Source organism: Zea mays, chromosome 4 (genome assembly GCF_902167145.1).
Source record: "Zea mays cultivar B73 chromosome 4, Zm-B73-REFERENCE-NAM-5.0, whole genome shotgun sequence".
Classification (NCBI taxonomy): domain Eukaryota; kingdom Viridiplantae; phylum Streptophyta; class Magnoliopsida; order Poales; family Poaceae; genus Zea; species Zea mays.
Window position 1 is genome coordinate 187,588,333 of NC_050099.1, and position 70,855 is coordinate 187,659,187.

Here is a 70,855-nt window from a genome sequence, read left to right on the forward strand (position 1 = left end):
CGGCCGCCGAGGCCCAAACACACCCTCGCCGTGTTGTAAAGCTGCGTTTCTTTTCCTCTTGTTTCGAGTATCTGGACTTTTTCGTCGGTAACAGAATTGTCTGTGCGAGCGAGAGTTGCTTCTCACGGAAGGTGGTGAGTGAGGTATCCGTATCCCGGAGGCATAGGAATCCCTCGGCTCGGTCGGCCTTGCCGCTTACGCGCACTCATACCCGTCCATAGGGTCCTGTCACCAACGCAGTCGAGAAGGCTCGAAGAATCGCTTCGGCAGAGGAGCTTTCGAACGTGAAGACTTGTTCGGTCCGCAGAATCACTTATCCGAACGTGAGTTACTTATCGCAGAAGGTGATGAGTGAGGTATCCGTATCCCGGAGGCGTAGGAGTCCCTCGGCTCGGTCAGCCTTGGCTGCTTACGTGTACTCCGTCGTTTTCAGGATCCACTTTCGAAGTAGTCGAAAAGCACGAAAGACATTCTGGCAGAAAGGATCTTTTTTCGAGGAAAATTTCGACGCAGAGGGGGTACCCCCCTTTTAGCCCCCGAGGGAGGGTTGGGCTTTGCCGAGGCAAGGCTGACCCTTCCTTGATGACTAAACTTTGCGTGGAAGCGAGGTATATGAACAACTTGAAAACATCTTAAGGGTAGAAGCGATGTAGCTGTTGGATGTTCCAAGCGTTGCTGTAGACCTCGCCTTGACTGTTGGCCAGCTTGTATGTTCCGGGCTTCAGAACTTTGGCGATGACGAACGGCCCTTCCCAGGGAGGCGTGAGCTTGTGCCGCCCTCGGGCTTCCTGCCGCAGCCGAAGCACCAGGTCGCCCGCCTGGAGGTCTCGGGACCGGACCCCTCGGGCGTGGTAGCGTCGCAGGGACTGCTGGTACCGCGCCGAGTGTAGTAAGGCCTTGTCCCGAGCCTCTTCCAGCTGGTCCAGCGAGTCTTCTCGATTAGCTTGGTTGCTTTGGTCAGCATAGGCCCTCGTCCTCGGGGAACCGTATTCTAAGTCTGTGGGCAAGATGGCCTCGGCCCCATAGACTAGAAAGAACGGCGTGAAGCCCGTGGCTCGGCTCGGCGTCGTCCTCAGACTCCAGACCACCGAGGGGAGTTCCTTCATCCATCGCTTGCCGAACTTGTTGAGGTCGTTGTAGATCCGAGGCTTGAGTCCTTGTAGAATCATGCCGTTGGCACGCTCTACTTGCCCATTCGTCATGGGGTGAGCCACGACGGCCCAGTCCACCCGGATGTGGTGATCCTTGCAGAAGTCCAGGAACTTTCTGTCGGTTGAACTTGGTGCCGTTGTCGGTGATGATGGAGTTCGGGACCCCGAAGCGATGGATGATGTTGGTGAAGAACGCCACCGCCTGCTCGGACCTGATGCTGTTTAGGGGTCGGACCTTGATCCACTTGGAGAATTTGTCGATGGCAACCAATGGGTGCGTGTAGCCCCTGGGTGCCTTCTGCAAGGGGCCGACGAGGTCCAGACCCCACACAGCAAAACGCCAGGTGATGGGTATGGTCTGCAGGGCCTGAGCAGGCAGGTGGGTCTGCCTTGCGTAGAACTGACACCCTTCGCAGGTGCGGACGATTCTAGTGGCGTCGGCCACCGCCGTCGGCCAGTAAAAACCTTGCCGGAAAGCATTTCCGACAAGGGCTCGAGGTGCTGCGTGGTGGCCGCAAGCCCCCGAGTGTATCTCTCGTAGGAGTTCCTGACCTTCAGCGATGGAAATGCATCGCTGGAGGATGCCCGAGGGGCTGTGGTGGTAAAGCTCCTTCCCATCTCCCAGCAAGACGAACGACTTGGCGCGTCGCGCCAACCGCCGAGCCTCGGCTCGGTCGAGGGGTAGCTCTCCTCGGTGGAGATATTTCAGGTACGGGGTCTGCCAGTTTTGATTAGGCGTGACCCCGCTTCGCTCCTCCTCGACGCGCAGTGTCTCGCCCTCGGGGGCCGAGGGTACCTCGGGCTGAACCGAGGATGCCTCGGGCCGAGCCGAGGGTACCTCGGGCTGGGCCGAGGGTGCCTCGGGCTGGGGCGTGTCGTCGATCTTGACGGAGGGTTGATGCAGGTCTCGAGAGAAGACGTCCGGGGGAACCGTTGTTCGCCCCGAGGCTATTTTAGCCAGCTCGTCCGCAGTCTCGTTGTAGCGCCGGGCGATGTGGTTGAGCTCGAGCCCGTAGAACTTGTCTTCCAGGCGCCGAACCTCATCGCAGTAGGCCTCCATCTTCAGGCCGCGGCAGTGGGAGTTCTTCATGACTTGGTCGATGACGAGCTGCGAGTCACCACGAGCGTCGAGGCGTCGGACCCCTAACTCGATGGCGATGCGCAACCCGTTGACCAGGGCCTCGTACTCAGCCACATTGTTGGACGCCGGGAAGTGGAGGCATAGCAAGTAGCGTAGATGCTTTCCGAGGGGCGAGATGAAGAGCAGGCCTGCGCCCGCTCCTGTCTTCATCAGTGACCCGTCGAAGAACATGGTCCAGAGTTCCGGCTGGATCGGATCTGTTGGGAGCTGGGTGTCGACCCATTCAGCCACGAAGTCCGCCAAGACCGGGGACTTGATGGCCTTCCGAGGGGCGAACGAGATTGTTTCGCCCATAATTTCCATCGCCCAATTTGCAATCCTACCCGAGGCCTCTCGGCACTGGATGATCTCCCCCAGGGGGAAGGATGACACCACAGTTAACAGATGAGACTCGAAGTAGTGTCGCAACTTCCGCGCGTCAGGATCACCGCGCGTCAGGATCACCGCGTACGGCAGCGGGGGGCACCAAGATGGGCGCGTTCGTGAGGAGCGCCTTCAGGTTCCCGAGGGCTTCCTCGGCCTCAGGGGTCCAAGTGAAGCACTCGGCCTTCCTTAAGAGGCGGTACAGAGGCAGGCCTCTTTCGCCGAGGCGCGAGATGAAGCGGCTCAGAGCCGCAAGACATCCCATGACTCTCTGTATGCCTTTCAAGTCCTTGATGGGCCCCATGCTGGTGATGGCTATGATCTTCTCTGGGTTGGCTTCCATGCCCCGCTCGGAGACGATGAACCCTAAGAGCATGCCTCGGGGCACCCCGAAGACACACTTTTCGGGATTGAGCTTCACGCCTTTCGCCTTGAGACATCGGAATGTCACTTCAAGGTCGGAAAGGAGGTCGGAGGCTTTCCTCATCTTGAATACGATGTCATCGACGTAGGCCTCGACCGTCCGGCCAATGTGTTCGCCGAACACATGGTTCATGCACCGCTGGTACGTCGCGCCCACGTTCCTCAAGCCGAACGGCATGGTGACATAGCAGTACATGCCGAAGGGTGTGATGAAAGAAGTTGCGAGCTGGTCGGACTCTTTCATCCTGATTTGGTGATACCCTGAATAGGCATCGAGGAAAGACAGGGTTTCGCACCCAGCAGTGGAATCCACGATTTGATCGATGCGAGGCAGAGGGTAGGGAACCCTCGGACATGCTTTGTTTAGACCAGTGTAGTCTACACACATCCGCCATTTCCCTCCTTTCTTTCTCACAAGCACAGGGTTGGCAAGCCATTCGGGATGGATGAACCCTGCCGCCATTAGCTTGTGGATCTCCTCGCCTATGGCTCTGCGCTTTTCTTCGTCGAATCGGCGCAGAGCCTGCTTGACGGGTCGGGCTCCGGCTCGGATATCCAGCGAGTGCTCGGCGACATCCCTCGGTATGCCGGGCATGTCCGAGGGACTCCACGCGAAAACGTCGGCGTTTGCGCAGAGAAAGTCAACGAGCACTGCTTCCTATTTGGGATCGAGCTCGGAGCCAATCCGGATCTGCTTGGAGGCGTCGCTGCTGGGGTCGAGGGGGATGGACTTAACCGTCTCCGCTGGCTCGAAGTTGCCGGTGTGACGCTTCACGTCTGGCACCTCCTTAGAGAGGCTTTCCAGGTCGGCGATGAGGGCCTCGGACTCGGCGAGGGCCTCGGCGTACTCCACGCACTCCACGTCGCATTCGAACGCGTGTTTGTACGTGGGGTCGACGGTGATGACCCCGTTGGGGCCCGACATCTTGAGCTTGAGGTAGGTGTAGTTGGGGGCGGCCATGAACTTCGCGTAGCATGGCCTCCCCAGTACCGCATGGTAGGTTCCTCGGAACCCGACCACCTCGAACGTGAGGGTCTCCCTTCGGAAGTTGGAGGGCGTCCCGAAGCAGACGGGAAGGTCGAGTTGTCCGAGGGGCTAGACGCGCTTCCCGGGGATGATCCCGTGGAAAGGCGCAGCGCCTGCCCGGACCGAGGACAGATCGACACGCAGGAGCCCGAGGGTCTCGGCGTAGATGATGTTGAGGCTGCTGCCTCCGTCCATGATGACCTTGGTGAGCCTGACGTCGCCGATGACGGGGTCGACAATGAGCGGGTATTTCCCCGGGCTCGGCACGTGATCGGGGTGGTCGGCTTGGTCGAAGGTGATGGGCTTGTCGGACCAGTCTAGGTAGACTGACGCCGCCACCTTTACCGAACAGACCTCCCGACGCTCTTGCTTGCGGTGCCGAGCCGAGGCGTTTGCCGCTTGCCCACCGTATATCATGAAGCAGTCGCGGACCTCGGGGAACTCTCCTGCCTGGTGATCTTCCTTCTTGTCATCGTCGCGAGCCCTGCCACCCTCCGCGGGTGGCCCGGCCCTGTGGAAGTGGCGCCGAAGCATAGCGCACTCCTCAAGGGTGTGCTTGACGGGCCCCTGATGATAGGGGCACGGCTCCTTGAGCATCTTGTCGAAGAGGTTGGCACCTCCGGGGGGTTTCCGAGGGTTCTTGTACTCGGCGGCAGCGACAAGGTCCGCGTCGGTGGCGTCGTGTTTCGCTTGCGACTTCTTCTTGCCCTTCTTCTTGGCGCCGCGCTGAGTTGACGCCTCAGGGGCATCTTCCGGTGGGCGGCCCTGGGGCTGCTTGTCCTTCCGGAAGATGGCCTCAACCGCGTCCTGGCCAGAGGCGAACTTGGTGGTGATGTCCATCAGCTCGCCCGCCCTGGTGGGGGTCTTGCTACCCAGCTTGCTCACCAGGTTGCGGCAGGTGGTGCCGACGAGGAACGCGCCGATGACATCTGAATCGGTGATGTTGGGCAGCTCGGTGCGCTGCTTCGAGAATCGCCGGATGTAGTCCCGGAGGGACTCTCCCGGCTGCTGTCGGCAGCTTCGAAGGTCCCAGGAATTTCCGGGGCGCACGTACGTGCCCTAGAAATTGCCGGCGAAGGCTTGGACCAGGTCGTCCCAGTTGGAGATTTGCCCCGGAGGCAGGTGCTCCAACCAGGCGCGAGCGGTGTCGGAGAGGAACAGGGGGAGGTTGCGGATGATGAGGTTGTCATCGTCCGTTCCACCCAGTTGGCAGGCCAGCCGGTAGTCCGCGAGCCACAGTTCCAGTCTCGTCTCCCCCGAGTACTTTGTGATAGTAGTCGGGGGTCGGAACCGCGTCGGGAACGGCGCCCGTCGTATGGCACGGCTGAAGGCCTGCGGACCGGGTGGTTCGGGCGAGGGACTCCGATCCTCCCCGCTGTCGTAGCGTCCTCCACGCCTGGGGTGGTAGCCTCGGCGCACCCTCTCGTCGAGGTGGGCCCGACGGTCGCGGTGATGGTGCTCGTTGCCGAGGCGACCCGGGGCCGCAGGCGCTGTGTTGTGCGTGCGCCCGGTGTGGACCGAGGCTTCCCGCATGAATCGGGAAGTCGCGGCACGATGTTTCGAGGGGTACCCCTGCCTCCGGGAGGCGGAGCTCTTGGCCCGTCGGACCGCGGCGCCCTCCAGGAGATTCTTGAGCTCTCCCTGGATTCGCCGCCCCTCGGTGGTTGATGGCTCCGGCATCGCGCGGAGAAGCATTGCTGCTGCAGCCAGGTTCTGGCCGACCCCACTGGAACAGGGTGGCGGCCTCATCCTGACATCGTCGGCGATGCGGTGCTGGATACCCTGGGGTAGATGGCGCACTTCTCCGGACGGAGGTTGGCCCGCCCATTCCTGCCCGACGTCCCGGTGGATCGGCTGAAGTGCTCCTGCTCCCTCGTCGAGCCTGGCCTGCACCCCGCGGGTTTGCTCGAGCTGTGGGTCATGACCCCCCGCCGGAACGGGGACCACAGCTAGCTCCCGTAGGATGTCAACGCGTGGCACAGGCCTAGGGAGATCACCATTCTCCGGCATACCGAGATGGTTGCCCTCGGAGGGACCCCCTAGATCGAAGTGGAAACATTCACGACTTGGGCCGCAGTCCTCGTCGCCGAGGCTGCGGCTATGAAAGGGAATTAGGCTTACACCTAGTTCCTATATAATTTTGGTGGTTGAATTGCCCAACACAAATCTTTGGACTAACTAGTTTGCCCAAGTGTATAGATTATACAGGTGTACAAGGTTCACACTCAGCCAATAAAAAGACCAAGTTTTGGATTCAATAAAGGAGCAAAGGGGCAACCGAGGGCACCCCTGGTCTGGCGCACCGGACTGTCCGGTGTGCCACCGGACAGTGAACAGTACCTGTCCGGTGCACCAGGGGACTCAGACTCAAACTCTTCGCCCTCGGGAATTCTCGGAAGCCGACGCGCTATAATTCACCGGACTGTCCGGTGTGCACCGGACATGTCCGGTGCTCCAAGGAAGCTCGGCCTCCTGAACTCGCCAGCCTCGGGTTCGCGCGGCAGCCGCTCCGCTATAATTCACCGGACTGTCCGGTGTGCACCGGACTGTCCGGTGTACCAGCGAAGCAACGGCTCCCTGCGGCGCCAACGGCTCCCTGTGGTGCATTAAATGCGCGCGCAGCGCGCGCAGAAGTCAGAATCGCCCATACCGGTGCACCGGACATCAAACAGTACATGTCCGGTGTGCACCGGACACCCAGGCGGGCCCACAAGTCAGAAGCTCCAACGGTCAGAATCCAACGGCAATGATGACGTGGCAGGGGCACCGGACTGTCCGGTGTGCACCGGACTGTCCGGTGCGCCATCGAGCAGACGCCTCCAGCCAACGGTCAAGTTTGGTGGTTGGGGCTATAAATACCCCAACCACCCCACCATTCATTGCATCCAAGTTTTCCACTTCTCAACTACTACAAGAGCTCTAGCATTCAATTCTAGACACACTAAAGAGATCAAATCCTCTCCAATTCCACACAAAACCCTAGTGACTAGTGAGAGTGATTTGCCGTGTTCATTTGAGCTCTTGCGCTTGGATTGCTTCTTTTCCTTCTCACTTGTTCTTGAGATCACAACTCCATTGTAATCAAGGCAAGAGGCACCAATTGTGTGGTGGCCCTTGCGGGGAAGTTTTGTTCCCGGCTTTGATTTGAGAAGAGAAGCTCACTCGGTCCGAGGGACCGTTTGAGAGAGGGAAGGGTTGAAAGAGACCCGGCCTTTGTGGCCTCCTCAACGGGGAGTAGGTTTGCAAGAACCGAACCTCGGTAAAACAAATCTCCGTGTCTCACTTGCTTATTCGCTTGGGATTTGTTTTGCGCCCTCTCTCGCGGACTCGTTTATATTTCTAACGCTAACCCGACTTGTAGTTGTGTTTATATTTGTAAATTTCAGTTTCGCCCTATTCACCCCCCCTCTAGGCGACTATCAATTGGTATCAGAGCCCGGTGCTTCATTAGAGCCTAACCGCTCGAAGTGATGTCGGGAGATCACGCCAAGAAGGAGATGGAGACCGGCGAAAAGCCCACTACAAGCCACGGGAGCACTTCATCGGAAGAGTCCCGCACCAAAAGGAGGGAGAAGAAGAAGAGCTCCTCCAACAAAGGGAAGGAGAAGAAATCTTCTTCTCATCACAAAGAGAAGAAGGAAAAATCTTCTTCCCACAAGCCGCATCGGAAAGGCGACAAGCACAAGAGGATGAGGAAGGTGGTCTACTACGAGACCGACACTTCATCAACTTCTACCTCCGACTCCGATGCGCCCTCCGTCACTTCTAAGCGCCAAGAGCGCAAGAAGTATAGTAAGATCCCCCTACGCTACCCTCGCATTTCCAAACATACACCTTTACTTTCCGTCCCACTAGGCAAACCACCAACTTTTGATGGTGAAGATTACGCTAGGTGGAGCGATTTAATGCGATTTCATCTAATCTCGCTCCACAAAAGCATATGGGATGTTGTTGAGTTTGGTGCGCAGGTACCATCCGTAGGGGATGAGAACTATGATGAGGATGAGGTGGCCCAAATCGAGCACTTCAACTCTCAAGCAACGACAATACTCCTCGCCTCTCTAAGTAGAGAGGAGTATAACAAAGTACAAGGGTTGAAGAGCGCTAAGGAGATTTGGGATGTGCTCAAAACCGCGCACGAAGGAGATGAGCTCACCAAGATCACCAAGCGGGAAACGATCGAGGGGGAGCTCGGTCGATTCCGGCTTCGCAAAGGGGAGGAGCCACAACATATGTACAACCGGCTCAAGACTTTGGTGAACCAAGTACGCAACCTCGGGAGCAAGAAGTGGGATGACCACGAAGTGGTAAATGTTATTTTAAGATCTCTCATTTTTCTTAATCCCACTCAAGTTCAATTGATTCGTGGTAATCCTAGATATACTAAAATGACCCCCGAGGAAGTTATCGGGCATTTTGTAAGTTTTGAGTGCATGATAGAAGGCTCGAGGAAAATCAACGAGCTTGGCGACCCATCCGAAGCCCAACCCGTTGCATTCAAGGCAACGGAGGAGAAGAAGGAGGAGTCTACACCAAGTAGACAACCAATAGACGCCTCCAAGCTCGACAATGAGGAAATGGCGCTCGTCATCAAGAGCTTCCGCCAAATCCTCAAGCAAAGGAGGGGGAAAGACTACAAGTCCCGCTCCAAGAAGGTTTGCTACAAGTGTGGTAAGCCCGGTCATTTTATTGCTAAATGTCCTATATCTAGTGACAGTGACCGAGGCGACGACAAGAAGGGGAGAAGAAAGGAGAAGAAAAGGTACTACAAGAAGAAGGGCGGCGATGCCCATGTTTGTCGGGAATGGGATTCCGACGAAAGCTCAAGCGACTCCTCCGACGACGAGGACGCCGCCAACATCGCCGTCACCAAGGGACTCCTCTTCCCCAACGTCGGCCACAAGTGCCTCATGGCAAAGGACGGCAAAAAGAAGAAGGTTAAATCCAACTCCTCCACTAAATATGAATCTTCTAGTGATGATAATGCTAGTGATGAGGAGGATAATTTGCGTTCCCTTTTTGCCAACCTTAACATAGCTCAAAAAGAAAAGTTAAATGAATTAGTTAGTGCTATTCATGAAAAGGATGACCTTTTGGATGCCCAAGAGGATTGTCTAATTAAAGAAAACAAGAAACATGTTAAGGTTAAAAAGGCTTATGCTCTTGAAATAGAGAAATGTGAAAAATTATCTAGTGAGCTAAGCACTTGTCGTGAAATGATTGACAACCTTAGAAATGAAAATGCTATCTTAAATGCTAAGGTTGATTCACATATTTGTAATGTTTCAATTCCCAATCTTAGAGATGGTAATGTTGACTTGCTTGCTAAGATTGATGAATTAAATGTATCTCTTGCTAGCCTTAGATTAGAGAATGAAGATTTAATTGCTAAGGCTAAAGATTTTGATGTTTGCAAAGTTACAATTTCCAATCTTAAAGATAAAAATGATATTCTTCATGCTAAGATTGTGGAACTTGATTCTTGCAAACCCTCTACATCTAATGTTGAGCATGTTTCTATTTGCACTAGATGTAGAGATATTGATGTTAATGCTATTCATGATCACATGTCGTTAATTAAACAACAAAATGATCACATAGCAAAATTAGATGCTAAAATTGTCGAGCATAACTTGGAAAATGAAAAATTTAAATTTGCTAGAAGTATGCTCTATAATGGGAGACGCCCTGGCATCAAGGATGGCATTGGTTTCCAAAGGGGAGACAATGTCAAACTTAATGCCCCTCCTAAGAACTTGTCTAACTTTGTTAAGGGCAAGGCTCCCATGCCTCAGGATAACGAGGGCTACATTTTGTACCCTGCCGGTTATCCCGAGAGCAAAATTAGGAAAATTCATTCTAGGAAGTCTCACTCTGGGCCTAATCATGCTTTTATGTATAAGGGTGAGACATCTAGCTCTAGGCAACCAACCCGTGCCAAGTTGCCTAGAAAGAAAACTCCTATTGCATCAAATGATCATGTTATTTCATTTAAAACTTTTGATGCTTCTTATGTGCTTACAAGCAAATCCGGCAAGGTAGTTGCCAAATTTGTTGGGGGCAAACACAAGGGGTCAAAGACTTGTGTTTGGGTACCCAAAGTTCTTGTTTCTAATGCCAAAGGACCCAAAACAGTTTGGGTACCTAAAGTCAAGAACTAAAATTGTTTTGTAGGTTTATGCATCCGGGGGCTCAAGTTGGATACTCGATAGCGGGTGCACAAACCACATGACTGGGGAGAAAAGAATGTTCTCCTCATATGAGAAAAACAAAGATCTCCAACGAGCTATCACATTCGGGGATGGAAATCAAGGTTTGGTCAAAGGACTTGGTAAAATTGCTATTTCACCTGACCATTCCATTTCTAATGTTTTTCTTGTTGATTCATTAGATTACAACTTGCTTTCTGTTTCCCAATTATGTCAAATGGGCTACAACTGTCTATTCACTGATGTAGGTGTCACTGTCTTTAGAAGAAGTGATCATTCAATAGCATTTAAGGGTGTGTTAGAGGGTCAGCTATACTTAGTAGACTTTGATAGAGCTGAACTCGACACATGCTTAATTGCTAAGACTAACATGGGTTGGCTCTGGCACCGCCGACTAGCCCATGTTGGGATGAAGAATCTTCATAAGCTTCTAAAGGGAGAGCACATTTTAGGATTAACAAATGTTCATTTTGAGAAAGACAGGATTTGTAGCGCTTGCCAGGCAGGGAAGCAAGTTGGAGTCCATCATCCACACAAGAACATCATGACGACCGACAGGCCGCTTGAGCTACTCCACATGGATCTATTCGGCCCGATTGCTTACATAAGCATCGGCGGGAGTAAGTATTGTCTTGTAATAGTGGATGATTATTCTCGCTTCACTTGGGTATTCTTTTTACAGGAAAAATCTCAAACCCAAGAGACCTTAAAGGGGTTCTTGAGACGGGCTCAAAATGAGTTCGGCTTAAGGATCAAGAAAATAAGAAGCGACAACGGGACGGAGTTCAAGAACTCTCAAATTGAAAGCTTCCTTGAGGAGGAGGGCATCAAGCATGAGTTCTCTTCTCCCTACACACCTCAACAAAATGGTGTAGTGGAGAGGAAGAATCGAACTCTATTGGACATGGCAAGAACCATGCTTGATGAGTACAAGACATCGGACCGGTTTTGGGCCGAAGCGGTAAACACCGCCTGCTACGCCATCAACCGGTTATATCTTCACCGAATCCTCAAGAAGACATCATATGAACTCCTAACCGGTAAAAAGCCCAACATTTCATACTTTAGAGTTTTTGGTAGCAAATGCTTTATTCTTGTTAAAAGAGGTAGAAAATCTAAATTTGCTCCTAAAACTGTAGAAGGCTTTTTACTTGGTTATGACTCAAACACAAGGGCATATAGGGTCTTTAACAAGTCCACTGGACTAGTTGAAGTCTCATGTGACGTTGTGTTTGATGAAACTAACGGCTCTCAAGTAGAGCAAGTTGATCTTGATGAGATAGGTAATGAAGGGGCTCCATGCATCGCGCTAAGGAACATGTCCATTGGTGATGTGTGTCCTAAGGAATCCGAAGAGCCTCCCAATGCACAAGATCAACCATCCTCCTCCATGCAAGCATCTCCACCAACTCAAAATGAGGATGAGGCTCAAAATGATGAAGAGCAAAATCAAGAAGACGAGCCACCTCAAGATGATAGCAATGATCAAGGGGGAGATGCAAATGATCAAGAAAAGGAGGATGAGGAAGAACCAAGACCGCCACACCCAAGAGTCCACCAAGCAATACAACGAGATCACCCCGTCGACACCATCCTCGGCGATATTCATAAGGGGGTAACCACTAGATCTCGTGTTGCTCATTTTTGTGAACATTACTCTTTTGTTTCCTCTATTGAGCCACACAGGGTAGAGGAAGCACTTCAAGATTCGGATTGGGTGGTGGCGATGCAAGAGGAGCTCAACAACTTCACCAGAAATGAGGTATGGCATTTAGTTCCACGTCCTAACCAAAATGTTGTAGGAACCAAATGGGTCTTCCGCAACAAGCAAGATGAGCATGGTGTGGTGACAAGGAACAAAGCTCGACTCGTGGCCAAAGGGTATTCACAAGTCGAAGGTTTGGATTTCGGTGAAACCTATGCACCCGTAGCTAGGCTTGAGTCAATTCGAATATTATTAGCCTATGCTACTTACCATGGCTTTAAGCTCTATCAAATGGACGTGAAAAGTGCTTTCCTCAACGGACCGATCAAGGAAGAGGTCTATGTTGAGCAACCTCCCGGCTTTGAAGACAGTGAGTACCCTAACCATGTCTACAGGCTCTCTAAGGCGCTTTACGGGCTCAAGCAAGCCCCAAGAGCATGGTATGAATGCCTAAGAGATTTCCTTATTGCTAATGGCTTCAAAGTCGGCAAGGCCGATCCTACACTCTTTACTAAAACTCTTGAAAATGACTTGTTTGTATGCCAAATTTATGTTGATGATATTATATTTGGGTCTACTAACGAGTCTACATGTGAAGAGTTTAGTAGGATCATGACACAGAAATTCGAGATGTCGATGATGGGGGAGTTGAAGTATTTCTTAGGATTTCAAGTGAAGCAACTTCAAGAAGGTACCTTCATTAGCCAAACGAAGTACACTCAAGACATTCTTGCTAAGTTTGGGATGAAGGATGCCAAACCCATCAAGACACCCATGGGAACTAATGGGCATCTCGACCTTGACACGGGAGGTAAGTCCGTGGATCAAAAGGTATACCGGTCGATGATTGGTTCATTGCTTTATTTATGTGCATCTCGACCAGACATTATGCTTTCCGTTTGCATGTGTGCAAGATTCCAATCCGACCCTAAGGAATCCCACCTTACGGCCGTAAAACGAATCTTGAGATATTTGGCTTACACACCTAAGTTTGGGCTTTGGTACCCTCGGGGATCCACGTTTGATTTGATTGGTTATTCGGATGTCGATTGGGCGGGGTGCAAAATTAATAGGAAGAGCACATCGGGGACTTGTCAGTTCTTGGGAAGATCCTTGGTGTCTTGGGCTTCAAAGAAGCAAAATTCGGTCGCTCTTTCCACCGCCGAAGCCGAGTACATTGCCGCAGGTCATTGTTGCGCGCAATTGCTTTGGATGAGGCAAACCCTGCGGGACTACGGTTACAAATTAACCAAAGTCCCCTTGCTATGTGACAATGAGAGTGCAATCAAAATGGCCGACAATCCCGTCGAGCATAGCCGCACTAAGCACATAGCCATTCGGTATCATTTTCTTAGGGATCACCAACAAAAGGGGGATATCGAGATTTCTTACATTAATACCAAAGATCAATTAGCCGATATCTTTACCAAGCCTCTTGATGAACAATCTTTTACCAGACTTAGGCATGAGCTCAATATTCTTGATTCTAGAAATTTCTTTTGCTAGCTTGCACACATAGCTCACTTGAATACCTTTGATCATATCTCTTTTATATGCTATGACTAATGTGTTTTCAAGTCTATTTCAAACCAAGTCATAGGTATATTGAAAGGGAATTGGAGTCTTCGGCGAAGAAAAAGGCTTCCACTCCGTAACTCATACTTCGCCATCACTCCGAGCAACTCTCTCTTCTTTGGGGGAGAAATGAGTATCAAGGAAAAGGACTTCATCCTTGGGGGAGAGAGTAAAAGCTCAAAAGCAAAAGGACCGGATTTCGTCTTTGGTATAATCTTAACTCATTTACTTATGACCAAAGGGGAAGAAATTACTTCGAGGGCTCTAATGATTCCGTTTTTGGCGATTCATGCCAAAAAGGGGGAGAAAGGAGCCCAAAGCAAAAGGACCGCACCACCACCACCAATTTCAAAAACTTAGCGTTTTCCAAAAGTATTTATCAATTGTTATCCTATTATGTTCAAAAGGGGGATTTCAAAAATGGTATATCAAAACCCTCTTGAACACTAAGAGGTAGATCTCTTTTAGGGGGAGTTTTGTTTAGTCAAAGGAAAAGCATTTGAAACAGGGGGAGAAAATTTCAAATCTTGAAAATGCTTTACAAACTCTTATTCATTTACCTTTGACTACTTGCAAGAGATCTTTGAAATGAATTTACAAAAATTTTGCAAAAACAAAACATGTGGTGCAAACATGGTCCAAAATGTTACATAAGAAAGAAACATTCCATGCATATCTTGTAAGTAGTTATATTGGCTCAATTCCAAGCAACCTTTACACTTACATTATGCAAACTAGTTCAATTATGCACTTCTATATTTGCTTTGGTTTGTGTTGGCATCAATCACCAAAAAGGGGGAGATTGAAAGGGAATTAGGCTTACACCTAGTTCCTATATAATTTTGGTGGTTGAATTGCCCAACACAAATCTTTGGACTAACTAGTTTGCCCAAGTGTATAGATTATACAGGTGTACAAGGTTCACACTCAGCCAATAAAAAGACCAAGTTTTGGATTCAATAAAGGAGCAAAGGGGCAACCGAGGGCACCCCTGGTCTGGCGCACCGGACTGTCCGGTGTGCCACCGGACAGTGAACAGTACCTGTCCGGTGCACCAGGGGACTCAGACTCAAACTCTTCGCCCTCGGGAATTCTCGGAAGCCGGCGCGCTATAATTCACCGGACTGTCCGGTGTGCACCGGACATGTCCGGTGCTCCAAGGAAGCTCGGCCTCCTGAACTCGCCAGCCTCGGGTTCGCGCGGCAGCCGCTCCGCTATAATTCACCGGACTGTCCGGTGTGCACCGGACTGTCCGGTGTACCAGCGAAGCAACGGCTCCCTGCGGCGCCAACGGCTCCCTGCGGTGCATTAAATGCGCGCGCAGCGCGCGCAGAAGTCAGAATCGCCCATACCGGTGCACCGGACATCAAACAGTACATGTCCGGTGTGTACCGGACACCCAGGCGGGCCCACAAGTCAGAAGCTCCAACGGTCAGAATCCAACGGCAGTGATGACGTGGCAGGGGCACCGGACTGTCCGGTGTGCACCGGACTGTCCGGTGCGCCATTGAGCAGACGCCTCCAGCCAACGGTCAAGTTTGGTGGTTGGGGCTATAAATACCCCAACCACCCCACCATTCATTGCATCCAAGTTTTCCACTTCTCAACTACTACAAGAGCTCTAGCATTCAATTCTAGACACACTAAAGAGATCAAATCCTCTCCAATTCCACACAAAACCCTAGTGACTAGTGAGAGTGATTTGCCGTGTTCATTTGAGCTCTTGCGCTTGGATTGCTTCTTTTCCTTCTCACTTGTTCTTGAGATCACAACTCCATTGTAATCAAGGCAAGAGGCACCAATTGTGTGGTGGCCCTTGCGGGGAAGTTTTGTTCCCGGCTTTGATTTGAGAAGAGAAGCTCACTCGGTCCGAGGGACCGTTTGAGAGAGGGAAGGGTTGAAAGAGACCCGGCCTTTGTGGCCTCCTCAACGGGGAGTAGGTTTGCAAGAACCGAACCTCGGTAAAACAAATCTCCGTGTCTCACTTGCTTATTCGCTTGGGATTTGTTTTGCGCCCTCTCTCGCGGACTCGTTTATATTTCTAACGCTAACCCGACTTGTAGTTGTGTTTATATTTGTAAATTTCAGTTTCGCCCTATTCACCCCCCCTCTAGGCGACTATCAGGCTACCGTCGGAACAGTCGGAAAGGCAGTAGTCGCATGCGGTCATGAAGTCCCGCATGGCACTAGGGTCGCCAAGTCCAGAGAAATCCCAACAGAAGTCGGGCTCGTCATCTTCCTCGGACCCCGAGGGCCCGTAGGTCGAGACGTCCGTCAGCCGGTCCCAGGGTGACCGCATACGAAACCCCAGAGGGTTTGGACTCGCCTCTATGAGAGCGTCCGCCAAAGCGAAGTCGCTTGGCGGGTCGAGGCTGAATCCAATGGGCGTGAGATGGGAACCGGTGGGTACCTCTTGGTCGACGAGCGGTGACGAAGTCACGCCAGGGACTGACTGCACCGTCGTCCCAGGTACGAGGGTGACGCCCAGCAAGCGTTTCGCGAGCGTGCTGGCGTCGTCCGTTTGCTCGGAATTGGCGTGTCGCGGGGAGACGGCGCTCGTCTTCGTCTCAAACGCGAGGTCGATGCCCGACGCGCCCCCTGTTGGGGCGCCGGCGCCGTCGACTTGCTCGACAGCCGACGAGGGGCCGCCTCCTGCTTGGCCTTGGTTGCCCCGCCTCCTCCTCCGTCGGCGGGGGAGAGGGCGGGGTGAGCTTGAATGTTGTTCTTCCACCACACGGGGAAGACGTCGTCGATTCCGCCGCCGGCGGGCGGGCTGTCGGCCGCCATTGTCGCTGTCGCACGGCGGGGGAAGGAGTATCATGTCGTAGCTGCCGTCGAGGGACATGAACTCAAGACTCCCGAAATGGAGCACCGTCCCGGGCTAGAAAGGTTGCTGGAGACTGCCCATCTAGAGCTTGACGGGAAGCTGTTCGTCAACACGCAGCAGGCCCCTACCTGGCGCGCCAACTGTCGGTGTTTCGAGACCGGGGGGTCCCTGGGCCGACGAGTGAAATGTCGCCGCGTGCCCCAGCCCAGATGGGTCGGCGCGAGGCCGAGCGCGAAGGGGGGAAGAAAGGCAGCCGGATACGAGCGTGAGAGAGGTGGAAATCCCGCGGCCTTCGTGTTCGTCCCGCGCCCAGGTCGGGTGCGCTTGCAGTAGGGGGTTACAAGCGTCCACGTGGGAGGGGGAGCGAGCGGCCTCACGCGAGCGCCTGTCCCGTCCTCTTCCCCGCGCGGCCAACCCTCTGTAAGAGGGCCCTGGTCCTTCCTTTTATAGGCGTAAGGAGAGGATCCAGGTGTACAATGGGGGGTGTAGCAGAGTGCTACGTGTCTAGCGGAGGAGAGCTAGCGCCCTAAGTACATGCCGTCGTGGCAGCCGGAGAGGTTTTGGCACCCGGTTCGTGTGGTGTCGTGGCCATCAGAGGAGCGCTGGAGCCTGGCGGAAGGACAGCTGTCGGGGCTGTCGAGTCCTTGTTGACGTCCTCTTGCTTCCGTAAGGGGGCTGAGAGCCGCCGTTGTCATAGAGCGTGCGGGGCGCCATCATTGCCTATCTGGCGGAGCGAGCCAGATGGGACGCCGGTCTTGTTCCCCGTAGCCTGAGTCAGCTTGGGGTAGGGTAATGATGGCGCCTCCTGTCGACGTGGCCGGTCCGCGCCCTAGGTTGGGTGATGTGGAGGCTCCTCCGAGGTCGAGGTCGAGTCTGTCTTCCGTGGCCGTGGTCGAGTCCGAGCCCCTGGGTCGGGCGAGGCGGAGACCATCGGCTGAGGCCAGGGCTGAGTCCGAGCCCTGGGGTCGGGCGAAGCGGAGTTCGTCGTCTTCTGGGGCTGAGCCCAAGTCCGAGCCCTGGGTCGGGCGGAGCGGAGTTCGCCATCTTCCGGGTCTGAGCCCGAGTCCGAGCCCTAGGTCGGGGGAAGCGGAGTTCGCCGTCTTCCGGGGCTGAGCCCGAGTCCGAGCCCTGGGTCGGGCGGAGCGGAGCTTCCTATGGTGCCTGAGGTCGGGCCTGACTGCCTGTCAACCTCACTCTGTCGAGCGGCACAGCAGTCGGAGCGGCGCAGGCGGCGCTGTCCTTCTGTCAGGCCGGTCAGTGGAGTGGCGAAGTGACTGCGGTCACTTCGGCTCTATCGACTGGAGGACGTGTGTCAGGATAAAGGAGTCAGGCCACCTTTGCATTAAATGCTCCTGCGATCTGGTCGGTTGGCGCGACGATTTGGTCAGGGTTGCTTCTTGGCGAAGACAGGGCCTCGGGCGAGCTGGAAGTATGTTCGTCGCTGGAGGGGGGCCTCGGGCGAGACGGAGATCCTCCGGGGTCGGCTGCCCTTGTCCGAGGCGTGATCGAGTCCCTCGAATGGACCGATCCCTGACTTAATCGCACCCATCAGGCCTTTGCAACTTTATGCTGATGGGGGTTACCAGCTGAGAATTAGGAGACTTGAGGGTACCCCTAATTATGGTCCCCGACACACACCAAGGAACTATCGCAGCCACATATCTATCCAATCCAACAACAAAATAACCTCGGCTCACCCACACACCTACAGGTCCCCAAAATACGCACAAGGCATCAACCGCACAAGTGACTCCAACCGGATTGCTCATACTCCTCATTCGCATCGACTATCACAATCACCGATCCCATGCATAAAACCAATACCCTCTTCACATAAACATCTACCGATGCATTCCCTAAAACATGATCCACATTTATTTATTTAAACTTAGTCTTCGCATCAGACAAGACATCATATATTTTCCTATCAAAATATAAAAACACCGGAGTTCTTTTCTACTTCATTTTCCTCTCTACACGCTTCCATTCATACCAATGTATTTTCGCACACATAATCACACATGCACATCATCGACCAAAACCTAATTAGACTAACTACAGATCGCACACATCAAATATCCTCTTGTTCTCTAATCGCAAACACGATCCTACCAATGCGCATAATCGAATGCTTTACACACATCCACACATATACATGCACTACCTGACATCAACCAAATCATACATAATGTAAACTATAAATCAATCAACCTGAACGGGATCGGATTTGAGTTGTGCAAGCACGTGGTGCACCCGACCGGTCTTGTATCAAACACGTGTGCGCGACGAATGGCATTGATGGCTAGCTGCGATTAGACACACACACAACCGTTCAACAGTTTTACCGAGCACAAAAAAATAAAAATATAATAGCAGCAATGGCAACGAGGGTTTTCTCACCACGGGTTTCGACGACGGCGCGCAGGCGCTGCGCAAATCGGGTCAATGCAAGCGATACAGACGGGATCTCATGGCTGCTGCTCGCTGCGCCATTTCGTCGAGCACGACAAGGGCGCGACGCGGAGGGAACCCATGTGGCTGCGTGAACTGACGTCGCGGCTGCTGCGCGAGGTCGACGGCGTGCTGTTCACTGCGCTTATAAAACAGCAAGCCCGCAGAGCGCGGAGACGCCGGGGCTGCTGCTGCAGGAAATCGACGACGCGTGGCTTGCTGCACATTTCGTCGAGCACATAGCAAGCACCGACGGGGCACTGCGCAGCAGCACGCAAGCAGGGAGGAAGCCAGGTCGTGAGCCATGGCGGAGATGCTCTAGGGTGTCTGCTGCAGCATGCCATGGGAGAGGTTTGCGCCAGCAAGGAGAGGAGGGTCGAGCTGCTGCTGCTGCGGAGTCCTTGCTGCTAGAATTTCTGGGCACCATGGGAGGAAGAGGTGGACGAGCTGCTGCTCGCCATGGAGCAGGGAGAACAGCGAGCTCGGCCAGGCAGCAAGAGGAGAGAGCTCGCGGGGAGGGGCTGGAGCTTGGGTGCCGACCATGGAAGTTGAAGGGGGCGCCATGGGAGGCTAGGGGAGCTGCTGCTCTGCCATAGGAGAAAAATAGCAGGGGAGGGAGGAAGGTGCCATGGCAATTTGCTGCTGTCGCGCTTGAAGGGGAGAGGCGTCGAGCGCCATGGTGGCCGCGGGGAGGAGCTGCGCTCCCTGCTGCAGCCATGGGAGAGGAGGGGAGGACGCCATGGAGGGGAGCTCGCAGAGCTGCTGCTCGGCTGGGAAGAAGACAGGGAGAGGGGTTGTGGCGGTTGGAAAAAAATGGAGGGGTGGGAATGGAAATTTTCCAAATTTGCAAGGGAGAGAGGTCCTATTTATAGAAAAAGCCCTAGGGTTAGGGTTTCTTTAGTGGGCCTAATGGACTGGGCTGGATTAGGCCCAAACACTAACTCGGGCCGCACTAATTTATTTCTATTTTATTTTATGGTGTTTTGATTAACGCGGATTATCGGATCGCTAATTATTTCCCGGAATACAAACGCTCCTGCAGAAATCGTCTCTACGGAGAACAGAGCGAAATAGAGTTCGGACGAATGGACGATTGAGCGATTAATTCGGCCGAGAGTTGGATTTGATTTCGCTCGGAAATAATTCCTCGCGCACTATTTTAGAAATAAATGTTTCTCTCAGATTTCTGATCGGCTTTGAATTTTAGTCGGAGAAGGCGAATCTTGGCATTTTAAAATCGCTGTCGGAGTGAGTTTTGAATTCGGTTTAGATACAAAGATACTAGGCTGAGCCGAGTAAGAATTAATTAGAGGGCGACATACTGAGTATTCCGTTTAAGAGTACGGACTCGGATAAAATAGTCGGACATAGATCGATGCTCGAGGAATCGGACTCGGGCTCAGATCAAATAACAGCCGTCGAGAGTTTGATTAAATGGCTTCATATGAGATTTATAATTCAAGGATGATTTTCGAGTTTGCATTCGTTCCGAGAAATAAAAGTTTTAACAGGCTCCAAATTTGGCCTTCTGTGAGACGGAATAACTCCGAATTCGATAAAATGTGTACGAATAGTCTGGATAATCAGAGACATATGCGAGCGAGAAATAGAGATTTTCACTGAGCATCCGAGATTAGGATAAATCTCCCGACATAACCCGAAATTGACACCTGGGGTGTCACGCTGACCCCCGCAGGGACTGGGACTACAGCTAGCTCCCGAAGGATGTCAACGCGAGGCGCAGGCCTAGAGGATCACCGTTTTCTGGTATACCAAGATGGTTGCCTTTGTCGGGACCCCTAGATCGACGTGGAAACATTCACGACTTGGGCCGCAGTCTCCGTCGCCGAAGCTGCGGCTACCGTCGGAACAGTCGGAAAGGCAGTAGTCGCATGCGGTCATGAAGTCCCGCATGACACTGGGGTTACCGAGTCCGGAGAAATCCCAACAAAAGTCGAGCTCGTCATCTTCCTTGGAACCCGAGGGTCCGTAGGTCGAGACGGCCGTCAGCCGGTCCCAGGGCGACTGCATACCATACCCCGGAGGGTTTGGACATGCCTCAATGAAGGCTTCCACGGAAGCGAAGTCGCTTGGTGGGTCGAGGCTGAATCCAAAAGGCACGAGATGGGAATCGGTCGGTACCTCTTGGTCGACGGGCGGTGACGAAGTCGCGTCAGGGGCAGACTGCACCGTCGTCTCAGGTACGAGGGTGACGCCCAGCAAGTCCCTTGCGAGCGTGCTGGCGTCGTTCGTCCGCTTGGAGTTGGCGTGTTGCGGGGAAACGGCGCTCGTCTTCGTCTCAGACGCGAGGTCGACGCCCGACGTGTCCCCCGTTGGGGCGCCGGCGCCGTCGACTCGCTCGACAGTCGACGAGGTGCCGCCTCCTGCTTGGCCTTGGTTGCCCCGCCTCCTCCTCCGTCGGCGGGGGAGGCGACGGGACAAACCCGAGTGTTGTTCTTCCGCCACGTGGGGAAGACGTCGTTGATTCCGCCGCTGGCGGGCGGGTTGTCGGTCGCCATTGTCGCTGTTGCGCGGTGGAGTAAGGAGTATCATGTCGTAGCTGCCGTCGAGGGACATGAACTCAAGACTCCCGAAACGAAGCATCGTCCCGGGCTGGAAAGGTTGCTGGAGACTACCCATCTGGAGCTTGACGGGAAGCTGTTCGTCAACACGCAGCAGGCCCCTACCTGGCGCGCCAACTATCGGCGTTTCGACCCCGGGGGGTCCCTGGACCGACGAGTAAATTGTCGCCGCGTGTCCCAGCCTGGATGGGTCGGCGCGAGACGGAGCACGAAGGGGGGAAAAGGAGGGAGACAGGCAAAAGGGGAAACCCGCGGCCTTCGTGTTGTCCTGCGCCCAAGTCGGGTGCGCTTGCAGTAGGGGGTTACAAGCGTCCGCGTGAGAGGGAGCGAGGGACTTTGCGCGTCGTCCCGTCCTCCCGCGCGGCCAACCTCCTCGTAAGAGAGCCCTGGACCTTCCTTTTATAGGCGTAAGGAGAGGGTCCAGGTGTACAATGGGGGGTGTAGCGGTGTGCTAACGTGTCTAGCAGAGAGGAGCTAGCGCCCTAAGTACATGTCGTCGTGGCAGCCAGAGAGGTCTTGGCACCCTGTTCATGTGATGTCGTGGCCGTCGGAGGAGCGCTGGAGCCTTGCGGAAGGACAACTGTCGGGGCTGTCGAGTCCTTGCTGATGTCTCCTTGCTTCCGTAAGGGGCTAAGAGCTGCCGTCGTCATGGAGCACGCGGGGCGCCATCATTATTTGTTTACCGGGGCGAGCCAGATGGGACGCCGGTCTTGTTCCCCGTAGCCTGAGCTAGCTAGGGGTAGGGTAATGATGGCTCCCCCTGTGACGTGGTCGGTCCGAGCCCTAGGTCGGGCGAGGTGGAGGCTCCTCCGAGGTCGAGGTCGAGTCTGTCTTCCGAGGTCGAGGTCGAGGTCGAGTCTGAGCCCCGGGTCGGGCGAGGCGGAGACCGTTGTCCGAGGCCAAGGCTGGGTCCGAGCCCTGGGGTCGGGCGAGGTGGAGTTCGTCGTCTTTCGGGGCCGAGGCCGAGTCCAAACCCTGGGGTCGGGCGAGGCGGAGTTCGTCGTCTTCCGGGGCCGAGCCCTGGGGTCGGGCGAGGCGAAGTTCATCGTCTTTCGGAGCCGAGGCCGAGTCCGAGCCCTGGGGTCGGGCGAGGCGGAGTTCGTCGTCTTCCGGGACCGAGGCCGAGTCCGAGCCCTGGGGTCGGGCAAGGCGGAGTTCGTCGTCTTCCGGGGCCGAGGCCGAGTCCGAGCCCTGGGGTCGAGCGAGGCGGAGTTCGTCGTCTTCCGGAGCCGAGCCCGAGTCCGAGCCCTGGGGTCGGGCGAGGCGGAGTTTCCTATGGCGCCTGAGGCCAGACTTGGCTGCTGTCAGCCTCACTCTGTCGAGTGGCACAACAGTCGGAGCGACGCAGGCGGCGCTGTCTTCTTGTCAGGCCGGTCAGTGGAGCGGCGAAGTGACTGCGGTCACTTCGACTCTGTCGACTGAAGAGCGCGCGTCAGGATAAGGTGTCAGGCCATCCTTGCATTAAATGCTCCTGCGATACGGTCAATCGGCGTGGCGATCTGGCCAAGGTTGCTTCTTGGCGAAGACTGGGCCTCGGGCGAGCCAAAGGTGTGTCCGTTGCTTGAGGGGGCCCTTGGGCGAGACGTGAATCCTCCGGGGTCGGCCGCCCTTGCCCGAGGCTGGGCTTGGGCGAGGCGAGATCGTGTCCCTTGAGTGGATCGAGCCTTGACCTTAATCGCACCCATCAGGCCTTTGCAGCTTTGTGCTGATGGGGGTTACCAGCTGAGATTAGGAGTCTTGGGGGTACCCCTAATTATGGTCCCCGACAATCATCAAGGTCAATTTGCTCTCTTGGAGAGCCATTAGTCTCATCAAATACAACGTCGCTAGAGACTTCAACCAAACCCGATGATTTGTTGAAGACTCTATACGCCTTTGTATTTGAGTCATAACCTAGTAAAAACCCTTCTACAGCTTTGGGAGCAAATTTAGAGTTTCTACCTTTCTTCACTAGAATGTAACATTTGCTCCCAAATACACGAAAGTATGATATGTTGGGTTTGTTACCGGTAAGAAGTTCATACGATGTCTTCTTGAGGAGGCGATGGAGGTAGAGCTGGTTTATGGCGTGGCAAGCTGTGTTCACAGCTTCCGACCAAAACCGCTCAGGTGTCTTGAACTCTCCAAGCATCGTCCTTGCCATATCGATAAGCGTCATGTTCTTCCTCTCTACCACACCATTTTGTTGTGGTGTGTAGGGAGTGGAGAACTCGTGCTTGATGCCTTCCTCCTCAAGGTACTCCTCCACCTGCAGATTCTTGAACTCGGACCCGTTGTCGCTTCTAATCTTTTTCACCTTGAGCTCAAATTCGTTTTGAGCCTGCCTTAGAAAGCGCTTAAGGGTGCCTTGGGTTTCTGATTTATCCTGCAAAAAGAACACCCGAGTGAAGCGGGAAAAATCATCAACAATAACAAGACCATATTACTTCCTCCAATGCTAAGGTAAGCGACGGGTCCGAAGAGGTCCATATGGAGAAGCTCCAATGGTCTTGATGTAGTCATCACATTCTTGTTGTGATGAGTGCTTCCCACCTGTTTCCCTGCTTGACAAGCTGCACAAGGTCTATCTTTTTCGAAGCAGACATTGGTTAGTCCTAACACATGCTCTCCCTTTAGAAGTTTGTGAAGGTTCTTCATCCCAACATGTGCTAGACGGCGATGCCACAGCCAGCCATACTAGTCTTAGCGATTAAGCATGCATCTAGATCGGCCTCCTCTTTCAAAAAATCAACTAAGTAGAGTTTACCATCTAGTACACCCTTAAACACTAATGAGCCATCACTCCTTCTAAAGACAGATACATCAACATTTGTAAACAAACAATTGTAGCCCATGTGGCACAATTGACTTACAGACAGGAGATTATAGCCTAGTGACTCTACTAAAAATACATTGGAAATAGAGTGCTCACTAGTGATGGCTATCTTTCCCAAACCTTTGACCTTGCCCTGATTCCCATCTCCAAATATGATTGTATCCTAGGAATCCTTGTTCTTGACGTAGGAGGTGAACATCTTCTTCTCCCCCGTCATGTGGTTTGTGCATCCACTGTCGATAATCCAGCTTGAGCCCCGGATGCATAAACCTGCAAGGCAAATTAGGCTTGGGTTTTAGGTACCCAACTCTTGTTGGGTCCTACAAGGTTAGTTACAATAGCTTTTGGTACCCAAATGCAAGCTTTGTCTCCTTTGCATTTGGATCCCAATTTTCTAGCAACCACTTTTTCATTTTTACATGAAAGCACAAACTTAGTGTTGCAAGCATAAAAGACAGTAGTAGGTTTATTACACATTTTCCTAGGAGCATGAGACACAAAATTTCTCCTAGGCCTACTATTAGAACTTGAAGCGAACATAGCATGTGAATCATAAGCATCATAATCATATCTCCTATTATGACTAACAATTTTCCTATTATACATGAAAGCATGATTCTTTTGAACGCTACTAGCCATAGGGGCCTTCCCTTTCTCCTTGTTTGAAATGGGAGCCCTTTGGCTTGTTAAGTTCTTGGCTTCCTTTTGAAAGCCAAGTCCATCCTTAATTGAGGGGTGTCTACCAATAGTGTAGGCATCCCTAGCAAATTTTAGTTTATCAAAATCAACCTTGCAAGTCTTAAGTTGAGCATTAAGACTTGCCACCTCATCATTTAATTTAGCAATAGAAGCAAGATGTTCATCACAAGCATTGATATCAAGATCCTTGCATCTATTGCAAATAACAACATGTTCAACACATGAACTTGATCTATTTGCTACTTCTAGCTTAGCACTTAAATCATCATTCAAAGTCTTTAAACTAGAGATAGATTCATTGCAAGTAGATAACTCAGAAGATAGTAATTCATTCCTCTTAATTTCTAAGGCAAGAGACTTTTGAACACTGACAAATTTGTCATGTTCCTCATACAAAATGTCCTCTTGCCTCTCTAGTAGTCTATCTTTTTCATTTAAAGCATCAATCAATTCATTGATCTTTTCTACCTTTGCTCTATCTAAGCCTTTGAATAAGCTAGATAATCTACTTCATCATCACTAGAATCATCATCGCTTGAAGTAGTATACTCAGGGGTTTCTCGAACGCTTACCTTTTTCTCCTTTGCCATGAGGCAAGTGTGGTGTTCGTTGGGGAAGACAGAAGATTTGTTGAAGGCCAAGGCTGCCAGTCCTTCATCATCGGAGTCGGATGACGAGCAGTCTGAGTCCCATTCCTTGCCAAGATGTGCCTCGCCTTTAGCCTTCCTATAGCTTTTCTTCTTCTCCTTCTTCCCATTTCTTTCTTCCCCTGGTCATTTTCATTATCGGGACATTGAGCAATAAAATGACCTATCTTACCACATTTGAAGCAGGAGCACTTTCCCTTTGCTTTGCTCTTGTTGGGATACTCCTTGTGTCCTTTTAGCGTGGTCTTGAAGCGCTTGATGATGAGAGTCATCTCATCTTCGTTTAGCCCGTCCGCCTCAACTTGTTCCACCTTGCTTGGTAGCGCCTCCCTGCTACTTGTTGCTTTGAGAGCAACGGGTTGAGGCTCGTAGACGGGTAATGGGCCATTAAGCGCGTCGTATACATATCGGGCTTCTTTTACCATCATGCGCCCGCTCACAAACTTTCTGAGTATCTCCTCGGGCGTCATCTTTGTGTACCTAGGATTTTCACGGATGAGGTTCACAAGATGAGGGTCGATAACGGTAAAAGACCTGAGCATAAGTCGGACGACGTCGTGGTTCGTCCATCTCGTGCTCCCATAGCTCCTAATCTTGTTGACCAGGGTCTTGAGCCTGTTGTACGTCTGTGTTGGCTCCTCTCCCCTGATCATAGCGAACCTTCCTAGATCACCTTCCACCAACTCCATTTTGGTGATCATGGTGGCGTCGTTTCCCTCATGTGATATTTTGAGGGTGTCCCAGATCTGCTTGGCGTTGTCCAAGCCGCTCACCTTGTTGTACTCATCCCTACACAAAGATGCTAGCAAAACAGTGGTAGCTTGTGCATTTTTATGGATTTGCTTGTTAATAAACACAGGGTTATCCGTACTATCAAATTGCATTCCATTTTCGACTATCTTCCAAATACTAGGATGGAGAGAGAATAGATGACTATGCATTTTGTGACTCCAAAAAGAGTAGTCCTCTCCATCAAAGTGTGGAGGTTTACCAAGAGGAATTGAAAGCAAATGAGCATTGGAGTTAAAAGGAATACGAGAATAATCAAATGAATAATTTGAATTAACCGGTTTCTTTTTCTCGTCGTCATCTCTTGGTGAAGAAGAAGATTCGTCGCTGTCGTAGTAGACGATCTTCTTGATGCGCATCTTCTTCTTCCCGTCCTTCTTCTTGTGACTCGAGCCAGAGTCAGTGGGCTTGTCATCTCTAGGCTCATTGAGGAATGACTCCTTCTCCTTGTCGTTGACCACCATCCCCTTTCCCTTAGGATCCATCTCTTCGAGCGATTAGTCCCTTACGTGAAGAGAACGGCTCTGATACCAATTGAGAGCACCTAGAGGGGGGGTGAATAGGTGATCCTGTAAAATTCAACAACTAATAGCCACAAAACTTGGTTATAAAGATGTTAGTGCTCAAAAGAACCAAGTGGCTGTAGAGTGAGCTCTTCGAATCACAATAGTCACAAAGAAAGACAACACAAGAGACACAATGATTTATCCCGTGGTTCGGCCAAGTATAACACTTGCCTACATCCACGTTGTGGCGTCCCAATGGACAAGGGTTGCACTCAACCCCTTTCAAGTGATCCAAAGATCAACTTGAATACCATGGCTTTTCTTGCTTATATCTTTTCCCGTTTGCGAGGAATCTCCACAAGTTGGAGCCTCTCGCCCTTACAACAAAAGATCGCAATGAAAACACAAGAGTAAGGTTGGGAGCAACACACACAAATCCGCAGCACACACACGCACACAAGCCAAGACTTGAGCTCAAATGAAGCACAGAGAGTTCACAGCTAGAATGGAGCTCAAATCACTAACACGATCGATCAAGTGCGTGGAGACGGAGTGTGGAGACTTAGAATTGCTTAGTGACTGCTTGGGTTACTCCTCCATGCGCCTAGGGGTCCCTTTTATAGCCCTAAGGCAGCTAGGAGTCGTTGGAGACCAACAAGGAAGGCAATTCTTGCCTTCTATCGGGTGGCGCACCGGACAGTCCGGTGCACCACCAGACAGTCACTGTAGCATGTCCGATGCGGATCTCCTTCCTAATTTGGCGCAGCCGACCGTTGCAACTCCAGGCTGGTTGGCGCACCGGACACTGTCTGGTGCACACCAGAAAGTCCGGTGCCCCCAGCCGACCGTTGGCGCGGGCCACGCATCGCCCGCGGATTGCGCGGCCGACCGTTGGCTCACCGGACAGTCCGGTGCACCACCGGACAGTCCGGTAAATTATAGCCGTACGCCGCTGTCGAGTCCCGAGAGCGGCCGGTTCACCTTGGACTCGTCTAGCGCACCGGACACAGTCTGGTACACCCAGACCGAGCAGCAGTTGGCAGTACACAGCCAACTCTCTCTCAATCTATTTTCTCCTGTTTCTAGTACTTAGACACAATACATTAGTACCCAAATCAATGTACTAAGTCTAGAAACGTACCTTGTTACATGATTTGCACTTCTTCAATCTTTGGCACACTTTAACACTTAGAGAATATGTGTTGGGCACTTAATCACCAAAACAATATAGAAATGGCCGAAGGGCATATTTCCCTTTCACTTTATTTATAACGCTAACCCCGGCTTGTAGTTGTGTTTAAACTTCATAAATTTTAGATTTGCCTATTCACCCCCCCTCTAGGCGACATTCACCGACAAACTTCTGCATTTCGACCTTACAGGTCGGAGGTCCCACATTCCGAATAGATTTGATTCGGTCAGGGTCTATCTCTATACCATGTTCATGGATGATGAATCCTAAAAACTTACCAGCCGACACTCCAAAAGCATATTTACGTGGGTTCATTTTCAAACCATGCCGACGCATTTTATCAAAGGATTTGCGCAAATCAGCTACATGAGAACTAAACTTAGCCGATTTGACTACAATATCATCAATGTAAACTTCCACAATGTTTCCCAATAGCTCGTGAAAGATCTAATTCATAGCCCTCTAATAAGTAGCACCAGCATTTTTCAGACCAAATGTCACGACAACCCACTCAAATAAACCAATGAAGCCTAGACATATAAAGGCCATTTTAGACGCATCTTCTTCAACCATGAAAATCTGATTATATCCGGCATTACCATCAAGAAAGCTAATAATTATATTCCCTGATGCATTATTGATTAACATGTTGGGTATGGGCATGGGATATTCATCTTTGGGAGTTGCTCTATTTAAATTACGAAAGTCAATGCATACTCTAAGCTTACCTGACTCCTTCTCCACCGACACAATATTGGAGACCCACTCTGCGTATCTGCAAGGTCTAATAAAATTAGCTTCTAGCAGCAGGTGAATTTCGTCCTTGATTCTTGGGAGAAGGTCCGGACGAAATGTTCTAGCTTTCTGTTTGAAAGGTATGAAACCAGACTTAATGGGCAGCCGATGCTCTACGATCTCACGGCTTAATCCCGGCATCCCAGTGTAATTCCAAGCAAAGCAATCTAAATATTCTTTCAATAGACCGATCATTTCATTTCTAGGATCGGTCTCCAGGGTCTTGTTTACAAAAGTCGGCCTTGGAGTTTTACCATCTCCTATGTCGATCTCCTCCAAAGGATCGGCCGATGTAAACCCCTATCCTAATTTATCGAGATCTCTGAATTCCTCTATCATGTGCCCCACAGAGGAACCAGATGATCTTTGTGTGATGGCGGACTCTCCGATCTCAGGGTCCGGATCATCCGTGATACTGTCCTTACGCTGTGGTAGATGTTCGGTCTTAAAGACCGAACTGTTTTGTGAAAGACCGGACCATCCAGCCTCAGAAGCCGAACTGTCCATGACCCGGGACTCATGAATTCTGTGTGCACTCATCATTTAAACTTTATTTAGGATTTAGCTGATTCTCTATTGGCTCTAGCATTACAGGAATGAAACCCTTCTTATCTATACTTATGAACTGATAATCAGAAAAATCTACTCATGTGAGACACATAGCAGTCTCATAAGTCCAAAGTACAGGGGCATCGGCCACAGCGATACAGGCCGATACATCAGCATGTACTTGTTCTACATCGTCGCCTACCCATTATAGTAACATTTGATGTAATGTAGAAGGTACACATTGGTTAGCATGAATCCAATCCCTACCTAGGATTAGACTGTAATTTCCTTCTACGTCAGAGACGAAGAATGCAGTAGCAAGGGTCTTAGTCCCGATGGTTAATTCAACGGACGTGACTCCCCTGGCTTTGATCGAACTATCAGTTCCAACACCGCTAAGGGTCATGTTAGTCTTTACAAGTTCATCATCTTGTTTACCTAATTTTCTGTACAATGAATAAAGCATTAGATTTACAGCCGCCCTCCATCTACCAACATTTTAGCAATCGGTATCCCATCAATGTGACCGCGCACGAAGAGCGGCTTCAAATGATTTACCGATTCCTTTGGTTTAGTGAAGGCAGCTTCTTTAGGACCAAAATCAAACTGGGCGACAACAGGTTCATCATCGCCGACAATAGTACAATCGGCGGAAAATGTAATAACATTTACATCCATACCTGGGCGTTCTGGAGAAGCTTCGTAGTCGACCAGGTCTTCTTCTAGTAGGTCGTCCTCCTCCATTGATGTCGACACGTCGTCGGAGGCGTCCTGGTGTGGTGCGGACGGTCCGGACTCAGGGGTCGGACAGTCCGCGCCTTGTGCAGATGGTCCGGTCCTTTTAGCCGGGCTATCTACCATACTCGTAGGGTGCTGCACAAGTGTTGTTTTATTTTCTATTTTTGTGGCTGTTTGCTTTTCCTCAACGGCCTTTGGTCTTCATTTCTTTTGCGGTGGCGGGTACTGTGGATGTGTGTCATTGAATATCTTTTCCGCCTCCTTCTCCTGGCTCTCCTTCGCTCTTAGGCGCTGTAATTTTCGATTTTAGGATCGTGTCAATCCTGACGGGCACCATCGAGGTATGGAGTATTTTGGATCGGCTGTTTTGATGGCAGCAGTATCCTCTTTTTTGGTTGTGTTGGCCGATTCACCAAAAATCACCGGCCCTTCGTTATTTTCCTGTATGATGACATCTGCACTACCTATTTTGATGATGTCCTTTTTTGTTGTTCTTTCGGTCGCTATAGGTATATGCCCCCCTGCCGGATTGGTCGGCCTTTGAGGCCGAGTAGTCCGGCAATCTTGTTGGGCCTGTGCCTGGTGACCGGATTGAGCGACGCTCAATCGGTCTTGTATTGGAGGTGCTAACCTGTTGAATACATATGTTTGGGGTGCCCCCAAGCGGGGTACTGTGGCATCCCAAATGGATATGGTGGCATGCCCCACATTTGATTTGGGACATATGGTGGAGGTATATATGTGTATGGATATAGCATAGGTGGATATGGGGGTGGAGGTGTCCATGTAGGTATGTTAGGTCTCAATTGGACAGTATGACCTTCCATTTCTTCCGATTGGTGAGGTGGTCCAATCGGTCTTACCTGATGTTGCTTACGAATGGGCGAGCGAGGTCGCTTTGCTGGCCGGTCACTGGGGCCGGCCTTCTTTTTCACATATTTGGACAATAACTGATCGAAAGTCGGGCCGGATTTGATCAGCCAACCAGTTGCTTTAATTGTATTAGTTTTCCACGTACCTATCTCTAGTCGTCGTGGTTTGAAGGTATGCGGTCGTTGCGGGTCTTGAGTATAACCGGACCGTCCGCTGGAATTCTCTGGACCGTCTGGCGTGGTCCCGGACCGTCTGCGCCTGTGCGTTGGACCGTCCAAGATGCGCAGCACGGGCTCCTGCTCCTGCCCCTTGGTCAACGCTTGCCCCCAGTGCTGGAGGTCATGATGGTCACCTTAAGAGTCTCCCCTCCATCAGGAGTCTTCTCGGCCACCACTTTCCTGCAAGAAATCTTATGATTCCCATCGACCTCTCTTGCGTTGCCGGTGATTATCTCTTCGTCTTTGCCTTTATCGGTTGCGCTTGGCCGAATCAGGACCCTCTTGCCCTCGAAGTCGATCATGTTCATTGGAAAGGGCTCTGTATCCACCTGCATTTCCTGAAATTTCAATCGTCCCTCGTTAATGGTCGATTGAATCTGTCGACGGAATATATTACAATCATTAGTGGCATGAGAAAATGAGTTATGCCACTTGCAGTATGCACGACGTTTTAGTTCGTCGACGGATGGAACAATATGATTTTTTTTGATGTTGCCATTTTTGAGTAATTCATCGAATATCTTGTCACACTTACCAACAATAAATGTAAATTTAACCTCCTCTTGTCGTTTCTTTTGAACCGGCTGCAAGGAAAAGCAAGCCGATGATTTGGCCAAACCATTTCAGCAGTGTATACTTCTGTTGATTCGTCGTCCGAGCTACTTTGGTCGCATTCTACTATATGGACATTATGACGAATATTTTTGGCAGTTTCTTTGCTTCGGCTTTCACAAGCCAAAGCTCTTTGGTGTAATTGTGCTAGCGTGAAAAAATGGATGCCTTCTAATCTTTCTTTTAAATAATATCGTAGACCATTAAAGGCTAATCCTGCTAATTGTTTTTCTGCTAAAATGAATTTGGAAGCATCAGTTTCTTGTATCCCGGAATCTCCGGATGTAATCATTAATCGATTCGTCTTTTGCTTATCGCAAGGCCACTAAGTTTACTAAATCTAACTCATAGTCACTGGAGAAAAAGTGATCATGGAATTTTTGTTCTAAATCCCCCATGACAAAATAGAATTAGGAGGTAATGTAGTGTACCATGCGAATGTGGTTCCTGTTAAAGACAATGAAAATAAACGCACACGAAATGCTTCTGTGTCGGCCAATTCTCCTAATTGGGCTAAAAACTGACCTATGTGTTCGCGCGTATTTTTTCCTTGGTCACCCGAAAAATTTGCAAATTCGGGTATCCTGGTTCCCCGTGGGTTGGGTGGTGATCAAATTGGCTATCATAAGGTTTCCGATATGATTGCCCCCTAGGGACCATACTTACTCCGAGCTTATCTCGGAACGCCCCGACTATTTCTTCCCTCACTATATCAATGGTTCGAGACCACCGGCTCTCTGGTCAAACATAGGTGGGGTTGGCTAGATATTAGCATTTTGTATTTCCCCCCACTGGTTTGAGTTACGTGGTACATTACTATTCGCCCTATATGGTTCATAGAATTGTCCGTTCCTTTCCGGCCTTCTAGGTGGGGCCGGAAAGTACTCGCTCCCATGGGCCTGAGACTCCGTATTAATGTGCTGGTGCATTGTATAGTGTAATGGGAGGTGTTGCTGGGACGGTTGAGGATTCAGGTAACAATCCTCCTCAAAAAACTCTATGCCGGACTGTCCGCTTGGATATGCGGACCGTCCGGTGATATGCGCAGACTGTCTGGGTATGTGCCCGGACTGTCCGTGATTATACGCAGACCGTCCGTTGCTGTATGCGGACGGTCCGACTAGGTAATTTTGATTTTGTGCAGTACGTTGTGGCTCGGGCGCATGTCTCGGTAATTCATTAAAAACGGGCCCGCACGGTCCGTGCTCACGTGCGGACGGTCCGGTCATGTGCAGATCGGCTAATTTATTGCCGATGTGCGTAGGAGGTTGTGGTTGCCCAAGCATGTATCTATCGGCATCCGATAAATGGGTTGTAACTGGTCGTGACAACTTGTAACCGATGAATTACGCATGTTTTCCCCCAATTCAAACTCGTGTGAAGGAAAATTTGCGATAGTAGATTTATCAAATGCACGTACTAGCCTCCTATAGTCGTTTTGCATATCCCCTATGATATTTTGTATTTGTTCTCGCTGTTCATCTACATAATTCTTAAGAGATTGTAGCTTGTTTGTGTTACTTACATTGGGGATGTTTAGTGTGGGTCGGAGCGAAGCCAGATCCATCGCCCGTTGCCGAACGACTTTGTTGTTCCTGTCCACCTTGAAGTTGGCCAGGAACTTCGCCTTTGCCTCTTGAATCATCTGCTCCTTGTGCTCCTCGAACTGGAGCTATTCGTTAGCCGACAAGGTTTCCCAAGTCGGCAATATAATGTTGCTGGGGGAGACTTCAGAGCTATCTCTTGAACCGCCCATTGATGGCCGATTTGATAAGCCTATATGTGTTGTCCCCAGCGGAGTCGCCAAAAGTATGTTGACACCTTTTTTGGGCGCCAATCACTCAACACGAACCGTGGCGGTGCTCTCTGCACAGGCGGACGGTCCGCGACCTGGCGCAGGGCTAAGGTTTCCTGCCTGACGGCCGGACGGTCCGCGCCCTGGAGCCGGACGGTCCGCACGTGCGCAGGAGGCGGCGAAGGTCGCAGGAGGCACCTGGATCTCGCTCCCGGGAGGGACCCCGTCGGGGAGGAGAGATCCTAGGTGATGTTTAGGCTCGGTAGACCGACCTAGACTCTTCTAATCGACGTAGAGTCGAAGAGAAGCGAAAAATTTGGGGATTGAGAGGCTAAACTAGAACTAGACTAGAACTACTCCTAATTGTACAGAAAATAAATGCGAGATAGAAGTGATTGATTCGATTGATGATTCCAAATCGGTCGTATACCTCTGTATTTATAGAGGAGTGGGGCTGGACCCTTTACAAACTAATCTTCCGAGCTAATTCCGCGAATTTAGCTAACAACCGTAGCACAAAACTCGAAACCCTAATCTGCTCTGCGCATGCGCGGACCGTCCGGCCCTAGGGCCGGACCGTCCGGTGGTCTTAATTTGGTGCCCAACAGCAGTTTACTTTTATTACTTAAACTGTCAAACAATATAATTAAAGGATGTCTCCTAAATATAAACCCTAGGAAAGTTTAGTCCTAAACTAGTTTAGGAGGTTGATTAATCACTCTTATTTCCACTCGCTGCCCTGCCCTGTCCCTATTCGATTTTTCGCCACTTTATTGTAGAACTCATTTAATTTATGTCATTGACACCACACTCACTGACATGGTAAAAAAGTGTCACCCACTTATGTCATTGACACCACACTCACTGACATGGTAAAAAAGTGTCACCCACTTTTAAATAGTAGCAAATAGTTAATTTTCCCCTGTAGACCCGTCCCTGTCTCCAACTTCAGAGCATCCAATCGCTCAACAGCGCCACTGATGAGCCTCTGTCGTCGTCGTCATCAGTGAACCAGGCGAGGCGACGATCGGACCCGGGTCGTAAGCGGTAAGCCCACCGGCTCAACAGCAGGCTGCAGATCCCCCCACCCCCCACGCAACTCCATCTCCTCTCCGCCTCCACCTGCACCCATCGAGCACCGAACGGCGGCGGCATGGAGGCTGGCGGCGAGGAGTTCGCGATCGGCGTGGTGATCTCCGCGAAGACCACCCTGGGGGAGGAGTTCGAGGGCCAGATCGTCGCCTTCGACCGCCCCTCCAACCTCCTCGTTATCCATATCCTTCGCAAATCGCTCATGCTCGTCACCCGCATCTCCTTGTCATTTACCTATCGGTCTGGCTGTTTGTATGCCTGCGCTGTTGTTTTGTTTCCTTGACGGGTAGATCACAGGAGGGCGTGGGTAGGGCGGAGAGGGGGGAGCGGAGGAACGTGAGGGTCCTCAAAGCGAACTACATCCGGGAGTTCTCGGTGGTCAGTAAGGGTGACGACCCTCTCGATCCTGCCAGCTGCATGCTGGACCTCAACTCCATTTATGCCCGGGAGGATGCTGCACTCAGGTGCGTCAATCACTGTGATTTACACGTAATATATGCCAATTTGGGCTGCTCGTGAGTCGTGCCTAGGGTGATGTAACGTGTGGATCACACATCTTGGGGAAACAAGTACTAATTGACATTTATTTTGTTTCAATACTAGCTTGCTTGTGCAAATGTGAACTCATGCCCGAGCAAAAGGAAAAGGAATCTAGAATTACCTTTCGATCTGTGGCCTAAACTGATTATTGCTGAACTTGTGCGACTCAGTTAGGCCTAACTCTTTTATAGCTGGTTAAAGCGACATTATTTGATGTGACCATGTCGAAACAATAACAGTGTTACTGCAGATTTGTAGCAATTGAAGGGGGAGCAAATCCATGCCTGCAGATAAGAAAGCTAGACGGAACTCTATAAGCTATAGTGATATAGTTCAGATTGTTTGTGTGGGTCTGCAGCGCAGACCCTGGCCTTTTACCATTAGAACAAATGGCAACACCAAAGATATGCCAACATATTGGAAATAAGGAAACATCCTCTTAGTCTTAATGGGATAGATATATAGTAGTAACGGTTTGAATTTAGTAACCAAGGAAAATAGTTTATATTTTGTGGAAGATGTATACTCGTGGGCTTTGGAGCTCTCCTATCATGATTTGGTCAGTTCTTTTCGGTCCATGGAAAATAATTGGAAGTCTTGGACTCCAGATAAATGTTGTTTCTTCATGTGGTTGGTTGCACCTGCACACAACACGTCAGAACAATTTGTGGCATGGTCTTCCACACCCAGAACATTGCCGACTATGTGACCAACATGAAGAAACAATAAACCACTTGCCCACCTCTTCTGTTTTTGCAAGAACTTTCTGGTTCAACCTGCTGCGAATTGTTGGCCTACAAGCTCTATCAGTCTATCCCTGCAACCAGATGGGTGTTTTTTTTTGAAGATTGGTGGGCATGATCATTTTTTATGGTCATTCCAGATTTGTGTAAAGAAGCAGAGGGCATGAAAGGTGCCTGTTTCTAGATAGTAGCCATCTTGTGTAAGGTCTAGTATGTGTGGGTGTGGCTGATGTTGCTCTTTTCTTTGGAAGCTGGGATTCTCAGCAGTCTTGATTTTTGATAGTTTCTCTGGAAGTCCTTTGGGGATGGTAATAACTAAAGCAGCACTCATAACTTTGCATGAAATTGAGCGATACATCGTTATGTAAAAAAAAAACCTAGTAAACTGTGTGACTAGCATAGCATATTGCATATAAATTTTGGAATTCAGTAGAGCATTGAAGATGGCTTTTCTTTCTTTTTTTTCATGTTTGTATCAACTGGGTCTGCATAGTTTGTTTCTCATGTAATGTAACTGGCGTGAGTAAAAGATACTAAGCTGGCATTTTTTTTTGAGGAATTGAGGCCTCTAAATCTTCTCTTTTTCCATGCTGGTATCAGTGGTGTCCACCTTGATGTTTATAGTTATCATCTGTTGTCCTAATTTTTTACTGTCATGCATATGCCATACCAGTGGCAGTGGACTATAAGTCTTTAAACATTAGCATGCTCTTAAAGGACAACTGAGATGAGATAAGTTATGAAGTTAATCAAAATGTACTTAAAGTGATTTTTAGTTTTGAGTTTCCTCCGTCACTTTTTTTTCTTTTGCTATCATCATGAAGGATGTTGTTTGTCTTGAACCCAAAATGAGGCTACTAGCTTTTCGAAGTCTTTTGTGAGCCAACTGAAGATACCAATCATAGGGCTCCTGTAATTTGTCTGTATTGGAAACCCTAACCCTAACTCAGGATTGGGAGTTGTATTAATAGACTCAGGTTGTTGGGCCTGGCCCATTACACAGGGGTAAAACTGTAATTACAAGGGGCTAACCCCAAAACCCTAAACAGGTATTCTAACACCCCCGTAGTCTCAACTCTATCATGTACAAATGTTGAGACTGGATCAAAAATCAGTGAATATAACCACTTGGTAAAGATGTCAGCGAACTACAACGTGGTGGGGACGCTGAGAACCCGAACGTCACCGGCGGCGTCACGCTTGCGGACGAAGTGCAGGTCGATCTCCACGTGCTTTGTGTGCTGATGTTTCACGGGATTGGCGGAGAGGTAGACTGAGCTGACGTTGTCGCAGTAGATGAGGTGGCGCGCTGAAAGGGGTTGTGGAGCTCCTGGAGAAGCTGGCGCAGACGGGAGGCCTCTGCCACGCCGTTGGTCACGACATGGTACTCGACCTCTATGCTAGAGCGGGAGACTACAGGCTTCTGCTTGGCGGCCCAGGAGACGAGGTTGGCACCCAAGAACACGACATATCCAGAAGTGGACCGACGCGTGTCGGTACAGCCAGCCCAGTCATGTTGGTGTAGACCACGAGCTCCGACAACGGTGAGGGTCGGAGTAGAAGGCCGTAGTCGAGGGAGCCGTGGAGGTAGCGCAGGATTCACTTGAGAGCGGTGAGATAGGGCTCTTACCAGGTGTGCATATGCAGGCACACGTGCTGGACGGCGTATGCGATGTCGGGACTGGAGAAGGTCAGATACTGGAGGGCACTGGTCAGGCTTCGATAGGACGTCGCGTCGGCGATCGGGGGCCCATCATCCTCAGAGAGCTTCGCCTGAGTGTCGACAGGCGTGGAGCAGGGCTTGCAGTCGGACATGCCAGCCCGCTCCAAGATGTCGATGGCGTATTGACGCTGGTGGAGGAAGAGACCCTGAGGCCGGCTGGGCCACGCGTGTAGTGATGCCGAGGAAGTGGTGAAGAGGCCCAGGTCCTTCATCGCGAACTCCCACTGAAGGGCGCCAATCGTGCGCTGTAGAAGGTCGGCGGTGGACGTCGTGAGCACAATGTCGTCGACGTAGAGCAGGAGGTAGACGGTGTCGTCGCTGTGCCGGTAGATGAACAGGGACGTGTCCGACGTGGACTCAACGAAGCCGATGGAGGCCTAGTAGGAGGCGAAGCGACTGTAACATGCTTGTGGCGCTTGCTTGAGGCCGTACATGGAGCGGTTCAGTCGGCAGACCAGATCCGGACGAGCGGCGTCGACGAAGCCGGTGGGCTAGCTGCAGTAGACAATCTCTGTTAGAGTGTCGTGGATGAATGCATTCTTGACATCGAGTTGATGGATCGCCTAGTCCCCCGAGAGGGTGAGGGATAGAACGGCTCGAACGGTGGCGAACTTGACGACAGGGTTGAATATCTCGTCGTAGTCCACTCTGGGGCACAAGGTGAAACCCTGAAGGACCCAACGGGCCTTGTAGTAGTCGAGGGAGCCGTCCGAGGTCAGCTTGTGGTGAAAAATCCACTTGCGATGACCACGTTGGTTCCTGGTAGACACGACACCAGGTCCCAAGTGTGGTTGGCTAGCAGGGTCGTGTACTCCTCCATAGTGCGACGCCGGTGGGGGGGTCGGCGAGCGTGGCGCAAACGGAGGAGGGGACCGAGGAGGCATTTGGAGGAGTGTTAGCCGTGTCGATAGGGCGGAGAACGCTGGCTGCGCGGCGAGTCGCCATCGGGTGGACGTGCCCGGGGTCGCGGTGGATGGCGACTGGGTGGTATACGGGAGGCTCGGTGCGAGGCGGCGGGAGCCGAAGGAGTGACCCGCTCGCGGCGGTGTAGACGAGGGCTGGGTCGGCGAAGCGAGCCGCGCTCGTCGACGGGGTCGGGTCAGCGAGAGTGGCTCACCCGCGGCAGTGGTAGACGAGGGCTGGGTCGACTGGGCCATGCATGGCGCGGGTAGAGGCACTAGCGGAGGCGTCAGAGCTGCGCGTGGCACGAGCAACGGTGCAAGGCGGGGCGTCTTGGGTGGAGGGGAAACCAGATTGGACTCAAGGAGAGAGTCGAGATCGGTGGGTCGGGAGGAGCCAGCAAGGGGAAAGACATCTTCGCCGAAAACAACATGACGAGAGATGAGTATGCGGTGGGAGGCGAGGTCAAGACAGCGATACCCCTTGTGGCCAGGGGTGTAACCGAGGAAGAGACAACGAGTGGGGCGAGGAGATAGCTTATGGGGAACGGTGGCGAAAGTGTTGGGATAGCAAGCACGCCGAACACGCGAAGGTGGTCGTAAGAGTGGGTTATGTCGTAGGGGTGGCCCATCGCCTTCGAGGGGAGGCGGTTGAGGAGATGGGTGGCGGTGTGCAAGGCCTCTGCCCAGTAGTTGGCAGGGAGAGATGCCTGGAAGAGAAGGCAGCAGATCATGTTGGTGGTGGTGCGAATGATGTGTTCGGCCCCGACGTTCTGGAGAGAGGTGTAGGGGCACGAGAGATGCAACTGGCCGCCATGAGTGAGGAAAAAGGAGCGAGAGGCGTGGTTGTCGAACTCGCGGCCATTATCACACTGCAGGGCATGGATCGAGCGGCGGAACTGGGTGGATACCTAGGCGAATAAGTGGGTGAGGATAGTGAACATGTCAAACTTCAATCGGAGAGGAAAAACCCAAAGAAAGTTTGAAAAATCATCCAAAATCACCAAGTAGTATTTATATCCAGAAAGACTGATTACAAGGGAGGTCCAGAGATCACAATAAACCAGATCAAAAGTCTGCTTAGCCCGAGAAGACGAAGTAGTAAATGGGAGACGAGTATGTCGGCCTAACTGATAAGCATGACAAAGACCCTCAAAATGTCCCTTACCACATGAAAGGTCTAAACTACTGGTGAGCTTGGTCATGACGTCGTGTCCTGGATGACCGAGACAACGATGCCAAGTGATGGAGGAGGTGGTGGAGACCAGGACAGGAGGTGGTGACGCGTCAATGGAGGAAGGCCGGAGCGTGTAGAGGGGCCCCAAGCTGTCACAGCGGGCGAGAGGGGTCCTGGTGGCCAGATCCTTCACAGAAAAACCAAAAGGGTCAAACTCAATGGAACAAGAGTTGTCGTCGGTGAAACGACGAACAAAAAGAAGATTGTGAGTGATATGAGGGGCTACGAGAACGTCGTTGAGATAGAACGGCCCAGGGAGAACCGAGGCACCTACTGAGGTGACCGACATAGTGGAACCGTTTCCAACGGCGATCGAGTAGGGGTGGGAGGAATGGAGGGGATGGGAGCGCGAGAGTGTGCTCACAGTGGAGGTGGTGTGGTAGGACGTATCAGAGTCGACCACCCAGTCGGAGAGAGTGGGGTCATCGCCATGGTGCTGAAAGCGGCGACGAGGGAGATGGAATCCCAACCTCTATCCAGCGGGGACCAAGGCGTTGAGGTGGGGCTCCCAGGGGCCGGAGCTGGGGCGGAGTCGGAGTCGCCGGAGGTACGTCGTAGGGAGACGCTGTCAGGAGGGCCGACGTAGGAGGACGGGAGGCACTCGGGGCCTAGCCCGACCACATGGGGATGGTCCCGGTCTAGGGGTTGTAGAATGATGGCCAGGCCTGGCCGCCACCCTGGTCGGAGGGACCACCTCGGGTGGAGCCGCCACTCCGACAGCCTCCCTTGCAGGAACGACGACCTCCATCGGCGCTGGAAGCCGGACGAGGGCGGGTAGGGGCCCCGATCGACGGAGGGCGAGGGGCCTGACCCCTTGAAGGCGCCTGACCGCCGGGAGGAGCGCTGTAGAGTGCCAGGGCCAAAGCGGGCGTTTCAGTCTCCATGGTGAGCACCTCGAGGCGCTCATTCCGCACGGCGTGGAAGGTGGGAAAGGGCACTGTCCTCTTGATGAGAGCCTTCAGGTGGCCGCACGGACACGAGGGACCGAACGTTGTGGACCCCGGTGGCCTGAGCGTGGAGGGTGGTGATGGTGTCGCCTTAGTAACCGGGAACAGGGAACTTAGCCACGTTCCTCGTTCCGGGAACGTTCGTTCCGTTCCGGGAACATGGGAACAATCTCGTTCCAGTAGTGTTAAATCCTAGTTTTAGTAGCGTACCACGTTCCCGTTCCTCGATCCCATCGATCTGGGAACCTGGTTACTAAGGGTGTCGCTGTCGGGTCCGGAGGCGTGGGGAACCTCGGGGGGCACCGTGGGGGTCCTCATGGGCGATCAGCGGGCGGACGAGGAGGCGTTGCGCATTTGTCATCTAGGCGGCACCATGGGCACGCTCTTGCTCCACGATCATGGACACGGCGCGCTGGCGCTCCTCGAAGGTGGCAATGGCCGCCTGGATGGTTGCTATGGCCGCGCCGAGGATGCGGGTGGAGGGGCCCGACGACAACGCGACGAGGTTGGTCCACGCGGGGTCGGTGAGGGCGTTGGAGAAGCCCGATGGGGAACGATGGATGCGCCGCTCGAGAGCAGGGACGACGGGGAGGTCTCCGGGTAGGGGCCCGAGTCCTGCTATGTAGGGGGGGCCATGGCCGACAGGCTCGCTGGTGCGAGAGGTGAGGAAGAGGCCCTCGATGCTCCAAGTGGCCATGGCGGGGAGGAGACCGGGCGCAGCCACAATGGTGGCGGCGTCATAGGAGGTGAGCAAATCCGCGGCGGCAACGGCGGAGTGGCTGAGCAGGGCCACGACGGTGGTGGTGCGCGTGCCGGCGACCTCGCCAGTGGCGGCGACTGGGTTGTCCGTGGCGGCGTCTAGAGCAGAGGCGGACGGGAGCTCCATGGTGCAGGGGGAGGATCGGCCGGCTGCGACTGTCGGTGACGGAGAAGGGTGGGTTGCGGCTGGGTGCGCCGGCGGCGGGGGGGGGGGGGGGGGGGGGAAAGCGCTCGATGGCTGGGAAAAGAGGGGTCGCGGCTGGGGGCGCCGACGGCGGGGAAGAAGTTGGCCGCGGCTGGGGCGCCAGCGGCGGGGGATATGGTCGGCGTCTACAGGAGTGCAGCGGTTGGGGGTGCGCCGACGGCAGTGGGGGCCGGTGGCCTGGAAAGATCGGTGGCTAGGAAAGGGGTCTGGCGGCTGTGGCAGGAAGAGAGGAGAGAGAAAAAAAGACTAGCTAGATACCATATTGGAAACATTAACCCTAACTCACGGTTGTGAGTTGTATTAATAGACTTAGGTTATTGGGTCTGTCCCATTACATAGTGGTAAAACAGTAATTACTAGGGGCTAACCCCAAAACCCTAAACGGGTACTCTAACAGTCTGGTCATTGCTTTTAATTGTAATTTAAGTTTCTTAGAGATGATGTTTTTGACTATATTCATTAGTGTGACCAGTACCTTGGCCAAAACATCCCCATACTTCTTCTGAACTTCAAATATCCATCTTACTTATATTAGTTATTACTGTGTTTTGTCCTCCTTATGCAGGAGACTGTTAGTATGTAGATGTCATGTATTAGCTTATTACCATTCTATCAACATAAGATTATCTTTCATGCTATTATTGTCGACTCTGCCAATTCACTTGTCATACCACGTGTGAATGTAGGCAAGCAGAGATTGAAGCTGAGAGAATTGGTGTTGGTGTCACCCCAGAAGCTCAAAGTATATTTGATGCGCTGTCCAAGACGTAAGTTAACTTCACTTGTGTGCTTTTGATAATGTTCTACACATAATTTCAGGTCAGACATTACGGTTTGTCACTGCAACTATGTTTTTGGTTTTTCTGCATGCACAATTTGATATTATGAAACACATACTCCACAAATGCAGTTTAAAGTTACTCTGTTCACTGGAAACTTTACAAACATGAAAATATTTCAAAATGAGTTCTAATGTTCTATACCGTGATAACTGGATCAACAACAAGTTATACACTCGATAAATATTTGACTATGGCAAAGGGATGCTCCTTATGTAAGACCAATGGCAATTGGGAAGTTGTCTGCATGCAAGGGGTGATTGCAGCACCTTCTACTTTCTCATCGCTATTATTTTCTCTCCATGTGGCTCTCTAGTTTATTGCAGCAATTTGATTTCTCCCTATGTGCCTAGCTCTGATTTGTCCATGACAATTTGGTTTCTTTCATACAATTTGCTAAAGTATTATACCATTTATGTTATCTTTGTTGGAGATTCTATATGGCATTACGACAGTAAGGGCATATGCTTTCAGATAACAGATTATATTGTTCCATTCCATCAGGCTTCCGGTTCAGTGGGACAAGACTGACATTGTCGTAATGAAGGAGGTTCGTGTACGCAGTCCGTACCTGCCTGAAAATGTTAATGGAGGAACAGCTGCAGCAAATGAACGCGTTAAGAAAGTGGTAAATACTTGGCGCTTGACGTCAATGTTCATACCTCTACATAGCTGGACCAGTAAAGTGACTAACAACTTTTGGTCACCCTTCTGTTTTTGGTTGTGTTTGTCTCTTGCAGATTGACTTTGAAAGGAAAAGATTACATTCACGTGTACCTGGCCAATTCTCTTGATTAAAAGGCTTGACTATTTTTTACATTAGCCTCGTGTTGTATTTCTAATACTGCATCCAGTTTTCTTATTCTCATCGATGCGGTTTTCTATAAAATGTTTCAGCAAAAATCTGTCGTAATAATCACATCAACTAGCTAGATCTGTACTGTTTGGTAGTTATTCAGATTTTTATAAAAATATTTTGGATCCAAATAAATGTTTAGGAGATAAATCAGAATCATTTGATGAGGCCGTTTAGCTAGTAGACCGGACTCTGACTCATAATGGGAAAAATTGAAAAGAAAAAACATTTTAGAGAAATCTGTATTTTAGACGAAAACAACTTAAATTCCTTGGAGACTAGAGACTTTGTTTAAATTCCTAAAAAAATCCTACGGTTTGTTATTGCACCCATGACGCTGCTACTGTTCACATGTGCAGATGCATGATTGCATCTACCAAATAACTTTTAAATATATAAGACTAGATTCTCAGCGTTCATCCGGTCGTTGAAGGCCGGCGCTAGCATGGGATTTTGCTTATCTAAACAAGAAGGCTCCGTTTGGTTGAGTTTTTTGGCTACTGCTTTTACATGTGGCTAGTTTGGAACTTCATTTTTTGAAGAGCTTTCTATTTTTCCAACAGAAAATAAACTAATTTTATTTGGAAAAATAGAAATCTCTTTCGAAAATTGGGTTCCCAAACTAGTTCTAAAAGTTAATCAAAGAGGTAGAAATAGAAACTGTTTTTTATCAGAAATAGCTGCTCTGAGGTAGTACAGTTTTAAAAATACCTTGGACTCTGCTTTTGTTTTGTTTTTTTTTCCTTTTTCCTTTTTAAATAGTAAAATAGAGGACTGTTTTATAGTTGTTTCAAGGGAGATAGAGATAGAAGGTGGATTTTATATTTGTTACCAAATAGCTTATAGTTCTTTTGATAGCCCACAATCCAAATTAAACAGCCTTTTAACACCCTACAACTTACAGTAGATTTTTGAGAAACCACAGCTTAACCCAATACACTCTAATATCTCCCTTAAGCCAGTTGCTGCCAAGAAGTGAACTGTTGCAGGTATAGCATTTGTGATCTTCTGCCAAGATGATCATATGCCTTTTGTCTGTTGTGTTATCCCTGGGACTGCTGAGATGGATTGTTTTTATTCAAAAGAATGAATGTCATTTCCCATGTGAAATCACGTGGACCTCGGTGCTGATTCCTGTATAAACGGCATGTTGGGCGGTTGGCATAGCTGGTGGTGCCAAATCTTTGTGGATATACTTCTTCCGATTTGGTGATTCGCAGAAATCACAAGGTCGTCGTCGTCTCTCTTGTTTATGAGTTCGTTGTCAGCGCATCGTGGTATATGGTGGGCCAAGTTCAGGCGAGATTTTCTCTTCCAAAAAGAAAATGTTTCATAACTAATTAACCATAATGGCAGTTTAATTATATGCTGGACACAACTAGGTGATCTTTGTAAAAACGGAACGCAAAGCTTCAACGACTTCAACAACTTAATTTTTTCATTCAAACTTTACCCTCGTCATTTTCGACTCGTAGGTGGAAGGAACCAAAGAGGGAGCAACGGGCAGAACAGGCTAAACAAGGGGCCCTGACTGGCCCATATGCATGGCCAAAATAGCAATTTTTTCGACCGCCGGGTCGGACCACCGCGGTATGATCATTCGCTTCCGTCCACTGATCGACAGCTTGGGTGATGGTGATGCTCTCAGTCTCATCTCATGGCCTGAGCCCTGAGATCTGACAAACAAGGGCTAGCTCGGCGGATGCTGCCAGACGTTACTGTGCGAACACGGGTGTGGGCGTGTGCCACACGCATCAGCAACGGACACCCATGTTGCAATCTGCACACAAAGTATTCATGCGTCTGCGTACGTAAATTGCATTACGATTAGCATATGGTCCACGAATGGAATGGAAGCCTTTAAGGATGAGCGCGTTCTCAGCTACATTATTATTTTGCTTCAGTTGCCAGGGAACCAGCCTTGCCAAATACTGTACAGTTGAGCAGGTCAGATGGTGAGTACGTGTCAGCTGAGGTTCGAATAATTGTTGGCGGGAAATGATTCGAGTGGGCCTGGTTTCTGAGATTGGCCAATAATAACAACGCAATCACCACCCACTTGCACAGTGCTGAACCTGGATGTGTTGTGGCCTTGTGGGTCTTCGGGTGGGTGTGTCTAGGAGGGTAGATGTAAAAAAATTCAAGACATTGACGAAGATAATGTATCTTGGTTCTATGCTCGAGATAAATGACTAGTTAATTTGTCAACTTGATTTATTAAATGCTCTGATTAGTACAATGAATATACTAAGACACATGTTTTAAATACATCCACTATATTGCATTGTGTTTTAGTTATGTCTTATACATAATACTGTGCAACAATATCAGGGTTGTACGTGCTCTCGTAGCAACAGAGCAGGAAGTGTTCCTCTATCGGTGCATCAGAGTCAGAAATCGCCTTCGGCGTCACTATGATGATACTGACCTCACCTGGCCTCACACATCGGCGTCACTGACGCTGCATGAATCTACACGCGCCGTCCTCTTCTTCGGCAGCTTCTCGTCACTTCTCTCCCGGGCTGTAGAGAGCTAGTAGAAAATGGCGCGGTCGCATGGAGGAGACGCCAACTCGAGCAAGGCAGCGGCGCGCCGGTGCACGTGGTCTCATCAATGCGTGAGCATTGCCATATCCCTTTGGGATTACGGTGACCGCTGATGATCCTGATACCACGCGAGCTTCTGATACACGGAGTTGCTGTCGCTAACGAACTTGCAGCGCACTGCCGCTGATAGCCGCGCTGCCATTGTTGACCAAGAGGAACCTCATGCGTTGCATCCGTCGGCCTCGGCCATGCATGCATCATCACTCATCAGTGGTAGCTGGGCTCCGACGATCACCGGACAAGCAGGCATGAGCCACCCACACTGCCCTGGCAATAAGGAGAGAGGTGACTCTGCCGAGTCATAATCCATCTTTGGCCAACTATATGTAAATTATAATAAATAAACACCTAAGCCCCTAGCTAGGTATAACTGCCTAACCTAAACACTTCAATTTATAGTTTTATTTTACTCAGGGTGGACGTTTGACACGATCTTGATACTGCAGCCTCCTTTTTCAGGAGGCTGCTGGTTGGCAGGTAAGCAGCAGAATGGCCGTCTCAAAAAAAAAACCTAAACCCATTCCATTATCAGGAAGCGATTCCATAGTGTAGAGATGAAATTTATGACCAGGTCATCGTAATATAGTTGTGTATCAATAAGGCAGGCACCAATCGGTGACCTTTCATAGTTTGGTGCTGTATGAAAATAAACCTAGAAGCTGCACACAACTGCCTGATGAATGTTAGGGAGGTTGACCTGAACTAGCTAGTGGGTGGATGTGTGGATCCAATCCAAACTACAGCGTGTTACTAGTAAATATTCTCCGCCTACTGAACACGACACGTAGACCGTGGAAAACTGGTGAAGCGCCACCAAACGATCGGTGTTCTTTCGCAAGAAAATATAATGAGTATAGACAAAAGCTTTTGCTGTCTGCTGATGAATTCACTTGCGACTTGGGAATCCCCTACTGGCCAAGCCGTGCAGGTGGAAAACCCACATCGACCAGAGCTTCGGCGGAGCGTGCGTCGCCTGCAGCCAGACTTCGACGCGCGCGTCGTCGGTACGTAGCCGGCGGTGGTGGTGGCTGCTTGTCGTTTGCCATGGATGGACTCTACCGCTGCTCCAGGCCACTGTTTTCGGCGTACGTTCACGGTACGTGGCCGGTGGTGGACAGGACGTACGCAACAGAGACAGAGACACAGAGAGAGAGAGGGGGAGCGAAGACCCAATGGTCGATCCGATGGAACGATCGCCCTGGTCCGCACGACGCCCGCGAGAACGACCAATTGATGGAGATTGCATGGGGGCTTCCATTTTCCCTCTCGCTGTTGCCGCACTGCAAAGTACAAACAACCGCCCCCGAACACGTACGTCCTAACGTCCGTTCACGTGCGACTCCTGGGAAAAACGATCCAGGCTAGCTTCCCTCCCTCGGCGGCCAAAAACCGCGTCTGACCGTTGGATATATATTTTTTTTTTGGCCGGTGATGAGGATTTGAGGTAGCCATCGCATCGGTTTCACCGCGCCACTCGCCCGTGCGTGCGCCCCGCCAGGGCACGCACGGCACGACGCCGAGCCGAGCAGTCACCACCGGGTTCGCTCTCTCGGCAAACATTGCCGCGCATACTACCCGAGCTGACCGCAGGCATCCGAACACGGCGCGTACGTGGCAGGCCGCAGGGGTAGAAAAGGAGGAAGAGCAGTGGGTGTGGGTTGGCTAGTCGCGTTTAGGCTGGTGCCAGTGCAGGCGGCAGCGCGGGCGAGAAGAGGCCGCTGCCGCCCGCGCGCGGGCGATAGGCGGGCGAGAGGCCGGCGCCGGGCGATGGCGCTGGCGCCCGGCGAGAGCGGGCGATATCGCCTTGCTCTCGCCCGCGCTGGAGCGCCCACCCGGGCGAGAGGGAGGCGAGAGGGAGGCGAGGCACTGGCGGGGCGAGAGCGACGTGGCGCGATCTGACTGGTCCACGTGTCGCGATCTGATTGGTCCACGTGTGCTAGCCGTTGCAACTAGCCGTTTTTGACCGTTTGGAGTCCAAAAAATTCGAAAAAAATTGCAAAAAATTACAAATTTCATCCCCAATCCCTCTATATATATCCCTACCCGGGTGGAGCTCATTTCACACACCATTTCATCTCATTTCTCTCTTCCAAACTCGCCTTTTCTACTCATCTTCATGTCATGTCTTCCTCGAGCACAAACTCAAGTGAAGGAGCCGAAGGGGGAATGTGCAATGCATTGCAAGCAGCCATGGAGGAGGCTATGCTCAACCTCAATGAAGAGTCGTCGAGCAGGCCCAAGCGTCGTCGACGCTACATCAATCGTGATCGTGAGTCTGCCCATGATCGGCTTCATCAAGACTACTTCGCCGATGACTGTGTGTATCCTCCAAATTACTTTCGGCGCAGGTATCGCATGAGGCGACAACTTTTTTGAGTATTATGCTTAGATTAGGTGAATACTCTCCGTATTTCACCCAAAGAGAAGATGCTCTGGGTCGACTCGGGCTCTCTCCCCTACAAAAGTGCACCGCAGCTCTGCGCTTGTTAGCCTATGGATCCGCTGCAGATTCGATAGATGAGTACTTAAAGCTAGCTAGATCAACTGCATTAGAGTGTCTAGAGAAGTTTTGTGAGTGTATCATTCATTGTTATGAGGAGGAGTTCTGTCGTCGACCAAATGTCGCGGATATTCAGCGTCTACTAGCAAAAGTAGAAGAGCGTGGCTTTCCAGGCATGCTAGGAAGTATCGATTGTATGCATTGGCAGTGGAGGAATTGTCCGGTCGCCCATGCCGGTCAATTCACAAGGGGGGATATCAAACATCCCACCATCATCTTAGAAGCTGTTGCATCGTATGATCGGTGGATCTGGCATGCTTTTTTTGGGGTGGCCGGGTCCAACAATGACATTAACGTACTGAATCAGTCGCCATTATTCAAGGATGTCCTTCAAGGTCAAGCACCCATAGTGAACTTCATGGTTAATGGACATGAACACAATATGGGATACTATCTTGCCGACGACATCTACCCTTCCTGGCCGGTGTTCATCAAGGGTATTCCGCTTCCACAAAGTGAGAAACATCAGTTATTCACAAATGCTCAAGCAGCATGGCGCAAAGATGTTGAGTGCGCTTTTGGAGTGTTGAAATCTCGGTTCAACATTATAGCAGTTCCTGGACGTTCTTACTCTCAACGTACTCTTGGTTTGATCACGCGTGCATGTGTCATTTTGCACAATATAATCATCGATGACGAGCGTGATGCCGATTTAGACGAGACATATGACACAGTTGATTCTACAGTCGGCCCGTCGATCTACTACAATGCAACCCCGAGCCTAGCAGCTAGGATTCAAATGGACAACGAGATGACGGACACATCGACGTATACACAACTACTAAATGATTTGGTTGAACATGTATGGGGACATAATAATCATTAGATTTATGTAATTTTCTATTAATTATTATGTATTTTTAAATCGTCATGTAATTTTATTTTAATTATTACGCAATTTGTAATTTTTAATTCAATAAAAATATTATGTTGTGTGTTTTCTGAGCGTTGAAATAAATCCGCGTGAATTACTTAATTCTGAAATAGAAAAGCTGATGTGGCTATAGCCTGAGGCTGTAGCCTGCTGCAGCCTGTGCACTGGAGCAGCAGAGGCGAGAGTGGAGGCGAGAGCTGACGTGGCAGGGGCGAGAGGGAGGCTGTGCACTGGACTCAGCCTTAGGCTGCCTCCAGCAACAGACTGTAAGTGGTCCGCTACGGTATATATAGCGTTTTCTACCGTCCGGTAGCCCTCCAGCAACAACCGCTAACAGGTCCTGTAAAATAGAGTATGCCTCTAGCAACCGCCAAATCTGGAGCATACGCTATCCGCGTCAAACTGGCCTCACGCGCTCGCAGTCTGGCTTCTCGCGCTCGCTCTCGTTCAGATTTTGTTTTCTCTAAATATCTACAAGTTTGTTTTGTCGTGAAAATAGCATAGAAAAAAGAATAATATATTTAAAAGCTAGTTCTACAACTTCAGATCGTCTTTAAGAACTTAAATTTTAACTAATATGTCTTAGATATTTTTTTGCATACTATTTATTCGTTCGCAAATATGTATTATTGAATATAGTAACAATGGATAAATGAAGTAGTTTAAGTAACCCTCTAGATATAGAAACGACTTTGAGTGGTAATTAATATTTACTATTTGAAAAAAATATTATTATGTTACTCAAATTTTATTTTGGAAAATAGTAATTAAAAATTAATTAAATATACTATGTTGGGCATCATTTTTTAATGTTATAGCGTGTAATGCAAACAAAACAAAAAAGCTAAATCAATGGGAAAAAAGAAAGTTTGTTAACACTGTAGCTTTAGAGAACCAAATTTAGAGTACGTTGCTGGAGACTGAGAAGATATAGAGGACAAAATCTTTTAGAGTGTGCTGTAAAGTATAGAGAATATTTTTTTAGAGCATGGAATTTAGAGAACGCTGCTGGAGACAGCCTTATATATATATACATATACCACTACGGGTCTACCAACTCTGCATTTGAGTTGCTCGTCCTCTCCCCACTTTCTATCACGCAATTCCTATCTCGCAGTCGTCGCCGCTCCCCGGCCGGGACCCAGCAGAGCAGAGCAGGCAGTGTCGGCGCAGCATGGGGAACTGCCAGGCGGCGGAGGCGGCGACGGTGCTGCTCCAGCACCCGGGCGGGCGGGTGGAGCGGCTCTACTGGTCAACCAGCGCCGCCGAGGTCATGCGCGCCAACCCAGGCCACTACGTCGCGCTCGTCACGCTCCGCGTCGCCGAGGAGCGGCAGGACGCCCCCGGCGGCGAGCGGCGCACCGTGCGCCTCACGCGCGTCAAGCTGCTCAAGCCCAAGGAGGCGCTGCTCCTCGGCCACGTCTACCGCCTCATCACCACCCAGGGTATGTGCGCACTGCGCAGTAGCAGCGTAGAAATAATCCTCACCCAGTATGCGCTCCCATGCCCTGCTGCCACGACCACGAGCAACCTAACTTGCGCTGCCCTGATGCAGAGGTGGCGAGGGCGGTGCGGGCGAGGAAGGAGGAGAAGCAGAGGAAAGCGCAGCAGCTGCTTGAGTCGAGGCAGGGTGTCGCGAGGGGCGCGGCCGAGGGGGAGGACGACGACGACGAGGCAGCCCTGGACGCCAGCCTTGATCAGGTGACTCAACTGCTTTTTGATCGCTTCTTCAAGGGCGTATCAGTTGTTCAGCTTCTCGTGACTATCCTCATCACCTGTTCTTGTCACTGAAGAAAAAAATCTGACACAATGGAGAATCAACAAGTAAACAACTAAAATTTTCCAATTACATCCAATTCATGTAGCGAACAAGCTCTTAAGGGGTAGTTTGAGAATCACATTATTCTAGAGATTTCCATTTTCTCAAATAAAAATTAGTTTATTTTTCTTGGAAAAATAAAAATCCTTTAAAAGCAGAGTTTCCAAACTAGACTTAGTAAACAAAATATCACAAATTCAATATTCCAGGTGAAATGCAAACAAGAAGATCGAAGTATTTTTTTTTCAAGAAAAAAAACGTGTAACTAACTAACTAACTGATGGCTGATGGTGCTATAGCCTATAGTAGCACCGAGAAGGAAGTACACCATTAGATTAGGGGATAGATTAGTAGGTGAGTTTCAACTGATGTCAGGGCCGGGCGAGGAATCTTTTCCTTTTCCTACGGATTTTACTAACCATGGAACATGCAAAGGTTCCTTCTTCTCATCACTCTTCTGTTCTCCCTCCATCTGACTGCAGTTGGCGCGTCAGGACAACAGCAGCCGGAGCTCCAGTGCAGGGCAACGGCAGTGGCGGCCGTCGCTGCAGAGCATCGAAGAGGCCACGACCTGATGTCAGCTCAGCTCAGTACACTCATACCACGCAACCGTAGGGGTAGGGCCGTAATCACTGACCGCTGGACCTGTATCTTCTCGGTGATTCACCTGGCCTCGATTAGTTCATCGCAGGGGGTTGCTATTGGCTTACTCCTACATTTGCACGCTGTGAGTTTGACACCCTGGGACGAGAGGACTACTTCAGATGCAGTATGTAGCCTCTGGATCCGTGTAAATTTTCAGGCCCTTGGTCAGGAGTTTGTTAGTGAGTTTGCTTTTCCTTTCTTTTTTTTTTCTCTCCCCTCCATACAGTTTGCGCACCGAATCATGACAAATTAGAGTACTAGCTTATACTATTAGATTTACAACCAGACATGTCATTTACTTCATACTCTCTCTCTCTTTCTCTCGATACTCTCTCTCTCTCTCGCAGATGGGGATCGCCCTATAGCTTTTAAAGATAGCGCTGCGTTTCTTTAGTACTCGGTGTTGAGATGCCAAATAGACAATCATAAGCTCAGTGCCAATGATGCAGGCAGCAGATGGTCGGAGCCTTCCGGGTCGGAAAGCTCATCATGCGTAATTGCGTATCATTCGCGTCGGCGATGCTTATCTTAGCGCCTTTCCTTACGAACAGGCTCATGCTGCACACTTTGTTTAAGCCGTCGCGGATGTTGTAGAACAGGACAAACGGCAAGGGTTTCGAAGCAGATACCGCCACCACGATACCTAACCTTGGGGTCAGTACTGTTAGCAGAATGGGCAAACAAAACAAAGTAAATCAACCAACAAACCACAAAGCACGACACACAAATTTACGTGAAAAAACCTTCGATGCGAAGAAAAAAAAAACCACGGTCATCGGCCACCAACCAGACGGGGTGTTTATAAAACGCGTCCTTGAACGGTGGCTTACAAGAGAAATAAAACTAATAACGCAGCAGAAACCCCAAACCTCCAGCGATGGCCCTCCTCTTCGTTAACTAACGTGGCCATATATGCAGAATTTAGGTCACAGACTCAACAAAGTACTCGTTAAAATACTTTGCCCTGCAATGTTATGCTGCGCTGAAGAATGCAGAGCTGTCTGACGACTGTGGCCGTTAGATTAGCCAGTTGATGGTGTGGGCAGCCCACTATGCTGACCACACAGCTCGCCACAGTTAATGCCCAATGGCCCTACGTACTAAACACTTGCTAATAATCTATAACAATCGGGTCCAAGATGACTTCAGCTACCTTGTGCTGGCCATCGGCTGCCGTTCTTAGGAGTTAGGAGTAGTATTCAACTACAAGCTTCCGCAACACTTGGATTGCGATTTGCACACAGTCGAAATAAAGCACCTCCACAGCTGAAGGCGGCAGCTTTCCTGAGTCACCGTGGTGTTCATATGATGATGCTAGCCATCGCCCACCACGCGTCCGGCTTGCTGGTCGACTCGACGTGACTGTCTTTTGCCGAAAGGCGAAAGGAGCTGCGTTGTGCGTTCTGCCTGCGCTTCTCCCTTTGATCCTGTAACCCGGTTCGATAGATGGGACGCAGTGGTGCTGGTGCTGGTGCTGGTGGAGGCTGGCCGAATGCTCCATTTACCGAGGCAGGCACTCCGACGGCATTTTGACAGGGGAATATGAAAAGGGACGAGGGCAGCGAAGTGAACGACAAGCAGTGACATGTTGTCGTTCATCTTTTGTCTCTTTTATCTATCTCGCTTTACTGATTATGTTCGGGACTGAGATGTCACAAAGTTGGCACAGCATGTGCCCTTGCTGGATCAGAAGACTTTCTCTGCAGAATGAGGAGACAAACTACCGCCACGGCCAGCGTCGCAGGAGCCATGGAGGAGCTAAACAAAACCAGAGCGAGATATGTTTACTTCGTAGTTTGTAGGTGTATATATACGTTACAGCTTTTTTGAAGACAGTTACTGTTTTTTAGATTTTATTGGATGGTGTATTTAATCCTCTAAACTATATAGAGTATATGTTAGATGCATTGTGTGTGCTTATCTATGTATTGGACCTAGGCCCACTTACTTATTGTCGTGGTTTCGTAAACCGAGGGACAATAGATTTATGTTTAGTGGGGGTGCAAGCGTTGACTCACTCCTAATGGTGAATCACGAGGATCCGAGCTAAGCAACTGAGGCACATGGGCTATACTGGTTCAGGTCGTGGCCCTAGTCCAGTCTAGCGCTGATCGGTGTATTGCTCAGGAGCGTGTTACAGTAAGTGCTTGTGTGGAGAAAGAAGGTTGTCCCGCCCTTTTATAGCTCAAGGGTGGACTTTACAGTTGGGCCTTGTATTCTACTCGAGGTCCTTGGCTTGTTGCCCTTGGGTCGCTCTAGACCTCCTGGTGTTGTCTGTGGGGGCGTGCACTGCCATACTCCCGATACAGTGTTCTGTCCTGTCTGCTCTCCATACGGATCCCTGTAGCTTGCTCGGTGTCAACATTGTGGTACATGGCGGGACCCGCAAAGTGGGCTTACGGTGAGGTTCTGATAGGAACGGGGGTGCCTGATCTTTCGTCAGGTGAAGTAACTATCGATTTGGTGGAGATGTCATACAAACGATCCGGCTTCCAATCAACAAGACTAGAACCCCGCAATCGTAACACCACTTCTCCTCTGGTTATCAACCGTGCGCTGCTCGATTGACCTCGCCACGAAGGCTAATCCTTGCCCGCGAATCGAAGACACAAGCAAGAACGAGAAAGAACACAATCTGAAAATTGCAGATGGATGATTAAGCTCTTCGAGTTGGGGTCTCACAAACCGATCTACGACGAACTGTTCTTGACAGATCTAACTTAAGCAAAACCCGCCTCTAACAAGAATGTGGCGGCTATTAATAAAGACTAGGGTTATGCAAAACCCTGGACGCGCCTCTAATGGGCTCAACGAAGATACACGACCCAAAAGCCCATTTTATTACGGGATATTCCTGGAATCCGAAACTGAAATGAACTCGAATCGGTTTGGACCTCCATCTTGATCCAGACGTCCTAGCTGGTGTCCTTTCCTTCATTCCTAAGTACAATTAAATCATTAGGTAGCATACTACTCTCAAATGCACAAGAATAATTACTTAGGAACGAGATCACCTGTCAATTCAATTGTCGAGCGCGTGCGCGAGTAATTGGGGAGTCAACTTGAGGAGTGTTGTTTGTATCCATGGGAGTGATGTCCTCATCAGGTTCAGGGTTGTGTTCTTCATCTTCCGTGATGTGATTGTCCCTGGCCTAGAGAAGAGTACCAAGTTTGTGCGACACCTTTGACCGCCATGACGAAGGATTTCGCCATGTCTGCAGTGTTGCCCCCATATGAAGATATGGTTGTCTCGTAGCTCATTAGAAACTGCTTCGGGTCTGAGTGCCCATCATAGATAGGGAGCTGGGGTGGCTTGTATGATGGGGGCCATGGGGTAGCCTGCAATTCTGCTGCTAGAGGAGAAGCATCATCAAAAGCAAAATTGCCATGATGAAAATTATCATACCATTCGTCATCGTTGTAGGAGTTGTCTTGACGAAGCTCTCTATATTGAGGTCTTCGGTCTTGGTCATCTTGGGTGAGATGACGCATTTCTTCAGCGGCCTCATCAATCTTCTTCTGAAGATCGGTGAGACGAAGCATCTTTTCCTTTTTCCTCTGGACCTGTTGATGAATGGCTTCGAGGTCCCAGATTTCTTGGTCCAACTCCTCCTCCTGAGGTGTCGGACTGGTAGCCTTCCTTTTTTGGCTCCTAGCTTCGCGTAATGTTTCTTGGTTGACGTCCACTGGTTGCAATGCAGCCCCTAGCCCTGAAGACTTCTTCGACGGCATGATGAAGGTCACAGCTTGCCGAAGGTGGTCAAATGAATTCACCGGAGGTGGGCGCCAATGTTGGTCACTTGTTCTCAAATGCTATAAGTTAAGAACAAGGCAACACAAATGTTAATGGTTAATGACCTTCGTCCTTTGAAACATTATTTCCCTTAGGGTATAATGATCTTCAAACGAAGGTCATGAAGAAAATACCTTTATTATTTCAATATGTAAAAATATGAACAAGGACATAGAAGAAGACATGAGTAATTATATCAAGCCATCATATTATTCATGTTATCATTATATGATCATAAATAAACATTAACAATATCAAGCTACATTTGTACCTTCGGCTTGACGGAAGGTAAAAGTCCAAGAGTGACGTGCGGGCGATTACAAGTCAGCCTGAACAGTACGGTGTTACTGTTCATCTATTTATAGGCACAGGACGCAGCCTGGGTAAAATTACATCCATGTCCTTGACATTTACTATTGACTAAGGAGTAATCTGTCGAGGACTAAGCAGTCTTTTCTCCTTTAGGTCGGTTTCATTCTCCATCACCGTCTTTGCGCTAAGTCGAAGCTTCTCCATCCATAGCTTTGGAACTGATTCATCCTTCTTCCAGACCGCGCCTTTCATACCGTGCGCACCTTCATTTCAAAGCCGAAGATTCCTGTAACAGTATATTATACTTGAAAAACATGTTAGTCGTGTTTTTGAGGACCTTCGAAAGACGAAGGCCTCCAACAGTGGGGCTCCGACCTCCTGATCCTCGTCGGCGCCCCTCATCCTGTTCGTTCTTGTGGGCTCGTCTCCATCTGAATGTGTCCGGTCGTTAGTCCGTCCGTCCTTCTATTCCTCGATCGGTCCATCCGTCCATCCCATTTCCTAGAGGGTAGTCTCTCCCTTTTATAGGCAAGGGTAAAACCAGTGGTTTACATCGGGTGAGTTCACACGTACTCGCGGGGACCGAGGCTACCTGGTTGTCCTGTATTTATTGTAGTGGATGACGCAGGGGCGGTGATGGTCCCAGACGCCATCATTCCGGCTACGTCGACCATTGGCTTCCATAGCCTGGGGCTCAGTGCAGCCCATCGTGTAGTGCCCTGCGGGAGGTCTATGCACTCAGGCCAAGTCCGATAGATCATAAGTGCGATGTGGTCCGAGGGCGCATGGGGCATTAATGTGTCGTAGTCTGAGGGCTCATAGGTCATGAGTGCTATACAGCCAGAGGGGCTGTAGGTCATGAGTGTGAAGTGGACCGGCATCCACGCTATGGCTCAATGCCAAACATGGTTATGCTGTCATTCATTTATGGCGGGCCAGTCCATGGCCGAGCTGGGATCCACTCGAGTGGTTCCCTTCTGACACGCTCGTCCTCCCTTGTTAGGCTTTGCCACACCCGGTTCCAGGTTCGATGCTGCGGGGTTCGACCGGGGGCGTGTCCTTCTAGAGTTGGCACACTTGCCTCTTCTGACTAACTAACGGGCCCAACGATCAGAGGCCCTTTCTTTAGCGCGTTCAGTCGTTCACTGACCAATGGGTCCAGGGACCGAGGATCATTTCCTCGATAGTAGCCCTTGAGCCTCCAGTGGGAGAGTGTCTCCCTTTGGGGGCTGATAACGGGTCGGACATGCGTCATATCTGTTCATTCCCCGAGCAACTGTGGTGTTCCCTCGGAAATTGGTGCCACTGTCGTCCGCCTCCTGGGGTGGAGTCGGGCGCCCTTCAGCCCCCTTTATAAGCCTCGGGCGGTCGCTCCCCTGGTGTTCGTCCTTGACGCATCTTTCGAAGTCGTCTTCTACCGGGCCAGCGGTCGAACTTTGACCTTTTCAAGATGTCGCGCTCCGTCGGCCACAAGCCGAGGTAGGCTTCTCTCCTTGGGCTTCCCGACCTCCTATCTTCATATGATTTTTCTCTATCCTTTTCCCATAGCAGTGTGGTCGTAGTCGACCCAGAGACTGCATCTCGGCCGAGCCCCACATCTCTTCCTTCTCCACCTTAGGTGCTCATGGGGGCGGTGATGCCTTTCGCGTGGCGCAGGAGGCCGCCGTGGTTGAAGCCAAGCTGATGTGGGTGTAGCTTGTCGCCAGTAAGTCGTTTGATTCTCGCCTTTATGTTTTTTTTATCCCCTTTTCTTAACATGTTCGTTTCTCGTGGCAACCTTGGTAGCGAACTCGAGATGCTGCGCCACTGCAACACCCAAAATTCTATTTTGGGATTCCTAAACCATTCTTCAGAAGATTGAGTTAAAATAGCTTTTAATGATAGATCCATTTCTCTATAAAGTATATTTTTTCTAAATTAAGTAAATAGTAATGTAAAAAGTTGGATTCAAATATGGAAACTAAATTTTTAAGTTGAAGAACAATAACTAGAAGTAGGGGTCAAAACGGTTGGAAACAATCGATAAACACTAAAACCATTTTCATTTTCATATTTTTTCTCAGAAACGAGATCGAAAACGGTAACTGAAAACGAAAACAACATCGGTGATTTGGAAACATCGGAAATGAAAGTTCAGTACAAAAATTACACCGGTTACGATTCGAATCTAAAATTCGATCGGTAAAACTGTAACATGTACCCTCCATTGACTTAACAAATTCATGCAAGTCATTCATCCATATAAAATTAGTAATAATATATAAGGTAGGAGGTCACAATAAATATATAAAGTAAGAAGTCATACAATAATAAAATTATTATTATGTATTTAAATAAAGTAGAATCAATATGTGTATAATGATATGGCACTTACATTCTATTTGTACCCCTACTACTTGGTATAGTCAATATATTAGTGTCCTCTTGGTCCTTCTTAAGTTCTCATGCAAATTATGAATATATATATATATATATATCTATTACTACTCTATAAGACCCTATTGTAGGCGTCCACAAGTGCACCGTGTTCTGCCCGTCCTCCCCACGCGCAATCTCAGGAATCCCCACCATCATCGTCCTCCCCACGCGCAATCTCAGGAATCCCCGCCATCATCAGCCCTCGCGCACCTTCCTTCGACAACCTTCCATAGGAATCATCCATCGCGTCCGTGCTCTCCCTCGCGCAATCCTACCGCACTCGCTCCCGAAATCGGCCGCCATGACGCCGCACGCCATGGCTCCTGCCTAGCAGCTACAGCTCCCTCCGCCTCTGGTGGTTTGGCACGCCGCCTCCTCGCCCAGATCCGTCCATGGTCCGCCCCTCCGGCCTCGCCCAGCTCCAAAGCTCCCTCCTGCTCGCGGGCACGCGGCCTCGCCCTTGGGGACAGGCCCTGGGCCACCGTCTCGGCTCGCGTCCACCTCGTCCAGCGTCACAAGTGGCGCCGCCGCCGGTGCCGGCTACTTCGATCTCCCGCCCGCCGTCGACTCGTCCAGCAGTACCTACGCTCTGAAGCCGATCCCCTCGCCGGTGGCGGCGGCGTCCGCTGACCCGTCCCGGGACTCGGCGTGGGAGCCCAAGCGGAAGCGAACTGGCCCGTGCGTCCCCCGCATCAACTCGAACCGAAGGGACGACCTAGCGGAGTCTAGACTCAAGAGCAACCGCGACCTCCCGGATCTCTCTCCCACCCAAGCCTCATCGCCGCCGTCTTCTGCTGCACTGCAGCGATGGCCTCCCCCGACCTGCTCTTCAATCTGCGGAACCTCTTCTACCTGGGCGCCTACCAGGCAGCCATTAACAACATCGACATCCCAGGCCTCGACGCCGACGCCGCCGCTGAGCGCGATGCCATCGTCTTCTGCTCCTACATCGCCCTCGGCTCCTACCAGGTGCGAACACATCGGGCGTCAGGCGCATCACCGCTAGCTCGCCGCAGTTGGTTCCGGCTATGATAGGTGGGCACGCGCGCATGCCTTTCTGTGTTTGTGCAGCTGGTAATCAACGAGATCGACTCGTCAGCCGCTACCTCGCTGCAGGCTGTGAAGCTGCTCGCTCTGTACCTCACTGGAGACAAGGTTAGTGCGCTAGATCTGAATTGTCGCCTCTGATCTGGCTTTAATCGCGCTCTGCTGATCTGGATCTGGCTTTAGTTTTTCACCATTTGCAAGAGTGGCTCCCTTCAAGTGCGGTAACAGCTTAGTTTTTCACCATCTGCAGATAATGTAGAATGTGGGGAGCGTACAATAGATGTAATAAACTCTTGCAAAGCTTTGCGAGATGCTTCTCTCTCGAAAACTCTTTTTCGTTTAGCTTCTGCAGCAGCCTGTTGCTTCAGCCCTTCTTTGCGTACAAAATGCATCCAGACTTTATCCTCAACTTGCAACCGAGCCCTCCAAGGTAAAAGCATAAGCTAATTTTTTAGTGAATCATTTTTATTGAAAATTGTAGATCGTTGTTTTCCATTTCAATTTTTTATCCATTATGTCAAATGCGGTCATGTATTATTTCATGTTGTTTGTGTTCAGGAATGGTTTAGTCTATACATGATTCTGACTAAATGTAACAGAAAATCTTTTTACTGATTAATCAGATAATTGATTTAGTGATGAAAGTCTGGATGGTCGCTGTCTGAATTATATTTCCTCCCAGAAAAAAACACGACACCAGTAGTGCTTTTCCTTTTCTCAAGATCACCTGCATGGTCGCTGTCTGAATATCCCAACAATTCGGAGTTGTCCCCTTTTACATACCTACAGTCGTATTGTGTTGTACCAGCCACATATCTTACAATTCTTTTAATGGAAGTCCAGTGTTCAGAATTTGGTGTCTCCATAAACCTGCTCACCATTCCCACAAAATATGCTAGGTTAGGTCTGGTGTTTACAAGATATCTCAGACTCCCAACTATACTTTTGTACTTGGTAGCAGCTAACACCTTGTCAGGTTTTCCAGGTATTAACTTGCATTGTTGCTCCATTGGAATGTCAACTGGATTACACTCTTTCATCCCACGGACTTCAATGATTTTATCAGCATATGCGCTTTGACAAATAGTGATTTCACCAGGCTTTTGTGTAACTTCTATACCAAGGTAATAAATCAGCAGTCCAAGGTCACTCATACTGAACCTTCCTTTCATTTGCTGTTTGAACACCTCTATCTACTTGTTATCTGGCCCACAAATAATGAGATCGTCCACATATACACCTATGAGTAACCGAGACGCATTCTTTCCTTTTTTATAGACAACATGTTCTTTTGGGCTTCTTTTAAAACCCAAACTTACTAGCTCCTTGTCAAGTCTGGCATTCCAGGCTCTGGGAGCCTGTTTGAGTCCATATAATGCCTTGTTCAGCTTCAAGAATCAAGACCCTTTCTGCATAGGTTGGATCAGTGAAACCAGGTGGTTGTTTAACATAGACTTCTTCACAAAGTTCTCCATTTAAGAATGCAGATTTCACATCCATGTGATGCACCTCCCACTCCCTTTGTGCAGCTAGAGCCAGTAAAATTCTTACTGTCTCCAACCTTGCCACAGGAGGAAAAACTTCATCATAGTCTATCCCTTGGACTTGAGCATACCCCTTTGCAACCAGCCTAGCCTTATGTTTCACAATTCTCCCTGATGGATCTTTCTTTACCTTGAATACCCACTTTAGTCCTATTGCCTTTTGACCCTTTGGCAGATCAGCAGCCACCCAGGTTCCATTTTGATGAATGGACTCCATTTATTCCTCCATGGCCTTTCTCCAGCATGCCTCTTCTAGAGCTTGTTCTATGTTCATTGGCTCATTAGCTGCTAACATGCACACCCCACTATATTCAAAATCAAGTACTTCATTTGCTGAGTCATACAAATCTGCAATTGTTTTGTATCTCTTTGGTACCCCTGCTGAAAACTGAGGACTCTGCTCAGGAGGAGATACCCAACCTGTAGCTGTACTTGACCCCTGACTTTGAGGTGAATTTGGAGCATGAGAGGGTCCTGCTTCACTATTATGCGTAGCTGAGAGTTCTCCCTCTGGTGAACCCCCATCTGCTGCTTCACTATACCCCCTCTTTACACTCACGGTGAAGTACATCAACCCTTTGCATCTATGCTTATTTGCTTTGCTATTAGGATTGGATGCGCTTCAGTGTTGCCTTCTGGCACACGTTCTGTGGTACTAGCGCTGATCCTTTCGGTGCTCCTACAATGACTTGGCCTTGGGAGGATGGCACAAATTCGTTAGCCATGGCTAAGAGAAGAAGTATGATGATCGCCTAACCTACCTTTGTGCTTTAGTCCCAGCCTTCTGGGTTATGTTTTGGTCTGTTTGTTGGAAGAACTAACTTCTGTTTCAATTGGCATTGCAGTGAGAGCTCACTTTGAGTTCATGGAGAAGTTGGGAGTCAACAAATGGTGCTTCCATGACAGGGATATTGCCCCGGATGGGAAGACACTTGAAGTATGTCCATCAGTTGTGTTGTATACTTCTGTTAATGCATGAACTCATAAGTATAATTGGCTTGGTCTGTTATTGCTATCACAGAAGCAATTTTCAGTATGCAACCTTACAATTGGTTCGATAGCTATGTCCTTCAGTTATGTTTCATGTGTGCTAACAGTTAATAAATGAAGCCAGTAAAGTGGCTTGGTGGAGTTATCTACGATACTGTTTTAAGAGCAACCTTAGAAATTACATCTGGTTCTGGTTGTTATGGGTCGATTTGTTATTGGATGCTATTAATTATCTATTGGACTATGTACTGAGCATACAATTATGATTCCTGATGTGTTCCAGCTATCTTATGCTCACATAAAAGGATTCATTTTGATTTTATTTCATTCACACCCATCTGACTATAGGAAAAACTCATCTGTAAATGAAGCAGCAAACATTTCATCTCCTGTTAGATACTTTTTAAGATGAAGTGTTGCAACAACTGACGACTTTAGTTCAGTAACATTACTCTTAGAAGTTTCCTAAGACTTATTCTCACACTGCAGGAAACAAATTCTAACTTGGATGAGATAGTCCAGCTGGCAAAGCAGCTACAGGTTAGTTTAACCTTTAAATTGCTGGCACTTAGCTGTACCCCACCATTTTGCATTACCCTATTTGCTTTTTTTAATTCCATTTAGGGTGAGACCAATATAAAGCCATTGTGGGGTACCACACAACTCTTTATGCATCCACGTTACATGCATGGCGCTGCTACGAGGTTGGTATCTTGTTGGATTGTTGGTTTTGTGTGTTCTAAACAAAGTTATGGACTCGGAGTATGACTAGAGATTAATATTAATCACTCTTCGTTAATGTTGCAGCCTAGAGGTTAAAGTATATGCTTATGCGGCAGCACAAGTTAAGAAAGCTTTGGAGGTGGGTTATCTGTGATCACCATGATCAATCTTCCTTCATTTCGCCCAATTTTTTATTTGACCTTATCTCCTTGCAGGTCACTCACTACCTAGGTGGTGAAAACTATGTGTTCTGGGGTGGAAGAGAGGGTTACCAAACTCTTCTGAATACTGATATGAAGAGAGAACTTGACCATCTGGTATGAATGGGGTTTATTTGCCGATTCTGTCTCAGCTTTACTTTGTGGCCAAATTATCTGATTGTTTGCTGGATTTGTCTAGGCTAATTTTCTTCAAGCTGCTGTTGACTACAAGAAGAAGATTGGATTCAACGGTAATTCAGTCCCGTTTCTTTATGATTACCCGTTCCAATGTCCATAACTTTGACATAGTGCATTGTCTTTACTATGCCAATTTGGTGACAGAACTAAAATTTTATTATGTATTTTAGGAACACTATTGATATAGCCTAAACCACAGGAACCAACAAAACACCAGTATGCTACTTACTCAGTAATGGATTAGCAAAGTATCCTACAGGATTCAGAAACATTTATCCTTGTTTCTCTGGCAGGTATGACTGGGATGTTGCGACTACGTTTGCTTTTCTACAGAAGTACGGTCTTACAGGTAATATAAGTTTTCATATTTTTGGAATGTGAATACATTGTCAGCAAGTTTCTGTGAGTGAAGCTTGTGTGAGATTAACTGTTTGTTCTAAAAGTACACCTTTTTACTGTTTCACATGACATAGGAGAGTTCAAGATTAATGTTGAGTGCAACCATGCTACTCTATCTGGACACAGGAAAGGTTTTTTTGCTTGGCTAAAGAGTTGAATAATAGCTTAAAGAACTGCATGTTAAACTTGCAGCTGCCATCATGAATTGGAGACTGCACGGATTAATGGGCTGCTTGGAAATATCGATGCAAACACTGGTAATCCTCAAGTTGGTATGTGTCACTGTTGTATATAACTCTTTTGTTTTTTAATAAGCGTATGACCCGATATTATTTGTGTTACACTAGAAACATACATGCATTTCTTTATTCTTTTCTAGAGAGAGAAAATTAAAAAATGAGGCATGCATAGTAACTTACCTTACCGTTATGGACAGGTTGGGACACAGATCAGTTCATGACAGACATTGCAGAGGCTACTTTGGTTATGTCAAGTGTAGTTAAGAATGTGAGTGGCATGAACCAGCTCTCTCCCTTTTTACTCAAATCCACATTGCCTATGTACTTCCCAGTTGCACTCATATGAGCTGCTGCGTTTTTGTTTAATAGGGTGGACTTGCACCTGGTGGTTTCAACTTTGATGCCAAATTGTCAGTACCTTTTGTGTAGGTTGTAACATTGCTCTATGGCTTCAATCAGGCTAGGAAAGGAGACTTTGAGACGCTAGAAAAGAAGGTTCTAGAGTGGGGTGAGCCCGCTGTTGCATCCGGCAAGCAGGTAAATGTATTGACAGTCTAGGTGTCCTCTCCACCTGTGCGCTGATGGTTGTTGATTAGGTATGTCATGATGTGCAGGAACTGGCGGAGATTCTGTTCCAATCTGCCCTATAGATGGTGCCATGACCATAGCTCCAAGAATAAGCACAAGGGTGCGCCCTCCGACCACGCACTCGTCCTCACCACGGGAATGTTCTGGTTCCGTGCGATGGACTACCTACAATACAACGTGGAACTGAGATAATTAGGATGTAATATGTCAGGAAATTTCCAGAATTGTTACCTCCTTTTGTTTAGAGTGTGTTAGTGGAATCACACATGGTCAACATCCTAACAGAATCATTGTGTACAGAGAGCTGCTTTTACTTGGAAGTAAAGCTGAGGATGAAGATGTACTTTAGAGGAAATGAAACCCTATAACGATAGATGAGTAGAAGATGCTAAAGGGTGTTGCATGAATATGCTAGAAATGCTAATAGGACTAGCAAAATTTTGTTTGTTTTAATAGTTCAGAATGATAATGATCTGTTGTTACTTAGCCTGTAAACCTTCCTTGCGCCACTTTGTAAATAACAACAAATTAGTACTACAAACATCTTTATCATTTGGTTTTGCTGCAAAGCAATCATTATGAAGTTTCTAAAATGTGCTTCCATCCATAGGTTTGATCCTGAAACGGGACTCTTGACTCGTTATTTGAAAAGTGCTCAGAGAAGGCCAGTTGGATCAGGCTCAAATACACTCATGTTGTAGACTACTATTTTACTTCGTTATTTGTTTCTTGACTTCTGATTTCTCATGCAAATGGCGTGCTTTAAAAAATTATTCACGTGAAATCTACAAGCAAAAGTCACGGTTTATAAACTTAGTAACTGACAAAGAAAACAAGGAATAGCCTTTCAAAAATTACTGACATAATATGTGTGGTAGATCTCATAACACAGAATTTGATTTACTTATTTTGGGTTGATCAAATAAAGCTTGTCGCAATGTATTTGGTAAATGCATTAGGGGCAGATCGTGGGGGGAGATTGGCAAATTTTTGTATTAGAGCCCAAAGGCCACCACCTTACGCAATCAAGCTTAACAAGAAGAGGATAAGAAATCTCCACATCAATGTTATTGGGTCCTTTACCAATTCATCTATTATTTGGATATAGATACGTGCCATGCATATATCTCTACTACTATGAAGAATCTAAGACTGGTTGCAATGGTTCACTATTGGCCTCCCCTACCCTAATCCTGTAGCTCGCGTAGGGGCTACAGAGCAACTCTTCAACCCGCAACGATGTCCTCTACGGTGCCCCCTAGGTGGCGCTCCTCTCTCTCTCACGCCAGATCAGGAGGAACACTGTTCTCCCCCGACGCTGCTTCGTGGAGACACCTCCGGTCGCGCGCTCCAGAAGAAATCACCGGCTCCGCTTCGCGGCAGTTGCAACCACGAGACGATTTGGGCGACGACACGGCAGCGATGCAAGAAGCCTCACTCCGACCCGGTCCACTTCGCCGAGGACCATGAGGCTAAGGACGACGGGCCCCATAGAGGAGGCGATGCCGGCGTTCAATTGCAAGCGAACCGATGGCTGGTGTTCGTCGCCGCAATGTGGCTGCAGTCCATGGCTGGCATCAGGTACCTCTTCGGCGCCATCTCGCCGGTCATGAAGGCCGCGCTGGGCTACAACCAATGCCAGGTGGCCGCACTCGGCGTCGCCAAGGACCTCGGCGACTGCGTTGGCTTCCTCGCTGGCTCGCTCTCGGTCGTGCTGCCGTCATGGGCGATGCTGCTCATCGGCTCCGCTCAGAACTTCCTCGGCTATGGCTGGCTCTGGCTCATCGTCACCAGGCAGGCGCCGGCGCTGCCCCTCTGGATGGTGAGTCCGTCTTTTGCTCTCTTTTTTCCTTGTTTATTTATGGGATGTGAATCCTTCGCTTGGTTCATCGGTTGCCGGTAGATGACTCCGTCCTCAGCCACAATAGCTGTTGGCCGGTACATGTTCTTCTACTAATCCTTGTTCATTCCTCGTTCCTTGAATGATTCATGAGATTGGTAAGCGAATATGAAGCGGAGGGTACTGAGCTGAGGCTATCCCTCATGTGGTCATCCTTGGCATTTACCTGTTCACTAAGCAGATTTACCTTGCCATGGAAAATATCAAGCACTTCCATTTTTGTCCATACAAATGTATATACGAATTTGTCACTTCGATGTATGTATTTTGTTCAAATGTTTGGATGAGTGGACATAGTCAATGTTCCCAAGCGTGCATAGTTCAAAACAAAGTAAAATGATTTTTAATAATTTTTTATAATGAAATAGTGGAGATCAACTTGAAAAAAAAATTCTAAACTTAATGCGTAGCCGGCCAAGCGTTTGAAAGAAAAGAAAAGAAAAATAGAAAATGAAGTTAGTTATGTTAGCTATGTGGAAATGTATATTTAATGTGTAGAGGGATATATAGGGAATTTATAGGGGGAACGGTTGCGGGACGAGTGAATATATGGAAGAGAATCTTGCTGATGTGGCTGCATGGTAACATTTAGGGGGAACGCTTGCGGATAGCCTAAGGGGCAAGCTTCCTCCCCTGGTTCTGCCTCCCGTTTGAATTGTAAGATCTTGGGATATTTTCTAAACATCTGTATAAGTTTGTAATTTATTGTGGTAGTCTTAGCATTGAAATGATGCAATTGACATGACATTATTAAAATCATATATAGAAGTCCGTGTGATACTAATGGTTGCAATGTAGTGGTGAAATATCTAGATTAAAATAACAAAATTTATGTATGGCTAGGATCATAAATAGATTACGAAATATTTTCTCACAATAATATAACACACATTTGTACATAAGTCATCATGTCATTATATATTCCCGTTGCAACGCACGGGCACTCACCTAGTGTGTATATATATATATACTGTTATTATATATTACACCTGGGTGCATTCAATATAGAGAATGCACCCAGGCGCAACCTACGCGCCCAAGGCGCAACCTACGCGCACATGGTCCGACCCAACCGATCCACACAGCCTGAACCGACGCAGCGGAACCGATATTGTGCCTTTTCACTTCCCCGCGCCCGACTGCGTCTTTTCCACTTTACTGCCCCCCCCCCCCCCCCCGCGTACGGCTCAATCCATTCTCTTCCCCGGCGACCTAGCCCTCGCCGTAGCCGTTGTGCGCTCGCTCCCGTTCCCGTCTTCGTCCATCCCGCACGCTCCTGCTCGTTCCCAGCTCCGGCCCCCTCCACACTTTTCCGCGAACGGATCCTCCGCTCCCGTCAGAATCGTTTGCTCGCCTGAGACGTAGACCGCGAACGTCGACGTAGCCCGCGCCGGAGTAGTTTGCGCCCGCGCCCGCCGTGTAAGCGCATCCGCTCTCTCTCCCATTTCTCTGTCCCCATTTTTTGGATTTGTTTTGTTATTTTCGGTAATAGACAGGTAAACCCCATTTTTTCCCCAAGTGTTGCAACTAGTATTATTCGTTGATTGGAATTATTAATTGTTGTATTTTATGCGGATACATTTCATTTTTGAATAAGCAGTTTGTGTTCTAGGTTATAATCTCAGATGTTTACACTTCTTTTGTAACTGCAGTGTACCTTTTGTTGCAACTGGTCCATGACATAAGTTGCAACTGTATAATTTTTACTTTCAGACCACATACATCATTACTGTCTTTTATAACTGTGCTCGTATACAACTAGTTATTTGTTTAAATTCACTGTTGCAACTGTCCCAGTAGTAATTTTTTTAGCAGTCTTGTTGCAACTGGCTTATGTCGCATGTTGCAATTCTGTCCCAGTACTAATGTATGTGTGCAACATTAGTGTGTATTGCAACTATTTTTTGTTCCTATTTTTGTACTGTGTGTTTTAGTTTGTTGATTAGCAATTTTTGGTTATGAGATCTGTACCATGTGTTTGTGCCCTCATGTTTTTTTCATTCCCATTTTTTCAGTGTTTTTTATAATGGATCAAGATCAGAATGTCACAGGCCAGCAAGGCGCTCATGCTGTCCGTCGCTCTCCCCGTGTTGAAAACAAGAGAAAGCAATTAGATAAAAATGAATTGAAGGAAAGGAAGAAGAGATTAAGGTTGAAAGTCCCTCCTATACAAGACGCCGAAAGTGATGATGAAAAAGACACAGAGTTTGTTCCTGGTGGCGATGGGTCTGGTGATGACAATGTTGGTATTGTTGGTGGAGATGAAAATAAGGGTATAACTAAGACACGAGCTATTCGATGCTCACCTGGGAAGTTTATAAAGCTTGTGAATTCTCTATTTGATGAATTGAAAAGTGAAGTGGTTGCTAAGGGGTTTGGCGGCCTGCTTAGATTCAAGCCACATTTATTGTTGAGAAAGTTGCTTAGCTGGCTGATGCGGAAGCTTAACCCAGAAACAATGAAATTAGAGATTGGTGGTGGGAAAGAGATTCAAATCACCGAACACAGTGTTTGGTGTGTTTTGCAGTTACCAAACGTTGGCAATGATCCGCCCCCCATGTCTGATGCAGATGCTCGTGCCTTGCGGGACGAGCTGAGGGAGCAAATTTGTGGGAAATCTTATAGACGCATATCTGGTATCAATATATCTGTTATCACTGATAGATTGCAGAAGAGGACTCTCAATGGGGAGCTGGGCCTGAGAGCCTTTTTCATGGCAGCATTTCAGTGTCTTCTATTCTCCAATACTGACACTCGCATCAGGATTGATGATGTGAAGTACACTCAGGACATCCAGAACATGGGCAACAAGAATTGGTGCAAAGCTGTAGTAGACAGGCTGAGCATAGCTGCTCGTCTTTATAGAAAGGATTTTGCGGAGAAAGGCATTAACGCACCCATCAGTGGATGCAGGATCTTTGTAGCTGTAAGCTCAACACACACATTCAATTTTGCCCTTGCAACTTACTCTTCCAATTACACAAGTAGTAATTTTTTATGTTTACTGTTACAACTGTCATATGTTACAAGTTGCAATTTGAGGGCATTTTTTTTATGATAACTTAGTTCACACATTCACATGTATTTTGTAATTTATGTTGTTCATAAAGTAGCAATAATTTTAGTATGAGGCTATTTCAACTGGCTTATTGCACCTGTGCCAATTTGGTTTACCTTTTTTCATTATATGAATTCAACCTAAAATACCCATGTGCCTTTTTCCTAATGTTAAAAACATGCAGATGCTTTATGTTGACAACCTGCAACATGGATTAGACACAAGTCCTTTTTCAATCCCTCGATGTGCTTTCTTGGACTCTAAGATGATTGATGTTATAGCAAATATGGATCTCAGGGGAGATGTTCCTCCTGGGACCACTGAGTTTGGACACCTCAGGGTAAGTTGCAAATGATACTCCACAATAGTTGCAATTTGTTTTTCATTTATCATTTTATCATTGTTTTTTACTTTCAGTTGAGAAGTATCACTAACACGTGCTACGACGTCCCCATTGGTGCTCTAGCAATATTACATGCTCCAGTACCAGCACCTGCCCCAGTAGCAGTCCCTAATCCAACAGCAGCACCTAACCCAGTAGCAGCAGCATCTGTCCTAGTAGCAACAGCAGCACCTACTGGGACATCTGCTGATGTGCTTGGCACATCCCATGATCCCGTCGGTCATGCTTCCTTCAATATCCAACCCCCAGTCTTTTACCAGTACCCTAGCTTTAGATCTTCTTTTGGTCAGAGTATTACTGATTTAGTTGGAAGGAGTAGGAAGTCAGATGCGCTGAACATCTTGAAGGCGTTTGATGAAAGCACTAGTGAAGTCCAGTCGTACGCACAGAAGGCTGTGAAGTATTCAACAATATCCCGCGACCTTATGGCAAAAGCTCACCACGAGTGCTACACTGGCATTCAGAAGCTTATCGCTGACGCTATCGTTGAGAAGCGAGCTGCCAAAGAGCGCAGGAGGAAGGTGAAGAACGACCCTAGAGCAGGAGCAGGTATTTTTTGTTGCATATAGGATAATATTATTGTTTGCAAGCACCCACCATACAAGTTGCAATTTGCCCAGACACATCAATATGTGTTTACAATCATTTTTTAAATTTGTATGCAGGAGCAGGAACTAGTTCAATTGCACCGGAGGACCAATCTAGAGGAGGTGATGGTGAAGAAATTATACGGAGTCCCGTTGCAATTGACACTAGAGCAGGAGCAGGTATTTTTTATTGCATACAATATAATATTATTGTTGCAACCACCCACCATACAAGTTGTAATTTTACCCATATACATCACTTTGTGCTTTCAATCACTTTTTTAAATTTGTATGGAGGATCAGGAACTACTTCAAATGTACCGGAAGACCAATCTGGAGGAGGTGATAGTGAAGAAATACAGTTGGATTGCAGTGGTGGAGATCTTGATGACAGCTTAGATTTTACGAGAACCCCATTGTGTGGTGATGA

The 70,855-nt window shown here is 49.3% G+C and overlaps 3 protein-coding genes and 1 pseudogene across 5 annotated transcripts; all 4 read left to right on the top strand.

Moving 5' to 3' along the window:
• Nucleotides 1-34,589: 34,589 nt before the first annotated feature.
• LOC100216691 (uncharacterized) lies at nt 34,590-43,597 on the top strand. Of its 2 annotated transcripts, NM_001143097.1 has the most exons (5): nt 34,654-34,956; nt 35,070-35,238; nt 42,514-42,594; nt 43,171-43,294; nt 43,407-43,597. In NM_001143097.1, exons 1-5 carry the CDS (start codon nt 34,836-34,838, stop codon nt 43,458-43,460), a joined length of 549 nt encoding a protein of 182 aa, NP_001136569.1. In that variant the 5' UTR covers nt 34,654-34,835; the 3' UTR covers nt 43,461-43,597. The 2 variants fall into 2 exon arrangements, with proteins under 2 accessions (XP_008676661.1, NP_001136569.1); XM_008678439.1 differs by having other exon boundaries at nt 34,590-34,956; nt 43,171-43,436.
• Nucleotides 43,598-50,594: 6,997 nt separating this feature from the next.
• LOC100272587 (uncharacterized) lies at nt 50,595-52,329 on the top strand. Of its 2 annotated transcripts, XM_008678523.4 has the most exons (3): nt 50,595-51,007; nt 51,118-51,263; nt 51,864-52,329. In XM_008678523.4, the coding sequence occupies exons 1-3, from the start codon at nt 50,737-50,739 to the stop codon at nt 51,954-51,956; spliced, it is 510 nt and encodes a 169-aa protein (XP_008676745.1). In that variant the 5' UTR covers nt 50,595-50,736; the 3' UTR covers nt 51,957-52,329.
• A 7,013-nt stretch (nt 52,330-59,342) lies between these two features.
• Nucleotides 59,343-59,855, top strand: LOC103655755 (coatomer subunit epsilon-1). The gene is made up of 3 exons (XM_008682456.2): nt 59,343-59,564; nt 59,649-59,704; nt 59,847-59,855. The coding sequence occupies exons 1-3, from the start codon at nt 59,357-59,359 to the stop codon at nt 59,853-59,855; spliced, it is 273 nt and encodes a 90-aa protein (XP_008680678.1). The 5' UTR covers nt 59,343-59,356.
• Nucleotides 59,856-61,077: 1,222 nt separating this feature from the next.
• LOC109939349 (xylose isomerase-like) lies at nt 61,078-64,581 on the top strand (annotated as a pseudogene).
• Nucleotides 64,582-70,855: the final 6,274 nt, after the last annotated feature.

Bases quoted from the DNA above. Each gene is read 5' to 3' on its own strand.
- LOC100216691 (XM_008678439.1), top strand. From the start codon at position 34,836: ATGGAGGCTGGCGGCGAGGAGTTCGCGATCGGCGTGGTGATCTCCGCG. The intron at 35,239-42,513 runs GTGCGTCAATCA...GTGTGAATGTAG, and splicing joins CGGGAGGATGCTGCACTCAG to GCAAGCAGAGATTGAAGCTG. The intron at 42,595-43,170 runs GTAAGTTAACTT...CCATTCCATCAG, and splicing joins TTTGATGCGCTGTCCAAGAC to GCTTCCGGTTCAGTGGGACA.
- LOC100272587 (XM_008678523.4), top strand. From the start codon at position 50,737: ATGGGGAACTGCCAGGCGGCGGAGGCGGCGACGGTGCTGCTCCAGCAC. The intron at 51,008-51,117 runs GTATGTGCGCAC...GCCCTGATGCAG, and splicing joins CCGCCTCATCACCACCCAGG to AGGTGGCGAGGGCGGTGCGG. The intron at 51,264-51,863 runs GTGACTCAACTG...ATCTGACTGCAG, and splicing joins TGGACGCCAGCCTTGATCAG to TTGGCGCGTCAGGACAACAG.
- LOC103655755 (XM_008682456.2), top strand. From the start codon at position 59,357: ATGGCCTCCCCCGACCTGCTCTTCAATCTGCGGAACCTCTTCTACCTG. The intron at 59,565-59,648 runs GTTGGTTCCGGC...TCGACTCGTCAG, and splicing joins ATCACCGCTAGCTCGCCGCA to CCGCTACCTCGCTGCAGGCT.